The following is a 70,446-nucleotide window of genomic DNA, read 5'->3' on the forward strand; positions in this document are numbered from 1 at the left end:
TGTATATAGTGTAACTGTTTACTTTTGCTTCTTTTTTTTCCCAAAGATTTGGGATTTAAAGGATTTTATCCTGCACTGGTCTGTTGATGTGCAATAAATATCAAAAGTTATACACCTTTCTGATCTACTCATTTCAACTGACTGTGAAAACTGCTTTTTCAAAAAATCCTTATTCATTGGCATATAACTTTTTTTTTACTGTAATGCAAATAGTTACTTTCCCTGGTAACGAGTTACTTTTATTATAGAGTAATTCAGTTACTAACTCAGTTACTTTTTTGAACAAGTAGTGAGTAACTATAACTAATTACTTTTTTAAAGTAACGTTCCCAACACTGCTGATTACTGATTACTCCTTTAATGAAAAAGTATGTTAGTTACGTTACATATTACTTTATTTTAAAAGTAACTACGTTAGATTACAAGTTACTTTAGTAGTTACATTCAGCAGCAAAATAAGTTTTTCCAATACTCACTTTATTGGAAGTGCCTTTTTAAACAGTAACAATGTATTTCCTGACATTTAAATAATGTATCTCCTCATATCACGTTTGTGTTGCTGCACGGTATTATTTGTAAATGTATTTGTAAACGTAATACAAGTGAACTATTCAGTCAGACAGCTATTTGTTGTGAAACAAAATACCATTACAATTTCAAGCATTTTTAAGTACGTTAGCCAAAATTCCAGCACTGTTTAATCCTGGAACACAAAGCAACATTAAAATTTGTCAGGTAAATGTTCATTCCCCAGTTTTTGAGGGGTATTTCTTTACACTACCACATATCGTTACGGAGAACACTGCACAGAATGACGTGAACGCGCTCGCGCTCTCACAGGTTCGCCCGCAGCGTGCGGAGTCGAGCGCTACAGTCAGACACAAAAGTATAATTAAGCCAAGAAGAAAGAAAATATATATATTTTTACTTAGGAAAATAAAAATAGTCAAAATTTGTCCTCCACATTTACCCATCTGTGCATTTAGAACACACACACATACACACTAGTGATTACTAGGGGGCTGTGGTGCACACATGCCCAGAGCGGTGGGCAGCCTTAGCCTGGCACCCAGGGAGCAGTTGGGGTTAGGTGCCTTGCTCAAACCCACGACCCTCCGGTCCCAAGACCAGTTCCCTACCACAGGACCATGACTGCCCCATTAAAGATTAGAGTAACGCGTTACTAAGTAACGCGTTACTGACATCACTGAGCCTATGTGTTGGTTGGGCTACTCTATCCGAGTGACGTTAGTAAGTAAAGCCACGTCGTTAATACCGTATCGTATCGTATCGTATCATAATTCTGATTGACCTGTATCGGTCCGCAATGTGAATGAGGCACTTGTGTACTTTGATGTTTTGCGTATTTATAGTGCATAACTCCACCTAGTTTTCCGATAAAGATTCTAATCTGATTGCAGAAAACTGGGGTTGTGTGTCCACACAGTCCAGAAAAATCCCAATTGTTTCACATCAAGAGGAACATATTAGAGCCACTTCAGGTTGGTAATGTTTTAAGGAAAGAGACATGGCTGAATTTGGACATTGGAAAGGCAAACCCAGTCGACTAATGCTGCTTAAGCCGTAGTCAAAGATAACAAACAGAACTAAAGAGAGACGCTAAGTTACACCAACATCTGTGACAACCGAAGTCTGCAAACGTTGTTGCACATCTTCTGTATGTGTTGTCGAGACAGAACAGTGCTGTCACGTATTCTCATAACTGCACATAGGCAAACAACCATTTATTGCCTAAATCTCATGTAGCTCATGTATGCAGACACACAGGCTGAAATACGACAATCGTCTGCGGTCACAGATTCTGGTGTAACACCTGCAAGCCACAAAAGAGAGCGACAGGGATAAGGCCAGGATAAACATTTTGCTTTCGGATGTGGAGCCAGCATTGCGACCGCAGTATTTATTCAGGGTTGATATCAAGCTTTTTATTTGTTTAGTGAACAAGACGTTGATCGGTTTGATATCTAGTCTATCGAAAAAAGCCAGCCAAGTTATTGAGGAATGTATAGACTACTGTATTTTCTCTGTAATTCAATACAGCATACCCTTGTAATTGTGAAGTTAAGCAAGCTAATACCCCATTACTTTGCCAACGGTGTCTTTTTTGCTTCAGTTTGTCCTTTGTTTGATGAATCGGACTATTAATTCTCAAACCAAACCACTGTGCAAACAAGTCGTATACAATAGAATATGTGTGACGGGCAGGTGTGAGCAACTAAAAAGGAAGCGATCACGCCAAGTCTCAGGGAAATAGGATGGTTTAATAGAAAGTGTGCAAACAAAATACACGTGACGTAGATCCAGATTAAGGAAATAATAACCAGCAGTCAACTGGTACAAAGACAAGACATATATAGACGAACAAACGACCCTCAGGTGAGACGGATCACGGGTCCCGCCCACCTGAGGGACGAACATCACGTGACCAAAAACAGGACCGCTGCCGCTGTAACTGGGGGCGACCGGTAGGGGGCCCCCCCACAACGTGACAATATGTAATATTTAATCTCATCACAAAAAGTACCTACATTTCTTTCTAATTGTCAACATGCCTTGAGTCTGACATTAAAATGATATAGAACAGATAGTGAATCTGTCAAATCAGACCAAAGTATAGGAGACTACACAGTAAATTATAGAAAGTAGTACAGTTGTATTAAAAAAACGCCACTTGAATTGCTATGCCCAACACTTATTTAGGCTACATGTAGGTTACAATGAATAACAGAACAGCCAGGAATTAGAGACACGAATGATAACGCAGCATGGGTGCAGGTGGAGGCGTGCAGGTGGAAGCGTGCAGGTGGAGGCGTGCAGGTGTGGAGGTGTGCAGGTGGAGGCGTGCAGGTGTGGAGGTGTGCAGGTGGAGGCGTGCAGGTGGAAGCGTGCAGGTGGAGGCGTGCTGGTGTGGAGGTGTGCCGGTGGAGGCGTGCAGGTGTGGAGGTGTGCAGGTGGAGGCGTGCAGGTGGAGGCGTGTGAAGAGCTGGTGGAGGACTGCTGATCAAATAGCTGTGCTGACGAACAGGTAACGGGAGCCAGGTGTTGGTACTCGGGTGAGGCCGAGGAGACAATGTCAAAACAATAGATATACAGCCCAAAAGGCTCCTTAAAATAGCAGGATATAGCCAACGTTTTGGCGTAGTTTTCTAGAGAACAGTATATGTTAGTTAAACTGATCACAACACTAACGATATCCTTTTTTATTCCTTGCACTGTGCAGTTCTCTAACACCCTGACTGTACAAACAGGACTTTGTAACAGTTGGCACACACACACACACACACACACACACACACACACACACACACACACACACACACACACACACACACACACACACATACACACACCAGGAATAACATCCGCGATCTCTGTCCAGAAGAGTGTGATCCTGGGACCAGCTAAGATACTACACAGGACCCTCAAGCTCCCAGTTATCTGGTAGAGGACTGATATTTTAAATATAAATATAAATTATATTTATGCCCCATTGTCTTTAGGGCCAATGACCATAAACCAACATGGAAAGTCAAGAAAAGAAAAAGCATTAAGACCAAAGGCTCAGATAATGATTATTTTGTTCATTTCCCTTTCTGGCAAATACATTGGGTGATCTCAGGAAGCGTGCCAGTCTGTGGAAATACAAATGGAGCCACTGAAAGCAGAAGACACCTGAGATCATTGACTAAAAAGACATTTTAATCCGATCAACACTTGCATAAAGAAATAAAAGGTGGATTCATGTGTGTCTTGTTCCATGGTTAAACTCAGAGTTACAGTTGAATTTCTACAGCCAGATCACTGGCTCCTGTGATACTGTATACGAAAAGAGGAAATAGCCCGGGTCTCTGTAAATGTCTGTGTGTGTCATTTCAGTGCCGTCATTTCTTTGAAGAGCGTGTGAGGTGGGCTGTTGAGACCGTTGGCCTTGAGGGTGGCTTTTGGCTTCTTTTTTAAGGTCCTCTCATGGCGTGTGGAGCTTCTCACTGTGTGAATATTTTCATCTGTGACAGGACAGAGAAGTGCGTGAGAGCAGGTGACCACATCAGGGAGTTCTCATGTGCGAAAGGCCAACGTTGTTTCAGATGTTGATGTCTACCTTGGTTGTCTGCTCGGCTTGGTTGTCTGAAGATGGCCACTAGGCCAAACACACAGAACACGGTGAAGGCTGCAAAGATGAAGACCAGCTCGAACCCTGAGAATGGGCATTCCATAACACTACACAAACACAAACCATGTTTTAAACCAGTGTTTTCAGTGGATAAAGAAAAGGTTGGGTTCCTGTCCTAGTATTTGGAGGAACCTGAAGAGGAGAGACGGGGGGTGGGGGGGGGGGGTGGGGGGGGGGAATCTAGTTCCAGGAACTGAAGCAACAACTGCTTTCCAAACTGTGCAGCTGCAAGGTGTATATATTAAATAAAATAAATTAAGTATAAAATTGTTCTGAACTATGTGACACTGATCAACAAGACGCTTACTCTGTTTAAATTATATTGTGTTACAACGCTATTGGACACCTCATTTAAGCTCTGGAAAAAAGCAACATATGAAAATAACATACAAGGGGTTAACAAAAATAATGTTAAAATCAATCAAATTACAGGAATTCTCACATGCTTACACAGGCTTACAGTAAACTATAGGACTTCAAAGAACTGCTTCTTTTCTATAAATGAATAAATGGCTTATGGCATTAATAAATATCTGACATGCGAAACAAACACAACCACAGAAGAACCCACAGAGGAATAAGATCTACTCGGCTGTGTTTCCTAGTCTTAAACATGAGGAAACACCTTCCAAGCTTGAAGCTTTTCCCAAAACATCTCAGAGGTGAACATGTAATATTTTAACTAGACTAAAAATATCTGTTGATGTTATGCCTTATTAAATTATGATAAGTTCAAAGACTGTTGTACACATTTCTGTTTTTCTTTTTCCCTCATATATTGTCAGTCACTATGGCAATAAATGTTTATATATTATCATTTAATCTAGTTATTATTTCATTATTTTGTTAATGGGAAGCACTTTAAGTACATTTGCGTAAGAAACATGTTAAACGGTTAACCATGCATTCTCATCCCATGATATATATTCGTGAGGCCATGGTTATAACCTTACTAGACAAAAGGAAAACATGTTAAACACTTAATTAAGAATGTAATAAGGGTGTCATGATTGTATTACAAGATTTCAAATGTTCATGTTATTCTTTAAAAAAGTTTGTAGCTAAATAGCTAACAAACGAATCACACTTAGAATAATACTAGTGTGATTTAACATAACTGGATACAAAGCAAGCAGGAGACTGGTGTAACTGAAGTGTATCAGACACAAATATTTAAAGTGCATCTGGGTACTACGACATTGCTTCATACATTCATCAACTGACAGCTGTAAATGTAAAACAAAGTTTTTTGAGCTTAAGGTCCAATGAGGAGAGAGAGAGAGATACTTATTTCTTGCTTTACCTTCAGAGTTAAAAGTGTTCAGTCATCTTCAAGTATCAAATACAAATGTCTTCTAGGCAGTGTTCATGGTCTAACAGCAGTCTATTAACCACGTCAGCACTGTACGCTTACCTCAAGACAGCTCACCCAACTCACAGACATGCCCTTTATGCAAACACAAATGCATGTTTTATCACTCCATGCTGGATATGTCAGGCTATAGAGTGTCATAAAGAGTGGATTCAGTCTGTTACACATGAGCTTAAGCTTCTTTCATCCAGGTGAGCCATACTGACCTAAGATCAGTCTGCAGATGTCCATTCATCTGCAAAGTCCTGACATGCGACGTTTTGTCACACTAATCCCAGTGTAGCCTTTAGTGGATTAGTCCAGAAAGGGTGCGGAAGTGCCTCTTAGTCCAAATCCCTGAGTCTTACACTCTGACTACAAGTGGCTCTTGAAGTTCTTCACCTTCATTCCAGGAGAGAAATGACAAGAAGGAGAGAGGGAGTGAGTGTGTAAGATATACAGAGAGAGAGAGAGAGAGAGTAAGAGAGCATTATGTCACATTGCTGTATGACTAGCTGGATGTGTTTACATAGGTCCCAGGTGGGTTTGCATTTCAAAGCCACTGGGAGTTTACTTTTCTGTATTCTACCCTACTTTATACTTTAGGATACTAATTTATGAAAAATGGTATTCATAGTATACAGTAATTTCCACATTCTAGTTTAATTAGCAAGATTAGTACATGCCCCATAGTTGTTACATATTGTGAAAAGACTTTAGCAAGAAAACACTATCTTTATAAATGTTTACATTAAAATGTTAGCACCGAAGTCATGAAACAGCAATACACAACATGGTTTAACAAGAGTAAAGGTGATTTACCACTAACTGATCTCAAAGTCCATTAAACCTGATAAGAAAGCTGTTCTCAGATTAAATTGTCCCTCATTAAAAAAAAAACATTTATAACACATATTTATATCTGCTTCCACTGAATATGGCTTTTGGCCTCAATACCAGAAAAAATCAGAGTGTGTGTATGTGAGGGGCGAGTGTGTGTGGTTGTGATTAAGAGGAGAGGGGTGAGTGTGTGTGGCTGTAGTGAAGAGGGGTGAGTTTGTGCAGTTGTGATGAAGAGGAGAGGGGTGAGTGTGTGTGGCTGTGATGAAGAGGAGAGGGGTGAGTGTGTGCCTTTGTGATGAAGAGGAGAGGGGTGAGTGTGTGTGGCTGTGATGAAGAGGAGAGGAGTGAGTGTGTGCCATTGTGATGAAGAGGAGAGGGGTGAGTGTATGCGGCTGTGATGAAGAGGAGAGGGGATGAGTGTGTGCGGTTTTGATGAAGAGGAGAGGGGTGAGTGTGTGTGGCTGTGATGAAGAGGAGAGGGGTGAGTATATGCGGCTGTAGTGAAGAGGAGAGGGGTGAATGTGAAGTAGTGATGAAGAGGAGGGAGTGAGTGTGAAGTAGTGATGAAGAGGAGAGGGGTGAGTGTGTGCGGCTGTAGTGAAGAGGAGAGGGGTGAATGTGTGCGGTTTTGATGAAGAGGAGAGGGGTGAGAATATGCGGCTGTGATGAAGAGGAGAGGGGTGAGTATATGCGGTTTTGATGAAGAGGAGAGGGGTGAGTATATGCGGTTTTGATGAAGAGGAGAGGAGGTGAGTGTGTGCGATTGTGATGAAGAGGAGGGGGTGAGTGTGAAGTAGTGATGATGAAGAGGAGAGGGGTGAGTGTGAAGTAGTGATAAAGAGGAGAGGGGTGAGTGTGTAGTGATGAAGAGGAGAGGAGTGAGTGTGAAGTAGTGATGAAGAGGAGGGAGTGAGTGTGAAGTAGTGATGAAGAGGAGGGAGTGAGTGTGAAGTAGTGATGAAGAGGAGGGAGTGAGTGTGAAGTAGTGATGAAGAGGAGAGAGGTGAGTGTGTGCAGCTGTGGTGAAGAGGAAAGGGGTGAATGTGTGCGGTTTTGATGAAGAGGAGGGGGTGAGTGTGAAGTAGTGATGAAGAGGAGAGAGGTGAGTGTGAAGTATTGATGAAGAGGAGGGGGTGAGTGTGAACTAGTGATGAAGAGGAGGGGGTGAGTGTGAAGTAGTGATGAAGAGGAGGGAGTGAGTGTGAAGTAGTGATGAAGAGGAGGGAGTGAGTGTGAAGTAGTGATGAAGAGGAGAGAGGTGAGTGTGTGCAGCTGTGGTGAAGAGGAGAGGGGTGAATGTGTGCGGTTTTGATGAAGAGGAGGGGGTGAGTGTGAAGTAGTGATGAAGAGGAGAGAGGTGAGTGTGAAGTAGTGATGAAGAGGAGAGAGGTGAGTGTGAAGTAGTGATATAGAGGAGAGAGGTGAGTGTGAAGTAGTGATGAAGAGGAGGGAGTGAGTGTGAAGTAGTGATGAAGAGGAGAGAGGTGAGTGTGAAGTAGTGATGAAGAGGAGAGGAGTGAGTGTGTGCGGTTGTGATGAAGAGGAGGGGGGTGAGTGCATGCCTACCTGCTTCACCTGCGCACCTCTCATACATTATACCATGCAAGGTGAACAGGCTGAAGACCAGCAGAGACAGAAGAATGATGTAGTACTCCAGCTCAGTGAAGGGAGTAGCCATCTGCTGTAGTAGAGAAACACTCACGTGTAATAATGAGGGTTGTGTTACAATGTGTGACGGCGATGAATCGGTCCACGGGTACAGTCCAAAGCCTTCAGGGCGAGTGCCAGCTCCAAACTATAAGCACGAACGCCGAGTCACGCCACATATATGCCACAAACAGGCAGCGAAGCGCTACTCACCTTCCGGGCCTGAGTGGACTTGGCGGGAGATGGTGGCACTGGAGGATACTCATCCAGAGAACGGAGTGGTCGCCCGCGTACTTGTTGGTGTCTGAACGCTGTAATGTAATATGATGAGGAACTAAACAGAGGCTCATATTGCTACTGGTTGTGTTAGGCTAATGACTGCTATGGCTTAGATACCTGCACACACACACACACACACACACACACACACACCTGCCCATGCACACACACACACACACACACACACACACACACACACACACACACACACACACACACACACACACACACACACCTGGTTGTGTCAGGCTAATGACTGCTATGGCTTAGATACCTGCACACACACACACGCACTTGCACATGCACACACGTGCACACGGACACACACACACACACACACACACACACACACACAAATGCACATGCACACATGTGCACACACACACACACACACACACACACACACATGCATACATTAAACAAACTGGTTTAACCGGACTGAATAATTATACAAACCCCAGGTTGACTGTGAGTATGTGTTATTATCACAGCATGGGTCCATATTTTGTGCTAGTATCCATGACTACGTGTGTTTGTGTGTGCCTCTGTGTAGCTGTATGTACATCCTCGGGCCCAGTTTGACAAATGTTGGCCTTGGTAACCTGTCCACACATACAGGACTGACTGTATTAGGTTACTTCATAGGGCTATGTTTTACCCTGTCCTTAGTCAGTCAAACATAGACAGAGATATGCCAAGCATACAATTTATTGTCATCAGCAGGGAGACGCAGACGGAAGAACAGAACCTGTTCGCTATGACATTTCCCAGAATCCACGGCTTAAGTGAGGGTTATTATAGATACACCCACATTTTCCCATATGAGAACCAATCAAGAAAAAATAGACTAGAGATTGGAAAACCGACCACAGTAAAAAAAAAAAACGGGAAGAGACAGGGAAGACCACAGGGGAACTGGGATTTCGTAGCTAAACAGTGACGTAACAAACAAGACAGGTGGCACTGAGGGGGCGGGGCGAGGGTGGATAACGCAATACCAGGCACGAGCAAAGGAACTATAAAAACCGCGAAAAAGGAATAAAACAGAAAACACTTGTTCTCAGCGATGCCTGAATGACCGGATAGGATGACGGATGTGGCATCTGCTATGTCGTGTTGTCCGTCTAACATGCGAAAGACGTGACGTTATTTTATAAAATAGGCCAGTACTTTCCCCACCTGTTGTAAGTAGGTTAACCTGATGCTATTGTTGCCTTCATTTGTCCTTCTGCAAGGTCTCAAAGCTAAAACTGGATGTTCACAAATGGCTACTGAAAGAAATGGCGAAAGAATTTGCCAGCATGAAATGACAAATCTGACTTTACTAGGTGCTGCAGGAAAGAACCTTTCACACGTTAACAGATTGACTGGTGCAGCTCCCACAGGCGGTTCTTTTGGTGCATGACATCATTGATTGAGCTTTGAGTTTGCGCCGTTGGAGGAGAAACCAGACGGATTCAGCCGCAGAGAGCGAGGCGTGCTCACTTATTTCTAAGCACTATTTCTAAGGCGCGCTCACAGAACATTTAAAAGTCCTTTTTTTATTTTGCGAGATGGGATTTCAGGAAGAGCACGCTAGCCTGCACGTCCTCATATTTGTACCACGCGTCTTCACGTAGGAGTCTGAAACTACATTGCTATGCAACATATCTGGAACTGTGCGAAACTCAGAAGACGCGAACAAATGAATCGGTGTCATTATTAAGATCGTATTGTCAGGTCAGTCCTGGAATCGCTATTTAGTTGACGCATTTGTTGTTTGTATCTGTCGCTGTGACTTGAACCTCGTGATTTGCACGCTCCATCATCACAGATGCTTTAATTGGCGGCCGTTGTTTATGTCTAGTTATCTAATATATTCTAGTGCGGCAAGCATGTCGTAACGCCAGTTTGGGAGGCCGTATGTAACGGGTGTAACAAAGTTTTACGCCACCTATCCCAGTATGGGTTGACCGTCGAATTGGGATACTTAGTTGACTGACTTTGCTGGGGAGAGTTGACGCTAACGAGCACGTGCATAGATACTCACTCACTCATGCTTAGCTAGACGTAAATGATCCACAAGGTGGCGATACTGGAATTGTCATCAATTCGGGGGGGGGGGGGGGGGTGACTGTGCCAGTGCCAGTGAGGCTGTGCAAAAATCAATTTAACCAGTTTTATGTAAACTTTGCTTTTCAAATTCCTAATTGTAACTAAACCAGTTTGAGGTAATCTTAAGACATCTTTTGGTAAATTGGCAACTTAAATGGTTCTAATGTCCAATTACCCCCAGCTATTAGACCACTAGACAGACCACTTTAACAAACAAAACCAGCCAGCACTGTTGATACTGTTAGAAAAACAGACCATGTGGAACATTTTGGAAGAGCAGCAAGTTGTGTATTCACACAGAGGAGTTTATATAGGCTATATAAAAAAATTTCAGTGGCAAAACAACTTTTCAGTTTGCTCATCTAAACTTAGACAAGACCTTTATTTTGACACTGTTTATTGTACCTTAGGTCAGCACTAAAGCGGAATTCTAGTTTTAGAAGAATGAACAATAAACTAGTTTATATTTACACAAATGTAGTTATAATTAAGATTATTATTTAGTGGAGGAAAGGACCTTTTTATAGGTTTCAACGAGTTAATTTATTGTGCCTAACATTCAGAAAGGAGGAATACTCAAAAGTAATTATAACATGATGTGGAATCTGTTCGAAATATTTTGAGCAGTGTTAACCAGTTTGAAATACTGCATCAGTACCAGTTCACATCAAGATTCCCTTAACTAACAGTATTCATGGCACTACTTAACACATTAAGATCAACTGCATTAATAAACTATTATTAATGACAATAACGTCATTGAGATCAGTTTTATAAATATCCAGTGTTCATTAAGCCGAAATGCTTGTGGGCAACTAAATACTTTTAACACAAATGTTTGCTTTGTTATGGCACATGATCAGTACTGAAGTTCATGTAATTTTAGATTTAATTCTGTCAACACTACCTCAACAGGATATGTGTATGAAAGTGTGGCACATAACCTTGAGACTGCTGGATGTTTCATCTTCTGACAGAGTGAAACTGCTCAAATATCAAGATTATCAAATCTAGATAAAAAGGTTCTAAAATTTTTAAAGAGAGTAGTACACCTCACTTCTTTAAACTTTTTTAGTAACCTTCGTTAGAAACACGTCGTAGGGATGTGGTCTTTGAGATTCTTTGATCTCTTGCTGTGCATCAACGAGCACATGCTCCATGTAGGGGGCCCACTCTCAACCCAGCTGCGCCAAAGCTGGGTGTAAAACCTCCACAATATCCACATATGCCACTGCGTCACTGCTGTGCCGAAAATGCTCCATCACCCATAAGATATCCTGCCTGCATCCTGGTCCTTTAGAGAATGTGCTGACTACTGTATGTGCCCAGAGACGGACTGCAGCCTGTAGCTCTCTACAATAACATAATGCTCCCAATGTCAGGGGAAGCTAATGAAGTGGAATGTAAAGTAGCCTTCTGGACTACAAACATACCTTAAATTGTAAACATGTTTTAGTTGCCTTGCTGAATCAACATTGACAAGTACAACACATAAAAGTATAAAGTGATATGAGACACTGTATTTGAAAAAGGCATAAAGACATATGTATGTGCTCACTTTCAATTACTTTTTAGCCAGACAATGTGATCTCCTGAGGAATGTTTCACTGAAGGCCAAGAAACTGACTCATGTTCATTGATACTTCCTAGGTGATAACTGGACAACCAGAAATCTATTCAAGCGTCCTATTGTTGCAAGAGTCAGTGTTAACAGTATTAACTGTCTGGCCGTGCGTCAGAACTAATCTCTCTGACACCGAAACAAGATTCCAAGCCAAGTCATGCAATCATCGGGCAGGAGACGAGCAATTACCTGTCAGAATGGTGGCAGTGCAGGGAGGCAGTGTCAGGCATGGAGCAGGTTCAGTCACGACTGGCTGGGACAGGAAGTGGGCTTGTTGGTTTTAACATCTCTGCCCTACATGCTGCAATACCACTGGCAGTACCAACGTCAATGCATTTAACCTCAGATCCCCCGCACACTGTTTTTGGGGAGAATTTTGATCAATGTAAAGTGTTTTTCTTGTTTCACTTCCTTCCTCATTCTGCTGTAGGTTATGGAGAATTTTACATCACAATGGAATGGTGAGCAGGAAACGGTCCAATGGTATTAACCTGCAACACCAACAATGAAATAATTATCGCAGTCAAAGAAACTCTGCTTAGCCCACAGGAACCGTAGCTTCTCCATAGACAAGGTGCCCAATCAAGGCCATCGCTTAAGCACCAAACACAATGAACAATGTCCAGTCGTTTGTGAAATAAGAGAACGCAGTTGGCTGGTGGGGAGAATCCGACCCAGTTTCGTAAAACAGATAGAGCGTCTGAGAACGATGTCCAGCTGGCCTGTCCGCCTGTTGTTCATGATGGGTGCCATGCATTCAAAAAAAAAAGCTCTCTTCCAGCCAACAGCTTGAACAAATGGTGCTGTGGCTGAAAAGAGCTCTCCGTTGGACGGCCTGCGTTCTTACTTTGTGTCAGACTCTTCCTCTGTGTCACAGTAACATTGTTTCTTCCTCAGTTCCACAGAGGAATTTTTACGGGATTACAGAGGCAGTTGTAGGTTCGGAACGAGCTGGGAGGTCACACCGCTACTCAGTTTTTTAAGTGTCAACAGTCGGCCCCATTGCAGTGTCTGGCATGTCTGGGTCTGATGGCGGTGCATGTCAGGCCTGGTCTTGTACACCCAGAGTGCAGGCGGAAGACCCCACTCTCATCCTGTTCTACTGAAGAAAGCAGTCACCCCCTAGTGGGGATGCTTTGAAAGTCAAATGAAACACACACTGCAAGGGGTCACGTGTCTGGATGAACAAATATTTGTAAAATCTTTAATTGCAGGAGAGACTTTCTGACTGAATGGGTGACAGACTCCATAAATCAGCAATACTGTTCTCCAGAGGGTCATGGTCAGGACATGTATGTAGCAGGGTGTCCCTATACTCCATTTCTACTGTTATAGCAAAGCACTTCTATCAGAATCTTTGAATAAGAGCGTCTGCTAGTAGCACCAATGATGATGTATTTGCTAAGGTAATCTGAATAAAGATTAATGTCTCCATCTGGTGTGCTGGAGCCTAACTGCACCATTGTCCTCTAGTCTGGATTATAATAGGTTAAAGGAGCAATAATGGAACAGCTATTATACTGATACCTGGGTCATTCCAGGATTTTGGTACATTTCAGGGGTGGTAACTTCTGAAAATTTGATCTTCAATTTGATCATTTTAAATCATATATTTATAATCTACAGGTTATAAACGATCAAAAAGTTTGATTCGTCAATCTCAGATATGGAACAAGTTTTTTCTTTATTAGATTGGTGTGCAGTAAATTGGTATGCAGTAACAGGGTTGCGACTAACGGTTGCAAATTTAGGCTAAGTTGTGGTCTACCCCAGGAACAGATGCTCACTGTAAAATTTAGCTATGTATACAAGATCAAGGACAAATATGGTTATATAAGTATATAAAGTAAATTTTGACTCTACTCAATATTAGTCTTACAATATGAGGAACAGGGTTGCATTCACTGAGTGACACACACAACTTGGACAAACATATTTGGAAAAAAACCTTGAAAATTGTTAGAGCACTTACCATTTTTCTTGCCATGTGGGCAGGAAATGTCCTTGTGATGCAAATTCCTTTGTGCCAGTACACAAATATTTTTAACCCTTTCTCTGCCAGATAAAATTCCTTATGGTAACAGGGTTGCGCGCATGTTGTGGGACACAACTTAATAGTGTAAAAACTGTGACATGCAATACAATGTAGACCAAATAAGTTGTTTTCATAAGTAAAGGAGATGCATTTCAACAATATACAAGAGGAAGTAATTTATTTAGAGCTTATTTTAATTGTTAAATTTGGCAAAGGAGTTGGTCACCCAATGTGTGGGACAAGAGAAAATGGCCATTTTTTGAGGTGGTTCAAAGGTATTCGGTCTTTTGAATAATATCTAAGGCACTTATTTTTCCACCAAATTTTACAGTTTGCCTTATAACAAGTACAATGTTTAAAAAAATAGTCATTTAGATATTTTGGATATGTACATTTGAAATTTAAGTGGTGGGACAGGAAATGTACCAAAATCCTGGAATGACCCACCTAGTGTCCAGGAGGCTTTAGAGATTCTTTATTAAATCTATTGTAAACATGGCTGCCTCCATGTAGGGTTCATTTGATTATGTTAAATTTTGATTATGTTACAATTTGTTATTAGATTTTCATTTTCTTTTTCAAAAGTTTAGTTTCTTTAACTTTGTTGAAATGTACGTGAAGATTCATGTTTGGCATTATAAAGAATGATAAAAGAAATGTCTAAACAACTTTCTATACCCTGTAAACCTCTAAACTGTATAAACCTGACTGGACTACAATCCAAGATATATTACATGTGAATGTAAAAGCTCACTACAATCTAAGATATATTACACGTGAATGTAAAAGCTCACTACAATCCAAGATATATCACACGTGAATGTAAAAGCTCACTACAATCCAAGATGTATCACACGTGAATGTAAAAGCTCACTACAATCCAAGATATATCACACGGGAATGTAAAAGGTCACTACAATCCAAGATGTATCACACGTGAATGTAAAAGCTCACTACAATCCAAGATATATCACACGTGAATGTAAAAGCTCACTACAATCCAAGATGTATCACACGTGAATGTAAAAGCTTACTACAATCCAAGCTGTATCACATGTGAATGTAAAAGCTCACTACAATCCAAGATATATCACACATGAATATAAAAGCTCACTACAATCCAAGATGTATCACACGTGAATGTAAAAGTTCACTACAATCCAAGATGTATCACACGTGAATGTAAAAGTTCACTACATAGTCTACATTACATACATATATAGTCCATAAAATACAGAAATAGTTAAAAGAGATAAAAAAAAACATTTAATGTACTGTAGTGAACAAAAAAGAGTAAAAAAAAAATAAAATGACAGATTAGCAAAATAAAAAAAAGATTTGATAAGATAAGAATAAATAAAAAAATAAGAATCAAACAGTGAAAAGTGCAGTGCCACAGGATCTAACCTGAGCCAAAAGCCTGTTCAAATAAGGCCGTTTTTATTTTCGATTTAAAAACATCTAGCGGTGGGGCCCTTCTAAAATTCCCTGACAGCTGGTTGTTTTTAGAAACAGCATAGTAGCTAAATGCAGCCTCTTCATGCTTAGTTTTTATCTTATGTAGGACTAACTGATTATTTCCTAATTAGCTCCTTGAAGGGGTTCATTTTATCATTCGACCTTCTCTTACAAACTTGACTGCAGTTGATGAGTAAGTGCTTGTGTGACATCTGTCTGTGCCCCAGAGGAGGACTGTCTCTTTACACCTGCTGTCCTTTAAGAAACTGCCAATTATCACATTTACTGAGAGACACGAGAACGCTACAGCCACAAATGCCCAAGCTGAATGTGACAGAGCACAGTGAAGCACTTTGTCAGCACATCGCTTGGCATCGCCGTCAAGTGTCGCAATGTCAAAACAAAAACGGCTAATTGACTCGCTTTCATAGATCGGTACCAGCTCAGATTTTGCTGTCTTATGAGTGTCTCCGTGAGTGCGTGGCCAGGTGTCCGTGAGCCTAGCAGTAGATGGTGTGTGGAGCTCCTGAGGACACTAAGCCGATTACTGGTCCACTAGAGCCTATGGTGCCCCTGTAGTGGGGGGAGGAGATTTGGGGCTAAAATAACCCATAAGTCCTCCAAGACATGTTCACTGACTGGGCTGACAGCAGCCCTGGCCGCCATGATAATACTGTTTGTCTTTCCTGTCTCTTCAAGAGTTCACAACTGGGACCAGGGATGCTGGCTTTCTCACCAACTTTCCAGATGTTTCCCACCTTTGACGTTCGCGGCTGAGACCTCCACCAGACTCTGTGCGGAGGAACAGATGTGCGCATGTTCTCTGAAGCTTCGCCGTACTGTTTGAACGAGGTCAGTGGCGATGGTGTAACCTCACCGCCATAGTGCCCCGGGATCCCCAGCAACCTTAGAATGCCCGTGCATCAGATCTCCGTGGTACCTGCTATGAAGGAGAATGCAAACGACGGCCGGGCTTCCGGCAGAGCTAGAGACAAAAGCAAACAGAATGAGGTAAGCACATATACACAGTTCTTCAGAGCTTCTGCATACATATACTCATTTAGCATATCCCAGAGGGCTGAACCACAAGGAACTGAAATTTGAGAACCAAGAGGAACACAAGAAACACATTATACACACCACCTGTCTATGTAAGCCTATATCCACATGTTGAAATAAATCAGTGTCACAATAGAAGTACGTTGACCTTCATCAAATGTGCCAACAAAGTTTTTCTGAAACTCTAAACAGGACAATAATCACTCTGAAAGTGTCCTAAAAAAACAGATCTTAAACTTAAACAAATCTTAAACTTAAGCAGATCTTAAACTGCTTTACCCTCTTGAGCTTCAGGTGCACTTTTCATGCACAGCTGTTGAAGGACCTTTGCCCAAAACGTCCATGAGTCTAGAGACTTAGTGGAAGTAGGAGCACAGCACATCTGTATCATTCCTCCTACAAATAACAAACAGAAGAGGGTCATCTGTGTGTACATGTGTTTGTGTGTGTGTTTCTGTGTACATGTGTATATGTGTGTTTGTGTGTGTACATGTGTTTATGTGTGTGTGTTTCTGTGTGTACATGTGTTTATGTGTGTTTGTGTGTGTACATGTGTTTGTGTGTGTGTTTCTGTGTGTGTTTCTGTGTGTACATGTGTTTATGTGTGTGTTGTGGTTGGTGGGTGAATGGTGCTGATGGTAATGAAGTGTAATTTAGAAGTTCTTTTATGCAGTTAGTGTAAACAGTGTAATTAGCGTTCATGTGATACCCAGGCAATGGTTTACTAGCTTGTGTCTAGTAACTATTGCAGTTTACTCTTGACTGTAATTAGCGTAATTTGGATAATACAAGATAAATACAAGGCAGGCAATGAAGATAACACTTATAATATTACTGGAACTCTGTCATCATTTATCTTTCTATAGGTCTTACTGATGAAAAAGAAAGGTGTAAACAAAGCACATAGAGTTTCAAAATATGCTTCAGCATAAATTACATCTCGACTTCTGGACTTGACTAGTGTGGAAGGACCTGGACTGACATATCTTGCCCAGTCAAGGTTGTGTCAGTATTCTGCCAGTTCGTGTTTGTGCCATTCTTATTATGTGTGCTATTCAGTGCAACATTTTGTTTCTCTTTTTCACTTCTTAGCTAGCATAGCATAGCATCTCCTCATGTACTTGTGTTTTAGCTTGCGAGTCCTTTGTAGGATGTTAGTAGCTCAGTGGCAAACCAAAGCTGTTCTGGACAGCGTCTGAAGCAATTAAATATTTTCGTTAGTCGTTTCTTTACTTTAGTCATTTCAGGATTTGATATTTTGGTGAGCCAAGACTAGCCAAAGGTCCTGTTATTGAATAGCCTCCAGCTGAACATCTCGTCATCTCCATCTTCACGCAGTTCCTCCAGATCGATATATAGAACATGACCTTTATCCAGCTCAGCCGTCTGTGGTCAGGGCTGGATCATTAGAGGAGCTGTGAAGCCGAACAGGCATAACTGTGTTTCTGTTGCCGTGGTCACACGAGTTAATATGACTATCATCTCTGCAGCGAGTTTCTCCAGATCAGTGTTGCTATACGAGGCATTGTTCCCTGCTGCAAAAGATGTGTATGGCTGGCAATCAGCAATGGCTGACAAAGGTCAAAGCCATACTGGAGGATGGGAAAAACAAATAGGAGGGTATAGTGTTTTGTTGTCTTGCAGTGGTATCATTAAGGTCTGGATGCTCACATGCCATTAGGAAATGGGGTCTGAGAATGAAGGCGCCTTTTAAACAAGGTGTAACAAGGTAAAACAAGATTTAACAAGGTAAAGCAATACGTTTTCTACTATACTAATACTATTTCTCCTTCTCAGGGTCATTAATGCCTTCAAAGTTGATCTTGAATTTCAGCTTCTAATTCATGTGAATTTGGCCTGTTGCTCAATGTACTAATTGGTTCTGGGGCATGACATTTGAATGTGTCCTGCAAAAATACAATAAGAGAGTGAAATAATAAGATACACATTTTAATCAGTATTAATTTATATCCTTTTGGATTATTTGATGATGAATTCTGATGGTATTATCATGTATGTTAATGGGCATATAGACCAGACAAAAGAGGGAATTGTATTTGTTCAGTGCTTTATTTCATTGTTTATATGGAATAGTTCATAAATCTTAATTTTTAGGGGATTTCTGCTTGTCATAGTTGTCAGGGATTCATTTTTAATAAACTATTTATGTTTAGCGATAACTGGTTCGGAACACAAAAAAAAGACATTAAGAACTGATTGAAAAATAAATACCCTCTGACTGCTCAGTTGTGTTGGGCTGTCTGCCTTTGTGAGCTTCTGTGGCTGCTGTAACATGAAAGCCTTAATATCAACATTTTCATTGAATTTCCCATTGAGGTTGAATGATGAATTGATTCAAAAGTGTGAACAAAACCAATGATTTCCTCAATCTTTGACCAAAAACGGAGGAACTGGAAAAAGGAGCCGCATTACTCTCTAACAGCTTGGCATTGTGGGATTTCCACCAGTGTGATTAGCTCTCCTAAAATCAAGGCTCTCAAATCACATGCTCACTTACAGCTGGACCATGTACATAATGTTCACTAATAGTCTCGTCTGCATATTCCCATCCATAAAAGCAATCAACACGACTCTGTGCTCGGTTAATAATGAGAGCACATGCGGTATTTATGGACAATCTAATGCGTTTCCTTATCTCCATGTTGCTGTCTGTTGCCTCAGACCCAGAAAGAGACTTACAGATATGCAGGAGAATCCTATTTCACAGTATAATGTAGATGATTGTGGTTAACCAGGATAATGAATTAGTGATTGAAACATCCATCAAATATTCATGAAATGAACATGAATATTTGTTTTTCAGGACAACTGCTATGTCTGGCTAATAGGATTCTGGGACTATAACAGACCAACACTAAAATTTCTTTAGTTTGCAATATGAAATTCAGATATAATTTTATGGCTTTTTCTCAACATCCTCTTTTCTGCTTTGGTGAAGTCAGTAACTTGTGTTCCTTATTCCAAGGTCAAGACAGAAATATAAAAAGGTTCATATTAACTCAGGAAATCATAGACTAAATCACACCTTGTGGTTGAATCCCACCATGTTAGCCTAAACAATGCTAGGATAAACACACAGGGGAGGGCTTTTGCTCTGGGTTTAATGTTTTCGTGTAGGTTCACAGCTACCAGTTCTGTAATTTCATTGGTTAGGTTCACTACTCCTAGTTCTGGAATCTCTTTGTTTAGGTTCATTACTACCAGTTCTGGAATCTCATTGGTGCTGGGCACAAGCATCCAGACAGTGGAGAAAAATCCACATGATGGGCAGCTCCAAAATCCCACCCCTTTCTTTGAACTTCAGTAGCTTCTTCATCCTTTAGAGATGTCATACCTGTGAGATTACATTTTACATTAGATGACTGCATTTTGCAGTGGGTGACGCATCATTTGCCCATGAAATGGGATGCATAGTCGGTCATTTCTTACCAGTCTGAAACTACATATTTCATTATAAGAGCTGTCAGATCACAGTAAGTGACCTGGCAGTTCAATTTTCATTGGAGTTCAGGCTGTCTGTGTTTGCTGTTTGAATTTATTTATTTTTGCTGTCAGCTACACTCATGTGACATGGTTTCTTGGAAGCCATTGTGGGTTCATTATGCTGACATGTGATTTGATACCCACCAAATATAACCAAATGGATTAATCTCCAAACCCAGTGAAGGCCTTCACTACTCAATTTTGTTATTGTGGTCATAAATGGAACACAATATATGGTGGTGTGGTCATGAACTGATGGAGCTGTAAGGTGTTTGAGAGTTCACACTCCTCCAATTACGAAAGACTCATCTCTGCAGTAGACCACAAGAAGTCAGGTCACGGCAAACCCGAGGAATGTCACTTCCATCTGCAGTTTAAAGAGAGCAAGACGCTGCATCTTCTGGACATGACCCATAACAAACTGATTAGGGTATATGTCTAACGATGAATGTAAGAGTAGGGTCACAATATTATTTCAACCTTGCTAACAGGCATTCTTTAGTGGCTGATGTAAGTGGGGGCATTCAAATCCTCTACATGGTAAATGTATACACTATAGGTTAAAACACGCATCGATTAGAACACCCGAAATTTTTGTATTGGAAACTTTTCAGTTTTATGTCTCACTGCACTCTGAAATGAAAGTACAAATAAGCAATTGGAGTAAAAAAAAAATCATGGAATCAATTTATAGGCCAAAATTCTAAACATCTGACTCCTCACAGTACATCAAAGCAGCCACCTTTGGCAGATATAACAGCTCGTGGCATTCTTTATACGAATCAAATGTTCTTCAGAAAGTCCTTCCAGGTCATGCATTGCTTGGATGGTGTGTTTTGGGTCATTATCCTGTTGTAGGATGAAACTCTGACCAAATAGGCACATACCAGAGGACACTGCAGAATGCTGTGACAGCCATTTTGGCTCAGGGTGCCTCTCACTCTGTACAAGTCACCAACCATAGATCCAGTAAAACGGCCCCAGTCCATCACACTTCCTCCTCCATGTTTGACAGGTGATGTCATACACTGTGGAACCGTCCCTTCGTTTACTCGACGGTGTACAAAGATCCTGTGTTTCTGGTAAACATTCCTCTTTTTTTTTTACCTCAGCACCTTTGTATCATTTTTAGCTATTCATTAGAGCGGAATAATTTGAACAGCAAAAAATGACTGAAAACATTTGGAGCATTCTAAAACTTTTTGACCGGTGGCGTATGTATATTTTGTTTTTGGTTAGGGATATATGATATATATTTAATGAGTTCCACACCCTGAATCCCAATTTACCTATTTTTAATTCTACTAATGGCAATAAACTAAAAGTAAAGAATGTTTCCTCACAGTATCATTCTGGGAAGTCACCAGTGAAGGTATAATAAAGGAAGTGTTGATGTGCCTGAGGACTTACTACAACTGTGTTCAGAGCATTACATTTGCGTCACTCAGATGGAAACTGCTGAATGAAAATGAATTATATGCAAGATCTATCCATCCTTCTCTCTGGACACATGCAAAGTTGTTTAGCAAGGCTGAAACACTTATTGCGACACTAACTATGTTTGTGTGTGTAAGTCTGTATGTGGATCTGATTTGTTTTGATTCTTTTGTGTCCATATAATAAGTAAAATGTCAGAATTTTGTTTACATGGGGACTTTTCTGGAATGTCTGGGGAGTCTGAATGTCTCTGAATGTCTCTAAATGTCACAAAATGAATATGTTGTGCGTGGGTTGCACAGGGGGATATGTAAGCTTGTTTGAACAGTATACCAAGGATTGTTTTCCCTTGTTTAGAGGAATTGAGACTTTTAGAATTGAGATTTTATGATGCTGTTCAGATAAAATACAATATATTCTTCCTCAGATTGAGAAAGCACCTGGTCGATCAGGGAGTCGATCAAGCAACATTTCAAAGGTAACACACACACACACACACACACACACACACACACACACACACACACACACACACACACAGAGAGTCACATGCTTAAACAATCCTATTAACTGTGTTAATACTATTCATGCATTTGAAGGTTAATTCAGTTTGATGAGCTTAATTTTAAGACATTGCACAATTAATCATGTTTTGGCTGACTACTCTCCCAATATTTTGTTTTTCAAAACAAACCTCAGTTTAGCTGAGTAATGTTTAATGTATAAGAAATCTGTTAGCATCTCTTAGTTTGATCTGGCCACTGTCTCATGTGGACAACAATAGAGGAATGATGTAATGGGTAAATATCTCACCCTGCAATTACCTACGTTGTCTGTTTTCTGTTATTGGGAGAAGGATGTTAGAATCTCCCTCCCAAACATTGAGCCTATTTTTTAAGGTTTTGAACATTAGATTCGACTAATTCTCTACATCACATGGGATCTACACAGAGTAACCTCTTAAAAGCTGGCTAGTTTCTACTTCACATTTGCCAGCTAACTTTGGCTGGTTTACCCAATGCAGATCACATCATGTATCCTTTAAGTCCAGACTATGGAGTTTTACAGCATAGTGCATGATCTTCACACACAGTTCACAGATAACAACATAATAAAGAGCATAGAGTGCATGACCGGTGTCATTGTTGTTTTTTTTTCTGTGAATCAGGTCAATAGTAACTAATATCAATAGTATTCTATGTCTGAACATCTGTGTTGTCTTCAGGCGAGCAGCTCCACTCAGGTGCTCACACTAAACGGTGCCTCTCGGACATCAGTCACTCTCTCTAATCAGGACATCTGCAGGTGGGTGGGGCTACAGCCGTTGCCCACAGTTGCCCATGGCACCTCTCTATCAGTGTCCTCTTCATCTACAGGCATCTGAGAGAGAGAGAGAGAGAGAGAGAGAGAGAGAGAGAGAGAGAGAGAGAGAAATAAACCAATTATCAGACCAGTTTCATTACAAAGCCCATACAGTTTAACTGTCATATTCACATTTTATTTATATATTTATTACATGCTATGATTTTTTGGATCGTTCATTCTCTCCACTGTCATTTCATGCTGTGTTTTTGTGTTTGTGTTTTCTGTTGCCCATTTTGTGTATGTACGTGGGTTTGTGTGGTCTGTGTTTCTGTGTTCAGTCCTGGTGTTCTGGTAATGTTTGGGAAGGATATCTCAGATCAGACCACGCCCAGCATGCCTGTAAGCCACGCCTCCAACCCCACCCCCGCCGCTAAGCGGCAGGTGAAGCGGCGTCATCGGCGGCCGCGGGTCAGCGGCAGCAGAGGTGGGGTAGTTAGGGGGGTAGTTAGGGGTGAGGGTAGGTGCACGGAGCAGTTGAAGGGCCCACGCACCCACGCCCTCACGTCCTCCAACTCGTCGTCCGAAGACGAGCAGAGGTGGAGGCATGACCGCTCCTGGAGTCGGGAGAAAGCCCGCCGAAGACACACACGCACGCAGGGTGGAGCCGAGACCCCGCCCATCGGCTCGGACAGGGACCAGACAGAGGAATGGGTCCCGCAAGTGGGAGGGGTCGACCTCAAGTGGGAGGAGCAAGAAAGCATGGTGTCCGCTCAGAGAGGAAAGAGTGGGTGTGGCAGTGGGTGGGGCAGTGAGGAGGAGCCAATGACAAGGTCACATGAGGAGCAAGCGTTGGGGGACGACAACATGGCTGTTCTGACAGCTCAAAGGTACACAAGTACGTCCAATCAAAACGGCACCAATCAACAAGCATGCTGTGATGATGACCAGGAGTTGTGCAGGTGAGACAGAGAGAGAGAGAGAGAGAGAGAGAGAGAGAGAGAGAGAGAGAGAGAGAGAGAGAGAGAGAGAGAGAGAGAGAGAGAGAAAGAGAGAGAAAGAAAGAGAGAGAGAGTGTTGGATGGGTGGATAGAGTAAAAAAACAGGGAGAGAATACTTTTGTCCCGGTCTGTTAAAGTGTCTGTGTGTGTGTGCGTGTGTGTGTGTGTGTGCGTGTGTGTGTGTGTGTGTGTGTAGGATCTGCCACTGTGAGGGCGATGAGGAGTGTGCTCTCATCACTCCGTGCAGGTGCACAGGGAGTCTACGCTTTGTGCACCAGAGCTGCTTGAACCAGTGGATCAAGAGCTCGGACACGCGCTGCTGTGAGCTCTGCAAGTACGAGTTCATCATGGAGGCACACCTCAAGCCCCTGCGCAAGGTATCACACACACACACACACACACACACACACACACACACACACACACACACACACACACACACACAAGAAGACATCCTATATACACTCCTGATCAAAATCTTAGGACCAGCTAAAAAATTGGAAGAATTTGCATTGTGCACCACTGGATCATAATAAGGTTGTACGTAGAGCTTCATTCAATGCTAAAAGAAGAAATGGGACCAAGAGACAAAAGATTTTGAGCAGCCAATTTCTTGTAGACTGCATTTACACTCAAACATGTGTTTTTCAGCTGATCAAAAGTTTAAGACCACAGCCTTTAAAAGCCAAAATCTGCCAAAGATTTTAAATCCATGTCATTTTTTGTCAAGTATTCCTACTGTCAGGACCTCCTGATGGCAAAAGCTGCCTAAGCAAGGCCTCTCACAACGTGTCATTGCTGCTAAGGTTGGACGCAGTAAAACTGTAATTTTGCATTTTTTAAAAGATCCTGAGGGATATGGAACGAAAAAGTCAAGTGGTAGACCCAACAAATTTCACCAGCACAGAGCCGCAGGATCCGACTGTGCATAAAGACACGGGATGATCCTCGACACAGATCAAGGCCATTACTGGTACTGACTGCAGCCCAATAACCATCAGACGGCATCTGCGAGAGATGGGCTTCAGAAACAAAAAACGTCTTCAAAGGCCACATCTCATTCAACGCCACAAAACTGCCCGTTTGGACTTTGCAAGGGAGCACCAAACATGGGACACTGAAAGGTGGAAGAAAGTTTTATTCTCTGATGAGAAAAAATGTAACCTTGATGGTCCTGATGGCTTCCAATGATACTGGAATGACAAGGAGATCCCACCTGAGATGTTTTCTACATGGCACAGTGGAGGGGGTACCACCATAATTTGGGGAGCTTTTTCCTTCAATGGAACAATGAAGCTTCAGGTTGTACAGGGGCGTCAAACAGCAGCTGGCTATGTGGAGATGTTGACGCAGGCATCCCTCATGACTGAGGGCCCTCGTCTGTGTGGTAATGACTGGGTTTTTCAGCAGGATAATGCTGCCATTCACAATGCCCTCCTGACAAAGATTTTTTTCCAGGAGAATAACGACACTCTTTTGGATCATCCAGAGTGTTCCCCTGATCTAAATCCGATTGAGAACATTTGGGGATGGATGGCAAGGGAAGTTTACACAAATGGACAGCAGTTCCAGACAGTGGATGCCCTTCGTGAAGCCATCTTCAACACCTGGAACAACGTTCCCAGTAGCCTCCTGGAAACACTGGAATAAAGCATGCCTAAACGGTTGTTTGAAGTGATCAACAAGAATTGAGGAGCTACTCATTACTGAGTCTTTTTTGACACTTTGATTTTTGAGTTTTGAGGGGCCCTTTGGGTTTTTTTGAGGTATGGTCTTAAAGTTTTGATCAGCTGCTGAACAGCCTATTTCAGTTATATTGTTGTTTTCAATAAATTGGCTCCTCAAAATCTTTTGTCTCTTGGTCCCATTTCTTCTTTTAGCATTGAATGAAGCTCTACGTACAACCTTCTTAAGATCCAGTGGTGCAAAATGAAAATTCTTCCAATTTTTTAGCTGGTCTTAAGATTTTGATCAGGAGTGTATGTAAGTGGATAGCCATGCATGCAAAATGCATGTGGACAACTATCCTAATAATTAAGTTCAGGCAATTTCTCCACACAGATGGCATCAACATGGTGTATAAAATCAAGCACACTTCTATGCATTCTCCATAGACAGCTAGTGTGAGTAGAATGGGGCGTCCTGAAGACTTTACTAACATAGGATTTACTTTACATAGGATGCCAGCGTCAGTGAAATTTATGCCCCGGCAAACAGTAAGTGCTGTTATTGTAAAACAGTGTCATGTAGGATCAATTACAGCTGAGCCATGAAGCCGTGGATCAGACACTCTCAGGGCTGCTGGGTGCTGAAGCGTGTAGTGTATATGAATCGCCTTTGATCACCATCACTCACATCACTCTCTACCAGTTCCTGGTTGTCTCTGGGAGCTTCATGGTAATGAGTTTCCATGAGTGAGCAGTGGAAACACGTTCTCTGGAATGATGAAGTGCGATTCACTATTTAGGAGTGTGAGGAACAAATCTTGGTGTGGCGCATGTCAGGAGGAGGAGCTGTGAAGTTGTCTGGTCCAGCGTTGATCCATGAAAACGCATGAGTTTTACTAACCTCACCAAGCACCTTTAGCACAAACCGGGACATCAGTGCCTGACTTAACAGATGACGTTTAGACTGAAGGGGCATTTAATTGCCTGGACACACTCCAAAATCTTGTGGAAAACCTTTGGAATAAACCCTTAGATCTCTCTCTCTCTCTCTCTCTCTTATAAAGATAAAATCTCTAACACACACACACACACACACACACAAATCTATCATATTACTTTATAGTGGGGACACATGCTAAATCCCTGTGCAACAGTATACCCAGACACGAATTTAAATGGAGCTTCACTATTGAAACATGCCAGAATATTGGGTAACCACCTAATTCACAAACACAAAACAATACAGACAATGTGGTGTGCACCACGAATAAGATGACAGATGCACATGCACACACAAATGTACTGATTCTGCTTTCTACGGTGCAGTTTCCATAGTAACCCTCATTTTATCTTACTTTTGTAAGAAAAAGTTTGAGATCCGTGCTTATCTAACTTATAGACAGATCCCAAAATGTGATCTGCTTTTTATCGAACTCAACAATACTCAACGCAGCCATATTAGTAGAAGGAGTCAGTGCTGTCTTTTGATGGCAAGCTCAACCAATCTCTTTATGAAGAACATATCTACCAAGTAGGAGGTTAGGAGCAGTTAGGTCCCGCACACCAACAGGAAACTGCATGTAGACTTTGAGTAAAATACAAAATAAAATAAATATGTAAATAAAGTAGTAGGTAGTAAATACTGTCAAAGGGTGCTTGAAATGCTAAAAGGAAAAGAATGTAGCCCAGGTGTGAAAACAGAAGATTGTTTGGCCAAAAGGTGCAGAACATGAGCTTGTGTAGCGGACATGTCTGGGGGTTAGACCACACTGAGCAGCTAAAAGGACATGGTTCAAAGTGTGTGTTCATACACCTCAGCAGTATATGATAACATAAGTATTGTACAGACATTTTGTTGCATGTTACACTGTTTTGAAACAATAACTTGAAATTGAGATCAAAATTAGGGAATACAGAGGCCTGATGTTGCCACCTTGTGGATACCAGTTAAATTACAAGATAAAAACATTTCCACATTGAGTTGATTCACATCAGATTTGCTAGTTCGCTCGTGTCGCTTTGACAGTTTAAGTATGTGAACTTCACACACTTTCTCCCTCTCTTTCTCTCTCTGTCAGTGGGAGAAACTGCAGATGTCTCCTAGTGAGCGAAGAAAGATCTTCGGCTCAGTGACCTTTCACCTGGTGGCTGTAGCATGTGTCATCTGGTCCGTTTACATCCTCATTAACCGCACTGCTGAGGAGATTCGGCAAGGCAAGAACAACGGTAAAAAGCCGCGTGTACAAAAAAACACTTCTGTATGTTTTTTTAAGTGTCAGTCTATCACCCAGAACATTGCGATGTCTTGTGCAGGTGTAATACACAGTAGTTTAACAACACAGGATGAAACACAGGTACGGTATCACTGTATAAAGTAACTGCTCATATGTACATGGTTAATAAGAACCTCTCCTTAAGATCTAAACATTATCCAGTGTTACCTTCAGGTTTAAATATAAACTTTAGCTATGTGAAATGTGTTGAAAAAGACAGTAAATGGAACTATGATGCAATGATGCTGTCATAGCTGTATACAATATCATGTTGCGATGCATCAGGAACACCGTTCTGGTGAAATGTCAATGCTATGACAACAGTTGAGCTCCCACTGTGTGGAATGTCATTTTGTAATAAACCAGTTCCACTGTATGAAATGTTATGCTGTAACACTATGAGATCAGTCAGTCACGTCGTGTGAAATGTCATGCTCAACACGCCAGACGTCATACTGTAACACTATGACATAAGCCAGTCTCATTGTGTGAAATGTCATACTGTAACACTGTGACATCAGCCAGTCCAGTTGTGTGAAATGCCATACTGTAACACTATGACATCAGCCAGTCCAATTGTGTGAAATGTCATAATTTAATCCGATGACATCAGTCAGTCCCATTGTGTGAAATGTCATACTGTAACACTATGACATCAGTCAGTCCCATTGTGTGAAATGTCAACACTACTTGCTGTGCATCCAGCCTTGCTGCATGACATGCTCACTCTGATCTCCGTGCTGTAGGGGTGCTGGAGTGGCCATTCTGGACCAAGCTAACTGTGGTAGCCCTCAGCTTCGCTGGAGGTCTCATCTTCATGTACATCCAGTGCAAAGTCTACATGCAGTTGTGGCGGCGTCTCAAGGCGTTCAACCGTGTCATCTTCGTGCAGAACTGCCCCGACTCTGTCTGTCACATGGGAGAGAAGGCCACGCCCCCTCACCCTCCCAGCGGTGATGGCATACATGAACCGTCAGTGTTCCCTGCCCCCCAGACCCAAACAGATGCTTCCTGCCCCGCTCCTCCAGAAAATGCGGAGGTAGAAACTGTTTGACGGACAGATGCGTGTGTGTGTTTAGGGGGGTCTTGACAGCTGCATCCCAATTGTGATTGTTCACTACTTAGTGTGCACTTCTTTTTTAGGTGTACTTCTGCAGTCGTAGAGCGGCAGTCTCAAACCCAAGGGCAGGGTTCAACATAGTAGTATCGTTTGCAGAGGGAATATGAATTTAGTAAAATTGCAAAGCACTAAAATTCCCTTTTGCCTTCACACCTTAAAGCCAAACACAATACTCAATTGCACATAAATCAGCCATGACTTTCTTCTCCTGGAAAATAATGGAGAGATTTTACAAAACAGTGTTTCATTAAAGGATTATCGTGTTACTTTTTTAACCAACTGTATTTTTCATTGTAGTGGCATTTGAGTTACCACAAACATTTTGCTGATTAAGGCTGAATTAAATATCTTGCTAAAGCAAGCAGTCTCTCCAGTAGTCTAGAACAGGACAAAGGTCTACACAAAAACACATCAACAAAAACCTAAAAAACCAAAACAAACAAACAAAAAAACTTGTCTCCTTGTGACTTAATGTCTCAAGATGTCTAATGTATTTTTTTGTTTAACATTTTCTAGAAGTACTAATTCTAATTCCAGAAGTACTGAAAGACCATCTGTTTCACTCCTCACACTAATTGCAATTCTGAACCATGATCTGTCTCCTTTACATGGTACATTAGAGGATTTAGCATAAAGGACTGGACTATAACAACCCTCTGTCCCAGTAGTGGCTGGAACGGATCCTATACCCCAGAAACACGTTGTGAATGCAAACTTAACCACTGAAACACTGAGAAATTATTAAGACACAGAAGATTGTTAAAAAGAAAAATCTTTGTGGTGCTCCATACGCATTCGTTTTTTAGATTTATTATATGCTACCCACAAATTCTCAGTGACAGTTCAATTATAAGAGACTTTTAAAGGAATCTGCTTAATAATTTGATTTAGCATGTGTTTTTATTAAGGAAGTTAACAGAAACCTTCAACAGCTACACAGAGAGCTGGTGGTGGTCTGTGTTATTGGTACATTTTCAATTAAATGTAAATAGTCTGACCCCATGTTTTATTTGAATGTCACTTGACATTTTAACGGCGCTGTGTTGGTCAATCCTATGCATTTTTAGAATATGGAGTGTTTTCAGCACCTGTAGTAACCTTGATTTGACAAAAATTATTAAGCCCATAACAAAATACACGAGCTGTGAGCTTCTCATCCCTGGGAATAATGGGGAAGTCGTGGATGGATTCATTGGCTGAGAGGAAGTAAACAGGACCAGGCAGTGTAATAAATCTTTAAATGAATCAGATCAGCTTGGAGTTTTTCTTCTTCTTGCTTTGATTGGAGGTTTTATAGGTCTATAACTTGACACACCTGCCAGAGATAAACATTGTGACAGGGTGGAACAAACACTGAGCGTTACGGAAAGACCTGAAGACTTCATATTTTACTTGCTAGCCTGTGCACACACACCCTTCTTGATGTCCTTAGCATCTCACACTCGTCCCCTTCATGTAGAGACGTCGTCCATACTGAACAGGACAGCCACATGACCTCATTCTGCGAGGTTGTCTTCCAGTTCTCCACCAGAGTCCAGAGACGCATCGTCTTCCTCACCACTCGTGCACTCCTCATCCTCGCCGTGCGGCTCTTGAGCTGCCGTGTTTCTGCCCTTCAGCCTTTTTGACGAAACCTTCCGCATCTTGAGGTTGGGCAGTTTCTTGAGGTCGCCATTCCACTCCCTGTTAAACAACCGAACAGACGCTTGGTAATATGTGCCGGACGATTCTGGGATTCGTGAGCCTCATGGATTCATTAATTGTCCCACATGTGTACTTCAACGAACGAGGCTGTAGTGAATCATCTTCTGAAATTACTCGGGACTAGGAGCCCAGACATAAGGGCAGGCCAAGCATCTCCGCAAAGGACTGCTGATTGTGTTTTTAGGAGAACACCTATGTAATTAGCTGAAGACCTGAGTCTTCAAGCAGTGGAGCAGATACCTACAGCCAGACTGGCCAAAATCCTCTGCTGTTGGCCTACAAACAAAAGCCTAAGAAAATATGATTAAAAATCCAATTTTAAGCAAAATTTTATTGCTTTCAAAGTTCTAGTACATCATCTCCTGCTAATCTAGTATTTGATCCCCATTTCTTTATACACAAGGGAAAATCAAGGTTCCACAGAATTTCATAACACTTTCTTTATAGGAAGAATCTGATAATATTCTTACCTGAATGTTTTCAGATGTTTCGAGTTGATTATATCCGGGATCTCTGTTGGAAAAAAAGAAGTTAGAACAGCCAATCAGAAAGGTCTGATTACACTTGAAATAATTCCACTTAGTGACTGATCTTTTATCCATTTAGCATAGGCTCAAAGGCAATCATAGCTTCACAGTTTAATTGGCTGTTCATATTTATTGTCATACAGCTTCAGTTTAATTGTCAATGTCCATGACGATGTTTTTCGGTACTACTGCATCTTTATTCAGATATCCCTTCAAACCAACCACAGTTGCTATCAAGTTAAATAGGTTAGCTACATAACCAGAAGCCTATTGCTGACCATGGCCGCTAGCAAGCAAATAACTTTAGCCATATAATATCTTGTTAAAGCTTGAACAGATTCGACCCTCTTTGAAACCAGATAACCAGGAGTTACCTCTGGGTCACTCACAGGTTACATGTATCTACTTGCCGGATCGGTGATTAACCCAAAGGGAAGGTATGGCGAATCACAACCTACCAAAGCCAGCGCCTTCGTACTGGTCCCTCTCTCTCTCGATGGTCTGCCTCACGATGGCCTCCCTGGAGCCGTGGAGGCGGCCCTGACGGCCTTTGATGCTATTCGCCAGCTCGATCTGCTCCAGCTCACCGTCAAAGCGACGCAGGTACCTGAGGGGAGCCACAAGAAAGCGGCGTCATCCACATGATTTTATCTCGCCCTGCCTGGAGGAGGCAAAGGTCATGCAAACCTTCCATTGGATAGTACCAGTCTGTGGTCTTACCTCTCAATGATCTCACAAGCATCTTGCTTAGAATACTCTAATTTTTCAGAGTCCAACTGACTTTGGAACCACAACAGCTTTTCCCCTGTGGAAAATAGAGGAAACCGATGAAGCTGACTCAAACAGGGCTGCCTGACCCCTGCCCAGGAGACCTACTGCCCAGGAAAGAACAGATCTAATGCACATGATCCAGTCAATCAAGGTCTGCAGCAGCATCTACATGGATGTGTTTGAAGTAAATGTGCATTTGAAGTATAATTTGTAGATTAGGGATGGGATCCCCTGCTCTACATGACACCACACGCACTCTTAAAGACACATTTATTACACTTGTACACACAGAGATAATTAACTGTTTGAATAGAATAGATTCCAAATATAGAACCCACACCAAATCAAGAAAGGTAGTGTACTGTAATGCAGCCTACATTAGCTGAAATATCTCAAACATCAGATAAGTGACCGTACAAGCTCATCACCTTCATAGCAATGCTTACATAAACCGCAACATTGCAAGGGGAGAGGGGTGTGGAACTGGGTTTAATACAACGGTATTTGAAAACAAGTTGCAGAAAAAAGATGAGGCAAAATGTACTTATTTCACATGACTTGTATACAACCAGTCTGACACTGTTACTGCAGCACCCATTATGTCTCTGATCATCAAAAGCAAATTAAGAGGAAGTGTATTAGACGTATTACTTACTGATTAGATTTAAATGCTGGGCCTTTTCACTTTTTAACCTGCAAAGAGAAAAAGAGAGGTACTGGACATTCAACAAACATTACTAAAAATTTTCTCACCTACTAGGTGATTTCTTACATCTAGTAGTGAAGCCATGTCTCCACCTGATTGGACAGAGCAGTCAAACGTGATGTTTTCAGGTGAAAGTGTTCATGGCTGGGGTTGCAGTGCGTGAATGCATCTCAAAAAATTTGAATAACATCAAGAAGTTAATTTATTTCAGTAATTCAATACAAAAAGTGAAACGCATATATTATATAGATTCATGACAAACATATATATATATATATAAATATAAATTAATAAAATAAAATATAATAAAATTTTAATATATAGATTTGTTTTGTCATTAGTGTCAGAAAATTTGAATAATTAACACAAAACACCTGCAAAGGCATCCAAAGCATTTAAAATGGTTCCTTAATCTGGTTCAGTTGGCTACACAATCATGGGGAAGACTGCTGACTTGACAGACGTCCAGAAGGCACTGACACACTTCACAAGGAGGGTAAGATACAAAACGTCATTGCTAAAGAAGAAGGCTGTTCACAGAGTGCTGTATCCACGTTGAGTGGAAGGAAAAGTGTGGAATAAAGAGGCGCACAAGCAACCGTGATAACCGCAGCCTTGAGGGGATTGTCAAGAAAAGGCCATTCAAAACTTTGGGGGAGATTCACAAGTTGTGGACTGATGCTGGAGTCAGTGCTTCAAGAGTCACCACACACGGACGTATCCAGGACGTGGGCTACAACTGTCACATTCCTTGTGTCAAGCCACTCATGACCAAGAAACAACTCCAGAAATGTCTTACCTGGGCCAAGGAGAGAAATAACTGTTGCTCAGTGGTCCAAAGTGTTGTTTTCAGAAGAAAGTAAATTCTGAATTTCATTTGGAAGTCAAGGTCCCAGAGTCTGGAGGAAGAGTGGAGAGGCACACAATCCAAGCTGCTTGAGGTCTAGTGTGAAGTTTCCAGTCAGTGATGGTTTGAGGACCCATGTCATCTGCTGCTGTAGGTCCATTGTGTTGTATCAAGACCAAAGTCAGTGCAGCCGTCTACCAGGACATTTTAGAGCACTTCATGCTCCCCTCTGCCGACAAGCTTTCTGGAGATTTCATTTCATTTTCAATTTAATTTTCCAGCAGGACTTGGCACCTGTCCACACTCTCAATAGTAACCACAGTATCACTGTGCTTGATGGGCCAGCAAACTCACCTGACCTAAACCCCGTAGAGAATCTATGGGGTATTGTCAGGAGGAAGATGAGACACACAAGACCCAATAATGCAGACGAGCTGAAGGCAGCTATCAAAGCTACCTGAGCTTCCATAACACCTCAGCAGTGCCACAGGCTGATCGCCTCCACGCCGCGTTGATGCACTGTACATACTTTTCTGTATTAACATTTCTTAATTAAAGATAATTTGAGATAATGACTTGTGTATAATTTTCAGTATAGTTAATTGATTTATCGTCTCAGGCACGTTATCGAGTCGCACAACTGGCTCTAAATTACATTGTACAGTTTAGCTAGCTAACATACGAAGATCTGGGTAAGCTGTCCCCACTATATAGACTAGGTGCTTTCTTAACTTGACTGACAGCCAGTAGCGTTTATTTCACTAAGAAGGAGCGTAACTTACTTTTCTCTTCTTTCTTGTTTGATAGCTGCTCTGGCTAGGTACTTTGCTTTTCTGCTGTATGGATGTACAACCTTTTTCTCCACCGCTCCCTTCCCTTTCGCCGCTTTTGGCTAAAACAAGAGAAGAAACGCGTGAGCGTACGAGACACACAAGTCGTGTTTATTCTCACATCTAAGATAGACTATATATAAACTGCTTGCCATTTTTGTTGCTTGAAATCGATCCTGTGCACGTGTCGTGTTTATGGAGGACAGTTGTGAAGTTTACACACATCGGTTCGTCTGTGTTTTTGGTCCCCAGTTCATGCATCAACAAAGGGTTCCGGTATTGTACAACACTGGATCAGTCTATAGCCTACTACTATAGTCTATATCTAGAGGTAGTAAAAATGTCAATGCAGTAAAAAAAAACACGACGTGAAATTTCATTTTATTTATTACTCTTTAACATGAAATATTCAATATAAATAACCAGAAGAAGTTACCTCGGGATTCAGACTTAAAGACTTTTGCCCTCTGGATCTAGTTTATTGTGTTCATATTTTGTGTTCATGCTGTGATTTGTGTTTTGTACAGATTCTTGTATTGTTGTATGCCCAATGCCCATTGTATGTTTTCAAGTCCTCAGTTGACTTTCATACACATCTCTGAAGTGCCTTTCGTTACCTGAACATTACCAGAACTGCCAGGACATACTACCTGTCTTAGTGTATAAGGGAAGTATGTTGGAAGAGGGAAGTCACTACACTCAGAATTGTGCCATTGGGATTTCCTGTCTGAGTGATGTAACTCTCCTTCAGGTCAGGGTGTTTCCAACCCATGGCAACTCGGCGCTTGTAAGAGGGAGAGAACAGAAGCATATGGCCTGGTTCGGCTCTTAGAGAGACCTCTCAAATGCAGAAAAGTTTGGAACTGGGGACAATGAAGGACACAGATGTTTGTCAAAAAGCAGTACTGATGATTACTGTGTGCTGGACAGGTTAGGGAAGAGGAGTTGGTGGCCGTAAAAAGACAAACTACAAATTCAACTTAACTAAAAAAACTTTATAACATTTTATCTTTGACTTAAAATGCAATGTTACATATTGCATTTTAATTCAAAGATATAGTTATATATATATTTTTGTCATCATATTGGGGGACTTTAACAGAGCTAACAAACTGTCCAGGTTATCTTTTCCAAACATACAGGCAGAAACTGAAATGTGACCTGTAATCTGTAGTGTGAAGAGGTAGACTAACGAGGTTGAAGACTTCAAGACTGCATGCTTTTTTATATCAGCTCTCTACATTGAGAACACATGTATATAAATGCACACAAAGATGAGAATTATTTATCATTCATTTATGGCATTTGGCAGACACCCTTATCCAGAGCAACTTACATTTTTATCTCATTTTTATACAATTATACAATTGAGGGCCTTGCTCAGGGGCACCACAGTTATGGCCTCAGGTCTGGGAATTGAACCCATGACCCTCTGGTCACAAGACCAGTTCCCTAACCACCAGGCCATGACTGCCCACCCATTCACCATTCCCATCAGTTCTTTATTTATGTATCTCTCTAATTGCTGTTATGGTGACCGGCGTCGGCCAGAGGAGGATGGGCTCCCCCCCCAGAGTCTTGGTTCCTCTCAAGGTTTCTTCCTCATGCTCTTAGGGAGTTTATCCTTGCCACTGTCACCCTTGGCTTTCTCACTGGGGGATTGGACTCGGACATTTGTAAAGAGGCTTTGTGACAACAACTGTTGTAAAAAGCGCTATATAAATACATTGTGATTTGATTTTGGATTGAAGATCTGTCACTGTACAATCAGGCAAGAAATTCACTGAATGAAGAAATCAAAGTGGCCAAGAAATGTTTCTCAGACAAGCCATGAAGAATGATGTCCACTAATGAACCATCAACCATTTGGAAAAGTCTGCAGGACATCACCAGCTACAAAAGGCCAAAACCTTTAGACAATGGGAGATCATTCGCTGGCTGACGACCTTAACACCTTCTACTGCAGGTTCGAAAAGTCCAGCACCACGCACCTATTCAACCTCAATTCACACTTCATTCACACCTGACAACCCACTCAGCCTGTACTGAAGATCTGTGAGAAGGATGAGCACCTAGACACAAAAATCCATACACACACACTGCAATTTGCGTAAGAGGCCGAAAGGTGTGTGTGCAGCATGGTGAACATGGGCCTTCACCTAATCCTTCAAACTAATTAAAGATCATCTTACCTTGTTTTTAAATTTCAGCTCGGCATTTAATACAATCTCTCAGCATGACTACTTAGCAGACCCATCAAACTTAGCGTGCCCGCTTCAACCTGCCAATGGATCACCAACTTCCTGATTGGCAGGGAGAAGTTCACCTCAGGAACCCAGATGATTTGTATGGGTGCCACACAGGGGTGTGTTCTCACAACAGGATCACAACTGGCCCATCATGCCCCCAATCACGGCACCCATCACACTCCAGCCATCGCCTGTTACAGTGTCAGCAATTTAGTTCAATGAGGATCACGATAACCTGCCTAGTTTTTTTCCATATGCCCTAATTGTTTTACCTGCCTCAATTTATTCTTTATTTACTTACTCATTCCACCACTTGGTCTTCCAAGTGCAGCACTCTACAGCCATTAACTATGAATAGCTGGAGGATGGAACTGTAAACTATTAAATTAAAAAGTATGCAAAAGTGTAAGAAAGTGCATGGCACATGATGGCTGATGTGACTTCACATCTTGACCTGATATTAGACTAGTTGCATCATTCTGTGGTTTCCTTGTTTGTCATCATCTCAGTGATTAGACCACACAAGAGGAGGAGTGAACTTTTATAGTGGTGTGTGGATTTTTGCATGGTAATTCAGTGTTTGGGGGAAGCTCTATGGATAGGACATGTCTCAGAATTTGGTGCAGACGAGGGGAGAGCGAGTGGAAATGGTGGTGGATATCTATGAGAGTGTGGACACTGTCAAAGGTCATGACCCCAACAAGGAAACGGAGGAGCCCAAGACCATGAGGAACTCACAACCTCATCATGCAGGTGGCATTAGAAATTACCATATCATGGAAATAGCATTTTCTACTAGTACAATATTGTTTTTTGGCTGGTAATAAAAAGTTACAAGACATGTAATCTATATTCTGGAAAATAATTAGAACATCAAGTAAAACCAATATTTGAATGTAATGTGCAGTGTACAAAATGATGCATTAGCAAGTGAAACTATATTGCTGCACTGTGGTTTTTATTCACAAAATGATCGTAAAAATGAAATTATAATTGTATTAATATTAAAACCATCTGGAAATAATGCAGAGAATATTGCTTAAATTCAGTGTGTTTTCCATTGCTAAAATGACACACTTGCGGTGTGTAGGACCATTCCTCTAACATGTTAAAACAGAAATTTAGCAATATCCTGTATTTCTACATGTAAAAATAGAAAGTTCTACTGATTTTGTCCGCAACAAAGCTATACTTTCAATCAAAATAGTTGTGGGGACTGCATTCTTGACCAACCATTGTGTCACCAACCAGCCAACTAACTGGAAAGTTGTTTTCTGAATTAAGCATGATTTCCTTACAGGAATCCCACTGTACTGTACTGAGGTTAATTTCAACTGAGGTTAAAGCTTCATCACAAGAAATAAAATTAAGTTGTGCCCATTCAGTCAGTGTAAGGATATGTGAAGAGACAGGACACGAATGCAGGTGATAAGCAGTGTTTATTGTGGGCAAATCCACAATCAGCCATTAAATGGTCCAAGGTGGAAAAACCATTGTAACCAGACATGGGTACAGCACCAGAATACACAAAATACAGTCAACTGACAGTCTGTCATTAAGGAGACACAACCCAAAACATTCACAGTAATTTGTCACCGTCTTTTTAGATGAAAATGTAAAACGGTTATTCTAGAATCATTAAGGCAGAAAGTCTTTGATGATGTTTTCCTTTTTCTCTGGTTTATTTGTACGATCATTCATGTGCTGTGGAAGAACACAATTTTACGTTCCAATGATAACACGCCCCCCGCAGCACTAGCCCACGTGGTACAGTCCCCCAAGTGCTATTGTCAAAGTTGACTGTTTGTCTTGTCACTACATACACCTGTTTACTTTCCCCCACATGTGGCCACGCCCCCCTTGGCAGCACGTTACATGGCCACTCACCTCATCATGGTTTAACTAAAATAAGAGTAATAATAACGTTTTATAAATTTTTTTCAGTTTGCTTAATGTTTAGATTAATTAGTTACAGGTCAAATGTTCTGGCAATGTTTGTGGAATATTTTAACAACCCTCTACATGTTGTCAATGTTCTGGAAGTGTTCCCTGTGTCCACTTAACATCATTGTGACACTGACGTGCGGGAGGAAGGAGGAGACACGACGAGCGTCTGGCGATGAACATACAACGTTTAATTCACAGAAATACACAAAGCTCAGCACATACGGTGCAAGCACGCTGACGCTGGTGCTTACACGGGCATGAACTTTAGACAAAGACGAGCACAAGACACTGCGCGAACGCACATTAAATAGGTGAATTACACAGACCCACATGACCTCGAGACAAGGCACAGGTGATACCACAAACACGCTCACAGACGACCCACGCCCACGGAAGTACAAACATGGACATAACGACACGCAGACAATGTAGCGGCACGCCCACAGGGAGGGGTCCGGAGCTGTCACCGTGACAGAACCCTCCGCCAGGGGCTCGCTACTCCCGGAGCGTCCCGTGCAGCTGGAAAGCCCCGAACCAACACCAACGGGCAGGTCCGGAGCCGCCGGGATCACGAGCCTCCGAGAGCCGTCACCCCCGACGGCGGGAACCGCCGCGAACAGCTCTAGCACACCCTCCCTGGGAAGACAGGGAAGAATACATTAAACAACGGCACAAGCACACACACGCACACAGGAACATGGAACACAAGAGGAACAAATGGGAAATGGAAATTAGGGAGACACAGGGGAATAGACAAACATAAGGGTACAGGCAGCCATGGCATCGCTCCCTCCGGTCATCGTGTTCCGACCGCACGCGCGCGTTGCGCTGCTCGGGACTCCCGCTGGCCTTGCTCCTGGTGGCCTCCCTCGGGGAGCTCCGGTCCTCCCTTTGGGCGCGACTGGAGTCCTGGCTTTGTGCCGTGCGCCGACTGGTGTCCGCGGCGGCTCCATGGGCGCATGACGCACCCACCTTGGGCCGCTGGCTACGCCAGGGACTTTCTGCGTTCCTGGGGATGCCCTCACCTCGCCCCCCGACGTCTCCATCTCCTCCTCGCTCTCGGAGACGCTCCAACCCAGCGACATGGATTCCTCCGGGGTCGGGCAGCGGGAACAGTCCATGCCACTTGCTGCTGAGGGGGACCGGGGAACCTCCTTCCTAAGGTGCACGGTGCTCCCAGAACGTCCCGAGGCGCTGTCCACCCCCTCGCTCTCGCCCTCGCTCATGAAGGGCGATAAACAAACGGACGGAGGGCAGCTGGCGTCCTCCCCCTCCCCGTAATATACGGTAGGAGCCGAGTATACGGACAGGGGAGGACTGACATCTTCCTCCGCGTCGTGTCGCCCTGTGGAGCACGTGTGGCTGGAGGGAAGAGAGCTGGTGTCCTCGTTTTCTCCCTCCGCCTCACCGTAGTCTACGGTGGATTCGGAACACTCCGACGGGGGGTAGGTCTCGTCCTCCTCCTCGCTTGGAGAGTGCGCTTCCCCGAACTCATCCTCGGGAGGGGTGAGGGAAAATGCGCCTGCACCCACCAGAAACGACTCACCAGTCTCCTCCTCCTCGGGGAAGACCGAGAGCAGTGCGCTGTCTTCCTCTTTTTCGCAGATGCCCGTTGAAGGGGTGGCAGTTCCACGGACATGGGGGGTTTCTCTCCTTCCACACACGTACCGCGGTCTGGCGGAAGTGTTCTGCCATCTCTGCGTCCTCCGCATCCTGCGCCACGCAGAGCATGTACGCGCAGAACGGGTCCTGCTCCATGGTCTGCTCGGTGACAGGGACATCGTGCCGCCGCACTGGGAAAGTACCGTGGTGATGTCGGCTTTTCTTCTTCCCCTTTGCTCGCTTGGCATATCCGGGCATCTGTAACGGCTCGTCTTTCTGTGACGCTGACGTGCGGGAGGAAGGAGGAGACACGACGAGCGTCTGGGGATGAACATACAACATTTAATTCACAGAAATACACAAAGCTCAGCACATACGGTGCAAGCACGCTGACGCTGGTGCTTACACGGGCATAAACTTTAGACAAAGACGAGCACAAGACACTGCGCGAACGCACATTAAATAGGTGAATTACACAGACCCACGTGACCTCGGGACAAGGCACAGGTGATACCACGAACACGCTCACAGACGACCCATGCCCACGGAAGTACAAACATGGACATAACGACACGCAGACAACGTAGCGGCGCGCCCACAGGGAGGGGTCCGGAGCTGTCACCGTGACAATCATTCTACAAAACCTTAAATTAATGTTCCAGGAATGTTTAATCACAACCGAGAGTGCAGAAGATTCAACATGAACGAAATCTCTCTATGTATCTTTATATGCTGTGTGTGTTGTGTGCAAAACCTCAAAAGTAGGTCTGATCAGGAAGTTCTAGAAAATATTTTCATAACGTTTGACTTATAAGGATTGAATTCATATTACATCCAGAATAGGTATAGGGAAAGTTCTGGGAATGTTTGCTAGGAAAGCTGACTGCAATACTTTTGCAAAGCACCACTCCAGAGGTTCTGGGGCTCCAATGTTAAAGTCGATGGCAAGTCTGGATGTGGGTGATCATTACCAAACTTGTAATGTGGCTTTAAATGTTGATTTTGCAATGAATGTTGCGTGTACGCATCAAAGGAGATCAGATAAATGTGGTTTTTCCTCCTCACTAGTAAGTGAAGGGAGCAGATGTTCCAGACTGACTGCAGCGTGTCTGGGGCTGCTGTGTGTTCTCCTGCTGACTGTCATCATAGTGCTGTCGGTGAAGTTCGCCAGGCTGACAGGTCAGTTCCAGCAGAGCTGCAACACTGCTGCAGGAACACAAGGTTAATGAAGGAGGCTTCTCAGACTTCAGTGCGTAGTCTGTGTGAACTGCAACTTGATGCCAATGCCCTGTGTGTGTTATATGCACTCATTACATCTTGCTTTGTCTGGCAATGGATGAATGAAGCCAGCCATGTCGAATGGAAGTGCCCCAACTCCAGTATTTACTACATCTCTACTGAAGAGAAGAGCTGGAGTGAGAGCAGACAGGACTGCAGAGACAGAGGAGCAGACCTGGTGATCATAAACAGCAAACAGGAACAGGTGAGAGAGAGAACTTATGTTGTTTTGTGTATTAGAAAGATTTTACTGAGAATGTCATAATTGCCAACTCTTAACAGACCTTTCTTGAGATGTTCAAAGGGGATAAGATGACGTGGATCGGCCTGACTGACAGAGACACAGAGAAAGTCTGGAAATGGGTGGATGACACAGTACTGACCACTGAGTAAGATTTCACAGAAGAGAACGTGCAGTTTCTTACTTGTTCTCAGCCTGTAACTCAGGTGTCACTTAGATAGGATGTTCTGATTCTCTGTGTGCTTTCAGGTACTGGTTTGCAGGAGAACCCAATAACTACAGAGGAAATGAAGATTGTGCTGCTATTGGCTATAAACCTGGGAATTCTGTCAGTGTAGGAAAATGGGTTGATTTCCACTGTGATGCAAAATTATTTTGGATATGCGAGAAGAATATTATTTTAAATTGAATGTTAAGAAAATTCCCTTCCAATCCTAAAATGACTGTACAAATTAGCATGAATGCTGAATTTAAGTTTAATTTACTAAAAGCTTTGCAACAAGGTTGATAATGTGTTTAGTCTTTTCAAGTTATTGTAGCATCAACATGGAAGAAAAGAAGATATTTCTGCTTCAGGAGAACTACATTATTTCAGTGGCAAAGCCTTTAACAAAACTCACACAGCAAAATGACTACAACAGGGGAAACTGGAGACACTCATCACAGGCAGATCACGACAGTAAAACGTCTCTGAAACAAACAGAAGACTTGACTCAACTAAGTACATACACACAAATCAACCAATTACAACAGTTTATACTAAATAAAGTCTGTGAAGAGGCACATGGCATTCTGGGAGTATTTGCTGTGCTCTTCTCTGCTCTTCCGATAACTGTATCTGGTAACTATGAAGGTTTTTCAGTGTCATCAGAACCTGAACCTGAAACCATTATTATCTTTTGAAAATAAGTCTGTGAAATTCATTCAGGTATGCAAAAATTTAAAATTTTAAAGTTAAAAGTTAAAATTTATGTTCAAAAATCAGGTTCGGGTCGAAAATCAGGTTCGGGTCGAAATTCAGGTTCAGGTTGAAATTCGGGTCGGGAAAGCATCCGGGATACTTAGGATGAGCAAACAAACTCAGAGCTAATCAAACTGCATCTGGCCAATCACAAAACATCTCAGAGGACATTGGGAGGTGCATCTTTCTGCTAAATTTTCTGTAAGGGTGCGGTCCCTGTTTGGCCTGTAAGTAACATGTAAGCAGCACGAAAGTGACCACTGTGCCACCCAGAAATGGCACCTTGTGGCAGCTGCCACATAATCGTGGCACTTAGTGTAAGGTGACCAGACGTCCCCTTTTTCCCGGACATGTCCTACTTTTGAGACCTAAAATAATGTCCAGGGGGAATTTCAAAATCATCTGGGATTTTGTTCGACTGCCTCAAACATAATACATGTACAGTGCATTGTGATTAGAATGGTCACTCCGTTCCATTCCAGGTTTCTCTGTATCGCAAATTAGTCACGCCCTTCTTCTCAAATCTATCTACGTACTTTGCATTGTGTGTGTGTGAAGAAGAAAACGTGGGCCTGCCAGTCTACCCCCAAGTGTTTACAAGCGAAAGCACGTGTGTCCGCCGGTTCTACGGCTATGCCGAAACAAAAGTGTACGTTTACAGAGGAGTTAAAGAAAAAAAACTTTTCTTTAAAAAAATATATATTTTTTACTTAGTCTATCACTATTACACTCAAAAAATGTCAGTGTATGTTTTTGTTGGTGTACTATGTTGTTCTGTGCAGTTCAATAAATGCTATTTTTACACAGACACCATGTCATTTGAAATCCATCCACGTGTTTTTGTTTGATCGTCTATGGTTGTTTCCATGTGTGTCTTGGTCTTCGTGTGTTCATCTTTATTGTTTGTGTTATTCGTCGCACCTGTCTCTTGCCTCGTTATCGTTTGCATGCACTTGTGTCTTGTTGTTGTTGTCAGTGTATTTAAGTGTGTGTATTATTATCTGCATTCTTTGTTTCACTTCATGTCCATCTTGAGTTTAGGTGCAGCACTTTCTTATTACTGACATTCACCACAGGTGAACAAAGATGTTAGAAAATATGAAATCATGTGTACATATCAAAAAATTGTCTCATCTTGTGGGCAGTGGTAACTCAGTGGTTGACCAATGATTAGAGGTTGCCAGGTCAATCCTCACCACTGCCAATTTGATACTGTTGGTGCCCTGACCAAGGCCCTTAACCCTAAAAGGTGATGAAATGCCGTAAGTTTAATTTAAAGTAATTTAAAGAAAGTACGAACAAAGGAAAGCACAATGAAAATTTCTCAGTGTGCCTCATTATTAATCTACAGTTTAATCAGTCGATTCATTTGTTGAAAAAGTGTTTTCTCCCTCTTGCCTCATTGCTCTCAGTTCATGTTTTGTACTGTGTGCAAGACAAACAACTAGTCTGAACTCATCCAGGACAGACAATGGATCTTCAATGTCTCTGTTCTTTACCAGAATAAAAGCAGTGCAGAAAACCTCCCTCTTGCAAGAGATGGCCAATGCAGAGGTAAGCAAATAATCTGCATGCTCTGAACTCAGGCTCAGTACCAGTCAAAACCATGCAGGGTCTCTGTCAGAGTGGAGCAACGGTGGTGCAACAGGGGTGTCTGCAGTCACGGGTTTCGAGGCAGAAGAGGAAATAAGGAACAAATTAGGAAATGAGGGGATTTTCCAGTTTGTTGATATCTGCTCTGTGGCACAGTGAACATTCCAAAGAGGCGCACATGTTACAGTAATGGCACTGAGATCATAAGACTGCTTGGCTCAGCACTGTTTGGAACGAATGATGGTAGCAATTAAACTTCAGGATATCATGCAGCATTTTAACTCAGGTCTGGTTGTGGATTACTGATCTCTGCTCAAGTGTGTGCAGGAATGGTTTGTGTCTGATCTCAAGTATCCAAATGCACAAATGGCACAAACTATTGACCTTCAAGGTTCTCATGTGTTCGGGTTTTTACCCTAAATCTTAGAAAAGCAGGAAGCAAAATTAATAAATGAGGATGCAAGTATTCAGGACAAAAGCAAACTTTAGAAGGTTTTGTTCTCTTTACCAGTCACTGTCTAGGAGTGCTGTGTAGAGTATGATTATTTGTGTGAAGAATTTAATTGGCTATATTTGAGCTGATTCACACTTCTGATCAGGATATAAGAAGACAGCAGAATGGAGATGAGAGACAAAATATATCAGAATTCACAAGCTTTTGCAGACAAGAAATCATATTCAGAAGGCGCGGACAACACGTATGACGACATTTACGTTAACGAAGACGACGGGGAACCTATTGAGGCCAGAAGCACCAAGGAACCTGACAAAACAGGTGTGACAAACATCAAACATCTGTCTCCGTCTCCCTCTTGTGTTTTATCCTCCTTTACATGTTTATATTTTCCCACAAAACTGTGATACATGTCTGTCTGTTTTGTATTACAATATATTTTAAAAGGCAAGCTATGAAAAATGTAAAATAAATTTAAAAAGTTTTCCTCACGTTAACCAGAATTTAATTAACATGTATTTAATCAGGAAATATCCCATTGCTATTAAAAACCTCTTTTTCAAGAAAATATGTCCCTACAGCATCAGAATGTTCAGACTTCTCTACTGTGGGACATAGAGTTAGCTGCTACAGTACTAATGTGTTCATGTTAATGTATTGATGCTCAGAGCACATTTACATGAACGTTATTACAACTCTGTGGTGTGACAAACAGATGTGAAACATCTGTCTCCGTCTCCCTCTCTGTATTTTTATCCTCCTTTACATGTTTACATTTTTCCACAAAACTGTGTTCATTACATTATATTTAAAAGTTAGCTATAAAAAAAATAATAAGGTTTTCCCTACATTCACCAGATAATGTAACACTAGGGGCGTTAGGGAAGAAGGAGCAGTGGGTGGTACAGGCACGTCTTTACTGCCATGAGCAAAGCTAATGAGTCCTTTAATCACTCAGAAATGAAATGCTCAAAAATAAAGGCGGTGCTTGGACAGGCGCAGTGAGTTGGTGAGTTTCCTCCCACGCGCTGACTTTTTCAGCACCAGTTCTCTACAGTGGTGCTCTACAGTTCTCTTATTACACAAGAGACACCAAATAGCACAACCTCTTCTCTATTCTGCATTACTGAATAACATCACCCTCACAATGCGCAGCCCCACATTATACAGAATGATTGCATTATAAATAAATCATATGAAAACATGAATATATAACCAATAATGTTACCAACCGGATTCCAAAAAATAAAAAAGTTGGGACACTAAACAAATTGTGAATAAAAACTGAATGCAGTGATGTGGAGATGCCAACATCTAATATTTTATTCAGAATAGAGCACAAATCACAGATCAAAAGTTAAACTGAGAGAATGTATCATTTTAAGGGAAAAATATGTTTCAAAATTTCATGGCGTCAACAAATCCCAAAAAACTTGGGACAAGGCCATTTTTACCACGGTATGGCATGCCCCCCTTCTTCTTACACCACTCACCAGACGTCTGGGGCCTTCTTTGTCTCACCTTCCTCTTTATGATACGTCAAATGTTCTCTATAGGTGAAAGATCTAGACTGCAGGCCATTTCAGTACCAGGATCCTTCTCCTACGTAGCCACGATGTTGTGCTTGGTGCAGAATGTGGTCTGGCATTATCTTGTTGAAAAATGCAGGGTCTTCCCTGAAAGGCCATGACTCCCCTAATGTCTGAGCTTGTGTTTTATGGCCTATACCCTTACGCACAGCGATTGTTCCAGATTCTCTGAATCTTTTGATGATGTTATACACGGTTGATGATGATAACTTAAAAGTCTTTACTATTTTACACTGGGTATCACCATTCTGGTATTGCTGCACAACAATGGTGGAATTGATGATCATCTTACCATCTTGGCTTCAGAGAGACACTGACACTCTGAGAAGTTCTTTTTATACTCAATCATGTTGTCAACTGACCTAATTAGTGTTAATTGGTCTTCCAGCTCTTCGTCATATGCTCAATTTCCTTTTTCCAGCCACTTATTGCTAATTGTCCCAAATTTTTTGGGATTTGTTGACACTGTCAAATTTTTTATCAACATATTTTTCCTTTAAAATGTTAAATTTACTCAGATTAAACTTTTGATCTGTCATCTATATTCTATTATGAATAAAATATTGACATTTGCCATCTCCACATGATTGCATTCAGTTTTTATTCACAATTTGTTTAGTGTCCCAACTTTTTTGGAATCCGGTTTGTATTAATTATAAAGGAGAAATAAATATTTTTTTCCCAATTCTTCTTTTAAATATTATTAAATAGCCATTATATTGACACTAGATCTAGATGTTTCAGAGTTTCTGTATTAAATCTGTTACACCCAGGGTCCCTCCTATGCAGGTGATACACTCTATGGAGCATAAACTGGTTCTCTCATGTGACATGTATTTTATAGATAAAATAAAGACAAAATAAAAATAAGTATTACAGATTGAAGTTGCTGTACAAATTCTGTGGAAAAGTTCTTATTATGGAATCAATATCACTCTTCTTGTGACGGGCAGGGAGTGTGAAATAAAATGGAAGCAATCACGCCAAGTCTCAGGGTAAATGGATGATTTAATAGAAAAGTGCGCAAACCAAAACCCGTGAACTGATCCAAATTAAGGATATAATAACCAGTGGTCAACTGATACAAAGACAAGACAGATATAGGCAAACAAACGACCCTCAGGTGAGACGGATCATGGGCTCCGCCCACCCGAGGGACGAACATAACGCAACAATTGACAGGACAGCTCCCGCTGTACACGGGGGCGACCAGTAGGGGGCCAGCCGTACCGTGACACTTCTTATAGATGTTTTACCAACTGATGCATTTTAAAATCATTTTACACTTGTACCGAATTCTGACATGCTTTTCTATCTTCAACAATAATACCACAGGGAGCAGATGTTCCAGACTGACTGCAGTGTGTCTGGGGCTGCTGTGTGTTCTCCTGCTGACTGTCATCATAGTGATGTGGGTCAAGTTCTCTGCAGAGAGAGTGCAGTTTCAGACCAGTAACTATAACCTGACGTTAGAGAGAGACCAGTTACTAACAGAGAGAGCTGGTATCCTAGATAAGCTTGGTGAGTAAATGGAAAAATAATGTAAGTGAATGTAAATCATTTCTTGATATACAAAGTGTGCAAACGTTTATGCTCTTGTTATTTTTGTCTCTGACTAGATGAGGCCAAAAAAACCAAATGGAGATACTTCAGCTCCAGTATCTACTACGTGTCTACTGGGATGAAGAACTGGAGTGAGAGCAGACAGGACTGCAGAGAGAGAGGTGCAGACCTGGTGATCATAAACAGCAGAGAGGAACAGGTGAGAGAAAGAGAGAGAGAAAGAGAGAGAGAGAGAAAAAGAAAGAGTGAGAGGTACAGAAAGAAAGATTGTGTGTGTGAGAGAGCATTGCTCTGATCAGCTGTATATTTTTGGTATCATGTGATCACAATGACAGGAGTTCATCATTCAGAAACTGGGGAACAGTCGAGCTTGGATTGGACTGACTGATGTAGAGACAGAAGGAGTCTGGAAATGGGTGGATGGCACAGCACTGACCACTGGGTAAGAGAATGAGATCAGAATCACAGCACTGACCACTGGGTAAGAGAATGAGATCAGAATCACAGCACTGACCACTGGGTAAGAGAATGAGATCAGAATCACAGCACTGACCACTGGGTAAGAGAATGAGATCAGAATCACAGCACTGACCACTGGGTAAGAGAATGAGAGCAGAATCACAGCACTGACCACTGGGTAAGAGAATGAGATCAGAATCACAGCACTGACCACTGGGTAAGAGAATGAGATCAGAATCACAGCACTGACCACTGGGTAAGAGAATGAGATCAGAATCACAGCACTGACCACTGGGTAAGAGAATGAGATCAGAATCACAGCACCGACCACTGGGTAAGAGAATGAGATCAGAATCACAGCACTGACCACTGGGTAAGAGAATGAGAGCTGAATCACAGCACTGACCACTGGGTAAGAGAATGAGATCAGAATCACAGCACTGACCACTGGGTAAGAGAATGAGATCAGAATCACAGCACTGACCACTGGGTAAGAGAATGAGATCAGAATCACAGCACCGACCACTGGGTAAGAGAATGAGATCAGAATCACAGCACTGACCACTGGGTAAGAGAATGAGAGCTGAATCACAGCACTGACCACTGGGTAAGAGAATGAGATCAGAATCACAGCACTGACCACTGGGTAAGAGAATGAGATCAGAATCACAGCACTGACCACTGGGTAAGAGAATGAGATCAGAATCACAACACTGACCACTGGGTAAGAGAATGAGAGCTGAATCACAGCACTGACCACTGAGTAAGAGAATGAGAGTAGAATCACAACACTGACCACTGGGTAAGAGAATGAGAGCTGAATCACAGCACTGACCACTGGGTAAGAGAATGAGATCAGAATCACAGCACTGACCACTGGGTAAGAGAATGAGATCAGAATCACAGCACTGACCACTGGGTAAGAGAATGAGATCAGAATCACAGCACTGACCACTGGGTAAGAGAATGAGATCAGAATCACAGCACTGACCACTGGGTAAGAGAATGAGATCAGAATCACAGCACTGACCACTGGGTAAGAGAATGAGATCAGAATCACAGCACTGACCACTGGGTAAGAGAATGAGAGTAGAATCACAACACTGACCACTGGGTAAGAGAATGATATCAGAATCACAAGGTGACATGCATATTGTAAAATGTTTTTCAAAGATACTTATTGTTATAGTGTAAATCTCACTTAAATATCTAGTAGCTTTAACCTATAAAGAGCAAAAATTAAGTGTAACAACAATGTTTAGAATCTGATTCTGATTCTCTGGGTTTCAGGTTCTGGTGTGAGGGAGAACCAAATAATGAAGTTGATGAGCACTGTGCTGAGATTTTGGATTTGCCAAACAAAAGTGGCTGGAATGACAGAGAGTGCTTTTGGACAGAACAATGGATCTGTGAGAAAAGTTTTTTTTGTGAATAAAAGCTAACTCAAAATGAGGCACTTGGACCATAATGTAACTGTTTCCAAGTCTGTTTTTTTTAAAGAGATCTAAATCTAAACTAAATCCAGTTTGAGCTCTCAGGCATGGAGACTGAGAAACTGGCTGTACTGTAGAAAGTGGTCACATGACCATGTTAACAATTTGGGAAGATTCAGTTGTTTGTTAATGTACATGTGAGTTATAGTCACAAGATCTGGCCCACTTAATTAAACCTCTCAAGAGTAAAACCCAGAAGACTCAATCTTCATAAAACTGTATCACCCTTACTGCAGATGCGTAAGGGTCATATAGATTGCAATACCCGTAGACCATGTGGAGATTGTTTAGATTTGTATTGGGAAATCCATAGTCCAGGTCCCCACTTTGAAGTCCAGACTGTGTCACACTGCTGAAGCTGATAATTACATTTATCTGTTCCAGTACTGAAAGGATATGTTTGCCTCTTCATTAAAGCCTCGCTTATTATTCTGTGTGGTACTGAAGGGATTTGGTCCTTGATGCCTCATTACTATTGCGTGCTTATGTTTACTGTGTGTATCATTTTCAGATGTAATATAATAAGAGGGCAGGTAGCAGCCAGGTCCTCCCAGCTGCTGCTGTGCTGTATTTGTGACTAATTTAAAAAATGACACACCAGCAGGTTGAATCATGAGTGTTAGCATCTTCCTGTCAATGTTATGATTTTGAAAAATTTTAGCATTTATTTTTGGTTTTGTATAACTTTGGAAAAGCCAATATTTATTATATATACTAACTGAATGAAATGATCAGCATTAATAGGCCTACATAAAACCTCCTCAGATGTAGTGGTAATATTAACACCTGAGAGAGGATGAACATATTTCCCTTTTTTACCCAATGTTTTTAATTTGACAAAGCCATCAGATACACTGTGGTTAGTTGTGCACCTTCCATGGATTACTGTGGCTGCGTTCCCCAACACTCCACACAAAGCTCTAAACACGATCCGTCTCACCTGAAGGTCGTTTGTTTGTCTATATATGACTTGTCTTTGTACCAGTTGACCGCTGGTCATTATATCCTTCATTTGGATCATGTCACGTGTTTTTGGTTTGTGCACTTTTCTATTAAATCATCCATTTACCCTGAGACTTGGCGTGATTGCTTCCATTTTATTTCACTCACCCTGCCCGTCACACATGCACTTCTCTGATAATGTAGTAAGGTGAAATGTTATGTTAATGTATTAATGTATTCTACTGCACTGTGACCTATATAATTGCAGACCCTGTTAGAAGCTAGGCCTGCATTACAAGTTCATAGATTTCCATTGAAAGGTAAATAGGCCTAAGGGTCGATAGAGGAAAGTGACACCATTGAATTCTGGAGACGTCACAAAGTGGCATCTACACGCCAAGTGCCTTATTTGTTGGAAATAGAGAGCAGTACACAGTATGTCTTGAATACATCTACAAGATTCCATTACTATATCATTAATGGGTTAAACTACGCAGACTGCACCAGGGGTATGTTTTGACTTTCCTTATGGCTTTATTTTGATAATAAAATTTTAAAAAGCGAACTATGTATACATTCAGTATAACAATCTAATGTTTTCTGCTTGAGTGTAGAGTTCAGAACCGACTCATGTAAAGTCAGCTAGTTATAAGCACAATGTAAAGGCGAACTACAGTTGGGCTGTGTAAAAATTATGCAGTATATACTGTATCTTGCAGCATGGACTGTTGAACACATTATATGAAACTGTCCACACTAAACATTCACCTACTCTCGTTGTGTGTTTATTTCCTGTCCTGCTGTTCCTCTTCCTCCTCCTTTTCCTCCATGTCTGTTTGCAGCTCCTCTCTTCCAATTCTGCTGCTCTACACCACTGGACTGCAGGGACATCATCTCTGTGTAACGTTCCAGTGCTGCCCCCTAGTGGCCGTTAGGCAACACAACAACACTAATGATCAGAACTCTGATTAGGAATCTTATGTCCTTATACTGGAGTGTAGCAGCTCTGCTCAGATTAGTTAATCTCTTCTTCTAATATACCTGATTTAATTACATAGCACAATTGAGTAATGAGCTGCATCAGAGCTATTAAATGTGTACATTCATCTAAACTATTCAAAATTATTATTCTGAAAAGTGATTTTGCTCACTGCTATTCCTTCTGGGTAATCACTCAGCGGATGTGTTTCCCATGAAGAAATGCCTGTACTTTCTGGAGATCAGACGAGTAAGAAGATTCCCATCATCAGAAATGGCACAAGCATTATTCTAGTGATGGCTGCAGGCAATGAAGAATCTGAATCACACCGCCATGCACAACGAATCAACATAAGAGACAAGATGAATATCTCTTGTCTCTTAAGTAATTTGATATAGACACAGCTGTAGGTTATCTGGTAATAATCATCTGCAGCAGGAAAGAGGAAGGAGGTTGAGTGATTGTCAGTTGTCTGGTTCTCCTGGTAATAATCAATTCCACACCTTGTGGCCCTTGAGGACCCTGGATGATCTTATGGGGGTAGAGAGCGAGAGGATGGGCTGTACCAAGAGCCCTTTAAATATGGAGACAGACAAAACATCATTCTACAGTCTTACATTTAATAATAGAGACCATTTAATTTGGTATTCAGCTGTGATCTTATAAATGTTTTAATGCTGAAACTGATACTGTTTGGTTGTGAAGAGTTTTGTAGACTATATATCTCACCTGAACAGATCACTCCAGCATGGTAGCTGGTTGGCACAATATTCCTAATTGAGCATTTCTATATTTCTGAATCAAATACACCACATTGAACCTGAAGACCTCATTCAGTTTTATCTTTATCTGTTTTTCTCTTTGTAGCTGCAACAGCGAATCCACAATAAGTTGGAGATAAGTTGGTCTAATAAGGCGCAGCACAAGTTCATTGTTATTACAACGTTTATTGACTGAGTAAACAACACATAGTCCACTTCCCTACAGACTACCTCTGCATCCTGCCAGTCAAAGTCAGTCTCACACACTGTGGTCCAGGACTGGTGGGACTTCACCCCCACTCCCCCAGAGAAGAATCCACCTCCATCTGCCAGTCTCACAGAGTCTGAGAGCACACAGGCCAAAAAAGTGAATGGAAAAACACGAGTGAGATGACAGAGTGATTTAATAACCTTCAACCATAACATTTCCACCACATTATTAATGTGCCACATTTTGTCAATTGTGATTTTTTACACTGCAATTGAAATTTGTCCTCCACTTTTTACCCATCTGTGCAGTTAACACACAAACACACACTAGTGATTACTAGGGGGCTGTGGTGCACACGTGCCCAGAGTGGTGGGCAGCCCTAGCCCAGCACCTGGGGAGCAGTTGGGGTTAGGTGCCTTGCTCAAGGGCACCTCAGTCATGGCCTCAGGTCTGGGAATCAAACCCACAACGCTCCGGTCAGAAGACCAGTTACCATTAGTACCATTAGGCCATGACTGCCCACAGCCATGATGGCCCCATAATGGGTCTTTGAATCCCAATCAAACAAGCTTCTTTGTGGCTTTTCCCCCTATGTCTATGAGTTTGCTTCTCCTTTGTGCATTGGCTGTCATGGTCAGTGTTGGGAACGTTACTTTAAAAAAGTAATTAGTTATAGTTATTCAATACTTGTTCAAAAAAGTAACTGAGATAGTAACTGAATTACTCTATAATAAAAGTAACTCGTTACCAGGGAAAGTAAATATTTGCATTACAGTAAAAAAAAGTTGTATGCCAATGAATAAAGATGTTTTTGAAAAAGCAGTTTTCACAGTCAGTTGAAATGAGTAGATCAGAAAGGTGTTTAACCTTTGATATTTATTGCACATCAACAGACCAGTGCAGGATAAAATCCTTTAAAATCCCAAATCTTTGTAAAAAAAAATCCAATTAAATTACATTCTCTCAACCTGAGACAACTGGTTTGTTCACAACAGAAGTAAACTTAACAATAAAACCTCTATTCTTAATTAAATAAATCAAATACCCAGTCTGGTAGACATTCAGGAACTTCAAGTATTTTCTTAAATAATGTTTATATCGCCACCTTGAAAATGCAAATTTTTCTTCGGCTTGCTCCTGACTCGCCATTTCTGCCTCTTCTCCATTTGTGTCGTGTGTCACTGGTGTGCTTCGGCACGCGTGTAAAAACACTAGCTCTGATTGGCTACCATAACGCTACCTTAGCCAATCGATTACTGACTTACTAAGTTAAACAGGTGTTACACTGAGAACTGTGACCTATCGAGATCTGTTACCCCTCACTAGCCTGGGCAGGGGTCTGCTCAGATTACTGTTAGTATATCAATATATAGTACCGCACCGGTTTTAATGACCAGTAACGTCAACGGCGTTGTAACGACAGGAAAAGTAATTAATTATATTATCCCGTTACAGACAAAATGACGCCGTTACCTAACGCCGTTATTTTTAACGGCGTTATTCGCAACACTGGTCATGGTACATATTCTAAAATACTTTGTCTGGTTTGAATGAGTGACTGCCATTTTCTTTTTTTTGATTTGTGTTTATAGTAGAGAGTTAGGGTAGTCCTCAGTGTTTTTGTTTGTGTGTAGGTTTAGGTAGCTGATATTTGCTTGTTCTAAGTGGGTTTTTCGTTTATTTTGGCATTAGTCCAGATTAGGCCTTGAAAATATCACCCATCTTCATTGCACATATTACTTATTCTTCATACTACATGTGCAAGTACATCAGTCTAAATCTGGATCTTTATGTCAAAACGCAGTGGTGAGAGAACAGGAAGGAAAGACAACCATATATACACATGAGTGTTGTGATGATAACCCACAAAGCCTACAAAACTGTCATGTGACTATCAAACAAGAAACCCGAGCACTAGGCCAGGGTTGAGCACTGTAGTCCTGGACTGCCACAGCTTGCAACCTGGCTATGTTCAGCACACATGATTCACCTTAAGAAAAATTTATTAACTGTTAAGGCTAGGGTTGCCACCCGTCCCATAAAATACGGAATCGTCCCGTATTTGGCAGTTAAATGTTGCGTCCCGTATTGAACCGATACGGGACGCGATTTGTTCCGTATTTTCAAAAGTGCCCAATGCTCATCTCTGTCACACACACACACACCAACATTAAATGTAACAATTATGCATAAAATAAAACACAGGAAATACTAAGGCCAGCAAAATGGTCGTGGATCCTCTTAGGACCCCCGGCCTGCTACGGACCAGTGTGACTACCCGATCCGTACACCCTGCCCGATCCGTACCGAGCATGCGCGAGAAAATGTGCGCATGCGCGTTGCGATTGGCCCAGGCACGTATCGGGCAGATATTTTGCGCATGCGTTAACACTTTACGACACTACTAGATGCGAAGTAGTGAACGGAGTCTGTGATCGTACGAGAAGCATTGTAATTAAAAAATGAAGGATTTCAGATTTTATGGCGAGTTAAAGGAGTATATCTCCCACGGTTTATTCAAATCGACTTGTGATAAAAATATGCGACGTGAAATTCGTCGTGTATCTGAAAACTTTATAGTTGAAGGTAAGTTAAATTCAAACCATGTTCCTAAGTTAACAGTCTGTCCTGTCGTGGAATATAAAGTTTTTTTTTTTTTTTTTTTTTTTTCCTTTATTTACAATAATCGCTTACACACAAAATCAAGGCACAAATGGTAATACAAGGAATCAGTTAAATAAGTTGAGTAGCATATGAACAAAAAAAATAAATAAATAATACATAAATAAATAAATAACATAATAAAACACATAATAAAACTGTCACGGTGACAGCTCCGGACCCTTCCCTGTGGGCGTGCCGTTACGTCGTCTGCGTGTCGTTATGTCCATGTATGTACTTCCGTGGGTGTGGGTTGTTTGTGAGCGTGTTCGTTTGTTACACCTGTGCCTTGTCTCGAGGTCACGTGGGTCTGTGTAACTCACCTATTTATTGTGCGTTCGCGCGGTGTCTAGTGCTCGTCTTTGTCTAAAGCCAGGTGTCAGTGTGAGTGTGACTGTGCTGCTTGCGCTCCGCACCGAGCTTACTCGTGTCTTTGTTAATAAATGTTCATCGTTCACCGTAATCGTCTTGGTGTCTGCTTCCCACACCCAAGCGTTACAAAAACATGTATATTATATAGAGGTTTACATCAGACCAAAGTTTTTCATCAAAAAAATAAGTTTTTGAGCAGAATTACTTTTAACTAAAATTAGAGACTCCAAGAAACAATTAAGAAAATTTTTCAAATAACCTAAATTAGGATTCGTTTTGAAAAATCTACATTTATGAATAAAAAACTTTCCCATTAATATTAAATTATTTATTACAAATTCTGCACTGGAATTCTGCAGATAAATACCAAATTTAATTATTGTCAGATTCAAAGTCGGCAAATCGATTCCTTGACCTTGGAGCCAATCCCAAATACTACACCAAAAGTCTTGTATGACATGACACTGAAAGAAAAGATGATCTAAATCCTCCTCTTCACCATCACAGAATGAGCACCCTTGAGTATCAAATTTAAATCTAGACTTTAAAAAAGAATTAGTTGGATAGATGTCATTTAGAATTTTAAAATGGACTTCCTTTACTTTTGGAGGAAGAGGAAACGAAATGTATTTAGTTCTAATTTTATAAATTATATCTTGATCATAATCATTTAGAATATAATGCCTCTTAACCTGACCAGGATATAACACTTTCTGTAACAGTCTCCGAGTGAACTTGTTAGTCATCTTTTTATCTTTAAAGTCTATATCTTCTATATAGAGTTGGCTCAAAACAGGAGAGGTCTTGGAATTACATACATCTTCTTTAACCATAGATTTAAGAACAGCTGGGAACGCTTTTATCAATTTGTTGTAAATCTTCACATCAAAAACAAGATTAAACTTCGAACAAAAGTCTTTGAACAATAATATAGTTCCATTGTCATCCATAAAGTGTGAAATGGCCCAAATTCCTTTCGAAAACAGGTTCTCAAAAAAAACAGATTTTCTGTTCAACAAAATATATCTGTTGTTCCAGACAGGAGAATTATGTGGTGTAAAATTATGTTTGTACAGAAGTTTCCAATACATCAGGACCTGTTGATGGAAATCTGACAGTTTGATAGGTAATTTATTATAGACAAAGTCGCATCTCAAAAGAAAATCAACTCCACCTACATTCTGAAAAACAAAATTAGGAATGATAAACCAGAAGGATTGTGAATCATTACAAAATGCTCTAAGCCAATTAAGTTTAAGAACACCATTCATGGAGCCAAAATCAATTACATTAACACCACCTTCCTCATGGTTTTTAACCAGATCTTCTTTTCTAATATAATGATATTTATTTTTCCATACAAAATTAAAGTTGAGTTTGTCTATGTCTTTAATAATGCCAGGCAGAACCGCCAGAGAAGATGCAGGATAGATCAGCCTGGATAAACTATCCATTTTGGTTAGGAGGATTCTTCCAAAGATAGTGATATCCCTTGGAATCCATTTTCTTAAAATTAATCCACATTTTTCAACATTATTATGAATGTTATACTTCTCAGATACCGTTTTATCTTTACAAATCAAAATTCCTAAATATTTCACTTCTTTCTTTACATTTATATTATATAGTGTTTGCAGAGGACACTCATGAACACTTAGAATTTCACATTTGTCTATATTTAATTGTAAACCAGAGGCTTTTGAAAAGCAATCTATAGTTTGTAACACCAATGGAATTTGACTACTGTCCTTTAAAAAAAGAGTTGTGTCATCTGCCAATTGACTTATCAAAATATTTTTTCCAAATATGTTAATCCCTTCAATATTACTAGACTTAATTAAAATTGACAACATTTCAGCCGCCATAATAAACAATAAAGGGGAAGAAGGACAACCCTGTCTTATACCTCTTTTAACCTGAAATCTAGGACTCGTACCATAAGTCAAAGAGACCGAGCTGTTAATGTTATTGTACAGCGTTCCGACAATATTAAGAAACTTCGGTCCAAAACCAAAAGAAGTCAGAGTCTGCATTATAAAGGGGTGCTCAACACAATCGAAAGCCTTATAAAAGTCTAAAAATAACATAAGACCCCCTTCATTAACTAAGTCACTATAGTCAAGCAAATCCAATACAAGTCGAATATTATTATGTATTGAGCGACCTTTTAAAAAGCCAGATTGAGTTTCACTAATTATTGTAGAGATCCCCTTTTTTAATCTTGCAGCAACAACCCCAGAGAGAACTTTATAGTCTGTATTCAACAAAGTGATTGGTCTGAGATTGTTTATTAATCGTTTATCTTTACCAGATTTAGGAATTAACGAAATTAAACCTTCTTTCATACTAGGAGTCAATGTATTTCTCATTATGCAGGTATTTATAGTCCTAAATAAAAGATTTTTAATATCATTCCAAAAAAAACGATAAAAATTGGCAGTTAGACCATCAGTACCTGGTGCTTTGTCTAATTGCATTTTAAAGACCACTACCTCAAGTTCCTCTAATCTGACTTCAGACTCACATAGATTTTTAAATGACTCTTCAATTTGTGGAGTCTTATTTTTGATTTTCTGAAAGAGATAATTGGAGTCATCGATAGAGAAGTGGGAGGAATATAGATTAGAAAAAAAATTAAAAACTTCTGTTTCTATGGCCTTACCATCATTGCATTCCTGATCATTGATTAATAAAGTTGTTATAGAGTTCCTTTGTTGTCTGCCTTTTTCTAATCGACTAAAGTATGAAGAATTTTTTTCTCCCGCTTCCATCCATCTAGCTCTCGCCCTAATAAAGGCACCACGTGCTCTTTTAAGGTATAAAGCATCTAATTTAGATTGTAGTTCAATTAAATATGGACTGGTTGAATCAGAGGAGCTACAGAACTGATTAATTTCTCTGAATAAATCACATTCATATTGTTTTTCTTTATTTCTAAGTTCTTTACTAAAATATATAGTCTCTAAACGTATTTTGTATTTCAAAAAGTCCCACTTATTCGCATCCTCTACAATTGAGTGATCAGCTTCAACTTCCTTTATAATCTTTTTAATCCTGGCACAGTAGTCCTCATTGTCTAATAAACTGGCATTAAATTTCCAATAGCCTTTATGTCTACTCGTCTGTGCTGTAGGTCCTATTATTAAACTAACATAACAATGGTCAGATAGCGGTGCTTTAGAAATTGCAGATACTGCGGTGCCTGTTAAGAAATAATCACTTATCAACCAATAATCTAGTCTTGACTTACAAAGCCCATTAGGTTTTATCCATGAATATTCAGCACACCCTGGATTTAATGCTCTCCACACATCAGTTAATTTGTTATCATTCATGAAAGTACTTAACAGAGTGTTATGTTGTTGTCTGCCTAATCTTGGAGGCCATCTGTCCAGCCATTCATTCGGAGTTATATTCCAATCCCCACCTAGAATAACATGGTCAGTGAGATACCGAGTTGTAAATTCCAATATAATTTGAGATAACTCATCCAGTAAATTACGGTTCAAACTGTCACTACCAAAACCATACACATTAACTAGAATGAAGACTAAGTCATCAATTTGGGTCGCTACTGCTAACCAATGTCCATTTCTGTCTCCTTTGTATGTCAGAATATCTCCGGGAAAATTATTAAAGCAAATAGCAACACCACCTGATCGGTTTGTACCATTGCTGAATAAAATCCTGTCACCCCATTGATTAGCCCAAAAGGTTTCATCTGTACTGGAAGAATGAGTCTCTTGAAAAAATAAACAGTTTGAATTCTGTCCTTTTGAAAACAAAAATAATGCCTTTCTTTTAACCATATCTTTTAAACCTCTAACATTGAGTGAACCAAGTGAAATTTTCTGTTTTAACATTAGAAACAACACACAAAAAATACAAGAATAAACTGTAAATAGAAAGATAAGAAAAAAGCTCAGTTAAACTGAGTACCAGAAGATGATACTCAGTAAGCTAGCTGTACAAGTTATGAACTCAAGAGACGCAGGAGCAAGACCTTTTGCAAATTCTACATCTCCTTATTTAGTATGCATACCTTCAAAACCAATTAGGTGACCGTCAATATACCCAAAGGGGCCACGAAAGTAGGCCACCTTTCCGGCTCTCCTTGCTTCATCAATCTGTGGCCACAGACGATTTCGCTCCTCCCAGTCTTCTTTGGGTAACATTTCAGCAAAGCGGATGCCCAGTTCTTTGCAGTAGGTGGACTTTTTGGCTTTCTTCCAGACCTCTTCCTTTGTTAGTCTTCGTGTAAATAACACGATGATGCATCTTTGCTTATTTTCCAACCTACGTCCCAGTCGGTGTACCACATCCACGTCATCTTCCATTCTGGCTGCGGACTCAGGAACGATGTGCTTCAGGGTCTGTATGACTAAAGCCCTGACGTCTTCACCTTTTTCCTCCTTCAAGCCTTTTATGCGAAGGCTCCATCTCATTCTGTACCTTTCCTGTTCTCTGAGCCTCTTTTTAAGATCATCGTTCTCCTTTCGTAATTTGTCACTTTGCTTTTCCAGCTCATAAACCTTAGCCTTACATTCTTTAACTTCGTTAGCATTAAATTCCACCGCTTTGGCTAGGTTAGCGAGCATAACACTGGTGTGCATAACCTGTTGTTCAATATTGTCCACTTTCTCTCCAAGCGTAACAATACCTTTCATTATATCTTTAAGAGATATTTCCTCCTCTTCTTGCTCTTCCCCAGAACGGAGCCGCTTATCACCTGGTGTCTTGCTAGGCGTTGAGGGCGTCGAGTCACCTCGTTCCCTTTTACTTTTAGTGGCGATGTCCATGGCGTAACCGTGGTCTCTGTCGGAAGCGGCTTCTTTCTTTTTCGAGTCAACTCTAGGCTTGAGTGATTTGTTGATGTTCTGGGAAGCCATTTCAGCAATTTTGGTGGAGAATTAACTTACAAGAAATATAAAAAATAAGGACCTGCAATGCGAGCTCTTAAAAAACAGCCGCTCAACCCGCCATTTTTCTGGTGGTCTCTGTGGAATATAAAGTTCTTATATATATATTTATAAATAACAATGGTGGAACGTTTTCTTTTTATGTTTAGATAACCGAATGTTTTACATCGGACCAAACAAAAATTATATGCGTTTGGTTATGTTGACTGAAGAGAAAAAGAGGTCTGCTCTGATCGAGTGTCATAATAACCCTGGCACCGGTGTTACCATCATGGTGTACGACGCACTAGAGACAGGGTTATTGCCGGTTACTTTTGGCCTACCTTTTGTTTGGTCCGATGTAAAATATTCGGTTATCTAAACATAAAAAGAAAACGTTCCACCATAGTTATTAACTTTATATTCCACGACAGGAACGACTGTTAACCTAGGAACATGGTTTGAATTTAACTTACCTTTAACTATAAAGTTTTCAGATACACGACGAATTTCGCGTCGCATATTTTTGTCACAATTCGGTTTGAATAGCTCCTTTATACTCCTTTAACTCGCCATAAAATCTGAAATCCTTCATTATTTTATTACAACACTTCCTGCACCCCAAACCAATGTTCTCCCCAATGTAACCAATGTATAAATCTATATTATATTATAATGTATGTGTATGTATTAATCCGCAGTTACAATTATAATAAATATAATTTATTATTATTTCTATTATTATTTAATTGTTATTATTACTACTATTATTTTTAACTGTTTACAAAGGTGTCGTAAAATGTAACGGTAGTGTCGTAAAGTGTTAACGCATGCGCAAATATCTGCCCGATACGTGCCTGGGCCAATCGCAACGCGCATGTGCACATTTTCTCGCGCATGCTCGGTACGGATCGGGCAGGGTGTACGGATCGGGTAGTCACAACCAGTGTTACCTGCTGCTGGCGCTACTGTCACCGTTTCCTAGCAGGCGTCACGCCACACACCCGTCCCGCGCCTCTGAAAAAATGTCTTCTGCTACACCCGACGTCCCCAGAAACGAAAGCGCTTGCAGAGATACAAACGTGACTGGGAAGAGGCGCATCCATGGCTGAATAGCATTATTGGGGATGAATTTAAAGCAAATTGTAAGGTTTGTCGGCGAGTATTTTCAGTGTCGCACGGCGGGCTGACTGATATCAGGCAGCATGGATCAAGAGAGCAACACGGCAAAAATGTAAAAGCTGAGAAAAGCCAGGCATCAGTGAAACAGTTCTTCATACCACAGTCATCAGACACTGATGTGGTACAGAACATTATGTTATTATTATTATCATTATTTATTTTAAAGTAAAAAATTAAAAAGTATTTAATTTTATTCATGGCTAATTGCTTTCCTGATCACCCCTTTACAAAAAAACACAACATAAAATGCGAGTCTGGCAACTTGGGCCATGTTGGTCACGGCCTGTGGTGGGCGTCCCTTATTTTCATTTGTGAAAGGTGGCAACCCTAGTTAAGGCCCCTTCTGTTATTTAACAGTCTAACACAGAGGTCACCAACCTTTTTGAAACTGGGAGCTACTTCTTGGATACCAATTATTGCGGAGGGCTACCAGATTAGTATGCATCAATCGAACGAAAAGTTGCGTGTGCAAGTGTCAATTGCTAAGCGGGAAGACCGCTAGCAACCGCGGACAATCTATAATAGTAGCGAAAACATAAACGATGCAGCGCTTTGGTGCATGGCGCTATAGTGAGCTATTTTTAAAACAAGCCCGCGGGTGACCCCTGGTTTATTCAATATTGACGGCAGCCTAACTTTTTGATTGACAGCTAATTGAGCAATAGAACACGAGAGGGAGTGTGTTATCGTGAATATATGTATATGCCGTTACTTGGCAACGCGTCCGCGGAGTGATACAGAGAATGAGAATACCGTGCTGTTATCACATATCTGCAGGGTTAGAACACTTCTCAACCAGTCAGATTGTGAACTAACTGTTGTATAATTGGCGAATAATCATTTAGTGTTAGAAGGGGAGGGACAACTGTGAATTTTGATTGGACATAAATTTAAGTAGATTTCTCGATGGGACCAATTAGGTTTACAAATTTATATGTAATTCATTGGCCCTTTGGTGAGCTACTCGGAAAGGGGCGTGTTGGAGACCCCTGGTCTAACACTAAAATGTTTCACAAGTAGAAGTCACTCAGTACCACATTCACCATTAGCTGACGCTCTGACTGACAGAAGTCGTCGGCTAGTCAGTAGCGAACGCACTGAGTAGTAACCTGCTATTTTCTGTGTTGTGCGGGTAAGTTGGGTGGTAGGCTAAATGATATAAAATGTGAGAGCGAACAGTAATGATTCATAAGTGCCTTGTGCAGTGTAAATGGTGGACTCATGGTCTGAGGCAGTTGTGGTAATGGGCTGCAGAGTGGGTTTATGTCTGTAAGTTGAAATAAGCTAAAGCTAAAGGTATAATCGGACAAACTAATGCTAGGCTATGGAATGCACATGGTCGTATACCTGCACTAGTTCAGTTAGTTGCTGGGATTAGCGTCCGTGCTATCATTGTAGCTATGTTTAGCTTAAAGCTGCACTGTATATATTTTCTGTTTACCGAAGGAAATGTAAAATACTTGTTGTTCATTTAATTAAAATGGGGTTCATTTGGAGATGCAATTCATAAGAGTACTGGATTTAAAAGAGGTTAAAACTGACTGAGATGGTAAACCAGAAAAAGAGTTCATAATGATACTGGCTTATTCAGTAAAATACATTCTGGTGATTTAGTGAGCTCATGATAGTGATGTGTGTAGACATAAAACTATAGAAGTGCAGAGACATTAATGTTATTGATGATAATGCAAATTGTTCAAATAATACTGTTTTATTTTACAATACATGTCTTGTGTGAGACCATGCATGCAGCTGTGAGCAGGATCCAGACCCAACACCCACAGGATCCAGACCCAACACCCACAGGCTCTCCTTCTCATCTCAGGAGATTTCAATCACTCATCCCCCTCCTCAACTTAGAGCTCTTCCTTCACCCAGTACGTCACCTGCCACACCAGACCTGTTCTATGCCAGACCTGTTCTCGACCTGTTCTATGCCAGTACAGAGGGGGCATATGACTCTTCACCCCTCCCCCCCCCCGGGAAGATCAGATCACAACCTGGTTCATCTCCTGCCTGTGTACAAAACCCTTGTACACAGAGAGCCAGCCGTCACTCGCACAGTGAAGAAATGGACTACAGAGGCTGAAGAGGCTCTGAAGGAAAGTTTTAGCACAACACTGTTGGAGGAACTGTGTGATCCTCACGGAGACGACATTGAGGGCCTCACACACTGCATAATGGACTATGTCGACTTCTGTGTGGAAAACACTGTACCCACCAGGACTGTGCGGTGTTTCTCCAACAACAAACCCTGGATCAACTCCGATATAAAGGCTCCACTGAAGGAGAAGAAGAGGGTTTTTAGATCGGGTGACAAGGAGGAGATGAAGTCTGTGCAGAAGGAGCTGAGGAGGAAGATCAGAGAGGGTAAAACCATCTACAGAAGGAGGATCAGAGAGGGTAAAACCATCTACAGGAGGAAGATCAGAGAGGGTAAAACCATCTACAGAAGGAAGATGGAGGACCAACTGCAGCAGAACAACGTCAGGGGAGTCTGAAATAGTCTCACAACTATTTCAGGTCACAAGATGTCTGACTCACAGGCAGTGGGGGACCAGAAGTGGGTGAATGAACTCAATGTCTTCTTCAATAGGTTTGATCATTCTCCTGCTCCCCTCACTACACAAACACCGCTGCTGGATTCTTCCTGTCTGGCACTACCAGCACCCTGCCCTCCCCCCACTCCCACACCCACCCTGCCCCCCCCCACTCCCACACCCACCCTGCCCTCCCTCCACTCCAACACCCACCCTGCCCTCCCCACTCCCACACCCACCCTGCTCTCCCCACTCCCACACCCACCCTGCCCTCCCCCCACTCCCACACCCACCCTGCCCTCCCTCCACTCCAACACCCACCCTGCCCTCCCCACTCCCACACCCACCCTGCTCTCCCCACTCCCACACCCACCCTGCCCTCCCCCCACTCCCACACCCACCCTGCCCTCCCCCCACTCCCACACCCACCCTGCCCTCCCTCCACTCCAACACCCACCCTGCTCTCCCCACTCCCACACCCACCCTGCTCTCCCCACTCCCACACCCACCCTGCCCTCCCCACTCCCACACCCACCCTGCCTCCCCCCACTCCCACACCCACCCTGCCCTCCCCCCACTCCCACACCCACCCTGCTCTCCCCCCACTCCCACACCCACCCTGCTCTCTCCCAACTCTCAGCCACCTCCTGCTGACAGACTCCAGCACTCAGTACCCCCACTCCAGTCTGACGCTGACAACATCCCACGTGAGATGTGCACTGAGGAAAATAAAGGTCAGGAAAGCTGCAGGTCCAGATGGCATCAGCTCAAGGCTCCTGAAGACCTGTGCCGATGAGCTGTGCGGTGTGACCCGGTACATTTTTAATCTCAGCCTGAGGTTAGAAAGAGTCCCACAGCTGTGGAAAACATCCTCCGTGGTACCGGTGCAAAAGACCCCACACCCCAAAGACCTCAACAGCTACAGGCCAGTAACACTAACATCTCACCTGATGAAGACCCTGGAGAGACTACTCCTTGTCTACCTCCGCCCACTTGTGAGTTCATCAATGGACCCACTCCAGTTTGCTTATCAACCTAGCATCTACAACAATAGATTTGTTGTCATTTGTTGTAGATTTTGTTGTTGTCCCTTGGTTGTCAGTTGTTCAGATGTCTCCGCGGGAACATGCAAATCATCTTCTTCTGCTTCATTCATGCTGGACGTTCCTATTTGTCTCTTTAGCGCCATTGCCTCAATAGCGGTTGGGCATAGATTTGCATCCACCTACAATCTGAACATCGCTCTTGGGCTTATGACAGATGAGTGACAGGACAGTGGTACTTCAGGGGGCCTATCAGATTTCAGCTGGGGCCAAAGCCCCTGTGGCTCCACCCCTAGAACCGCCACTGTCAGATACCCTCAACATCCTCTGGGTTTTAGCCTTTTTTACAATATGATAATTAATTGTTCAAAAGAGCAAACCAAGGAAAAATAGAACAACCTGTTATGATAGAAATAATACAGAAGAACCTGCCCAGAACTCCTGCCCCCACTAGTATTCCCATAGCAACCATATCACATGTCTTTTGGGTTTTGTCTGTTCCCAACACACCTGTTAATTATACAAATATACAAAAGGAATCTTTTTTAACACATACTAATTCAAAATGACAGAGAGACATTTCTTAGATCTGACATTTTACATTGAGGACATCCAGGTCTCAATAACTACAGAGATATCAAATAAAGAAAACACAGAGGATTTCAGAAAGTGTTGCATGTTTAGTGTGAGGAAGCCCTCACCACAACTTCCTGTCCTGAGAGCAGGGTATATATTTAACATGACCACATACACAGAGTCACAGTGGTAGATACGAAGTTAGATTTTTTCCACTGTTCGATTTAATTGTTCCAGCACTTCACAGAAATACACTGATTTAAGAGTTGAGTAACAAAGTACATGTAAACTCTGGAAAAAATGGTAGATAACAGACCTAATTCAAGTGACAGTAAAGGTTCATATGAAGACATCTATGTGAATGATGATGTACTGGAATCTTATATGACCAGAAGAGAAAAGCGAACTATGACCTCAGGTAAACACTGGCACACACACATATACTAAGGTTTCTAATATCTGTGTGTGTGTGTGTGTGTCTCAGTGTCTACCTGTGGTTGTTAAAACAGTTCATACAGTGTGTGTGCAATGTGTTTATGTACGGAGTGCTGCCTGTTGCCTGGTTTCTGTGTCTGTGGTTACCTGTCCTGTGTTTGCTATTCTTTCTGGCTTTATTTCCATGTTCTTATGGTTTTCATTCTGATAGTTACACCCCTCATTTAGTTGTCTGCCTTTTGTTATTGATTTCACCTGTCCCTTCTAATTTCATACCCGGTATTTCCCTCAGTTTATTGATGACTATTGTACTATCTGGATGTACAATATGGGCATCCTATCTGGATGGGCAGTCATAGCCTGGTGGTAGGGAACTGGTCTTGTGACCGGAGGGTCGTGGGTTCGATTCCCAGACCTGAGGCCATGACTGAGGTGCCCTTGAGCAAGGTACCTAACCCCAACTGGGCTAGGGCTGCCCACCGCTCTGGGCACGTGTGCACCACAGCCCCCTAGGAATCACTAGTGTGTGTGTGTTCTAACTGCACAGATGGGTTAAAAGCAGAGGACAAATTTCGATTGCGGTGTAAAAATCACAATTGACAAAATACGGCACATTTACATTTACTGTTGTGGGGTGAGTTTCCCGAAACGTTCTTAGCGCTAAGTACTTCTTAACCTCATACGTTTCATACGAGGTTATGAAGTACTTAGCGCTACGAACGTTTCGGGAAACCCACCCCTGCTTAGTATGTTCTAGCCTCCAGTGTATTCTCTAGTTTGTTTGTTTTTGTCTTGCATTCCTTATGTCTTGTGGAGGTACTTATGTCAACTAATTGACCCTGGCAAGTCTAAAAGACTCAGATTCTTGATTTGCCCTTAATATATGTTGCATTTCTAAGCTCTTGCGTCTGCCTTGCTATCATTCCCCCGATACACAGAGCCCTTTGAATCACATTAATAAGGAGGTAATCTAGGCTTATGTGTACTTAGGTGCTTTAGTTAAAGGATTTAAGAACACAAAACACTGAGTACCAGAGCTCTGTTGTTTCCACACTTTGAGGACAATAATCTTATTTACAGAAGATGCTACTGCTGCTTGGTCACTTCCTTAACTGGCAGCAGATTAATTATAGTCAGTCAGGAAACATCATATGAGTAAATAATAGATGTCTGTAATAGATTAGACATGTCTTAGAAGTGGTGATAATTTATTCTTCTCTTCTGTTTATAATCATGCATCACATTATTAATTTCATCCAATCACCACCAAATAATTACAAAACCATCATTAACTATCAAACATCAAATACGGGGTAAATACCTCATAACTCATTCTGTAAAGATGTTTAAATAAAATATTCTCTAAAGAAGTTTGTACATGAAACCCCCCACTCTGAAAATCCTCTGTCACAATCATATCTATCATGGGAATCAGTATCTAACACAATCTCTGTATGTTAGACTAGGCTATTTATTAATAGACGTGCACATTTGCATACCAACTTCAGCACAAGGAACTGTTGACCATTATGTACAGAAACTTTCCAGCAGTTCTGCACTTCTATTATTTATTCATTTAAATTTCAGCATGCTATTTGAAACACACACACATATACTAAGGTTTCTAATGTCTGTGTGTGCGTCTCAGTGTCTACCTGTGGTTGTTAAAACAGTGTGTTCTATTATTTATTCATTTAAATGCCAGCACAGTATTTGAAATTACAAAGTACACTGTGTTTCCAGCTTATCTTTAGACAGACAGCAACCATTTTTTTTCCAGATAGAGCAGCTTATATAAATAAAACCCTTGTATGTGGCTGTCAGATCACTTAAAAAATCTGAGAGAAAGCATGTGCAAGTTTTTGTAAATTCAAGGCATACTTTTGCTAAAATAAAGTACTATATGCACTGTAAATCTTAACCTTGTAAATCCTGTAAAGTACTTTGTGACAACATGTGTTGTGAAAAGCGCTATACAAATATATTTGATTTATATTATATTTGCTTAAGCAACAGATAATGACAATTTTTAAGGTCACGGACACCACAGAATTGCTTTCACTGTCACTTCCTCAGTGGTATGAATTACACTCACAGAATAATTTAGAGCTGAAGAGTGCTGTGTGATCACACCACACATCTCACACACACCCAGAGTGCTATAGGTTACCAAACCAGTGCAAAAGATTTCACCACGAGAGGACATCTGCCTCTGTACGGCCTGTAGCTCCTGCCCTGCTCACAAACAATTACACAATTATAGCCAATAAGTAGAGGTTCTTCACACACAAAGACACTAGAGTTTAGTGTTTGAGTCTGCAATAGATTAGACATGTCTTGGAGTGTGTCTGATGATGTTAATGGTATTCTGGAGTTGGAGAGAGGAGAGCGGGTGGAGATGGTGGTGGATGTCTATGAGAGTGCAGACACTATTAAAGGTCAGTGAGATCATTGTTCTTTTTGGTATATTAGCCTGACACTGACTCCTTCTTTACTAATGTTGTTTCTGGGACTTATGCATGATACAAGTATGTGAAAGCAGGGTGTTATTCTGATAGTCATACTGAACTGTGAGAACTAAAATAGACATCTGTCAGACCGGTGCACTGTTTAAAAATGCTTTCATTATGTACTTTAGGGACAGATACAGGCCTTTATTGTACCACACTAGCAGTGTAGTTTACAGAGTCATCTGAACAGGGTGAGATGTTTGACTCCCGCTATTCCTCCTTTAGTCACGACATGGAAGGCTCTGTTTCCTCTCACAGATGTTTAATGCTGGGCTGCATTAACACCGACACTTTGACATTGACACGGTGTCATTACACCAACATTATTGCACCATAGAACTCAAAGGAAACGACTGAATTTCCCACTCGTGGGATCATTAAAATTTGTCATTATCATTATCATTACATGGAGGACAAACTATCAGAATGTTTTTGTTAACACAAAAATATCTGAAACTTATAACTTGAAAATAAATATGCATACCACTTTGCCTACTCATGAACTAAGAGAGGGGAGCTTATATCCAGCACTCCTTCTTAGATGGTCAAGGATTACAAACAGTTCCGATGAGCCTTTAACAAATGACAACTGAGTACTCCATTCTTACAGTGAAGAAGAAAAAACACAAAGTGCCATGGGAATACAGGTGCCCAATAAACAGTAATAAACAATACAGTGCCCTCTAGCTGGAATAAGCATTGTTAAATTGAGATTGGTTAACTGCAGATACACCTGCCCTGCTAGACCGGAGTCTAAATGCACTACATGATCCTGCATGTGACTATGACAAATGATCGGCCACTTCAGTCAACAAATTGTTACGTATGGTCTCGCGCCCCTCCCTTAGCTGTCACTCCGGATTCCCTCGTGTCTGTGTTCCTTGCCCGTTAGCCCCGCCCTGCTTGTCTGTCTGCCTGGTTTCTGTCTGTCTGCCACGCCCATGTCATTATCGTTGTCAGCTGTGTCTTGTTATGTTCCTTGTATATCAGTCCCTGTTTCTCCCATGTCTGGTTATCGGTAGTTTTGTTTTCCCTGTTCACAGTCCTGGACTCTGTTCGTGAGTTTGCGCGTTGCATTTCTGTTTCCCGTGTTCATCTGCCTGTTCAGTGTTTTCCCTGTCTTGTTTAGTTCGCTGTCCGAGTATGCCCGTTTACCTTATTTGTTCTGGCTGCCCTCCCGGTTTGACCCACGCCTGTCCCTTTGACCACGGTTTCGGTATTCCCTTTAATAAATCTTGCTCTCCTCAGCGTTTGTGTCCATCTCCTTGCTCCGCACTGCAAGCTGCGTTACACAAATGCAGATGTCACAGTGTACATATTAATGATAGAGTCCAAGGATCTAGGAACAATACAAAATACAGTTTCAGTGTCAGAGCTCTGTTGTTTTCACACTTTGATCGCAAACATTTTACACCATGTTAGATGTGTTGACACGATAGATAGTTAAAGTATGTAAATGAATGAATGAATGAATGAATGAAAGACTGTCATACATTGTAAATTCAGTTGATGTAGATATAGTTGAGGGGTGAACTCAACAATGCATCAGCTAACACCATCTGTGTGTGCATGTCACACTCGGGGCCTGAACACCAGCAGAGGTCAGTTTATCATCACATAATTTGTGGTCCGATAT

General features: G+C 41.5%; 6 protein-coding genes across 10 annotated transcripts in view; 4 read left to right on the forward strand and 2 right to left on the reverse strand.

Moving 5' to 3' along the window:
* Nucleotides 1-2,261: 2,261 nt before the first annotated feature.
* LOC143525130 (uncharacterized) lies at nt 2,262-13,062 on the reverse strand. 3 transcript variants are annotated; one of them, XR_013133580.1, is made up of 6 exons: nt 12,220-13,062; nt 8,247-8,344; nt 7,953-8,067; nt 5,496-5,945; nt 4,121-4,239; nt 2,262-4,025 (listed from the first exon to the last, which is right to left on the reverse strand). XR_013133580.1 is itself a non-coding variant. In XM_077018716.1 (5 exons), the coding sequence occupies exons 3-5, from the start codon at nt 5,797-5,799 to the stop codon at nt 3,889-3,891; spliced, it is 285 nt and encodes a 94-aa protein (XP_076874831.1). In that variant the 5' UTR covers nt 5,800-5,945; nt 7,953-8,344; nt 12,220-13,055; the 3' UTR covers nt 2,262-3,888. The 3 variants fall into 3 exon arrangements, 2 of the variants coding, with proteins under 2 accessions (XP_076874831.1, XP_076874828.1); XM_077018716.1 differs by having other exon boundaries at nt 5,771-5,945; nt 7,953-8,344; nt 12,220-13,055; XM_077018713.1 differs by lacking the exons at nt 5,496-5,945; nt 7,953-8,067.
* Nucleotides 9,894-29,226, forward strand: marchf1 (membrane-associated ring finger (C3HC4) 1). Of its 2 annotated transcripts, XM_077018680.1 has the most exons (8): nt 9,894-10,031; nt 16,223-16,534; nt 21,951-22,001; nt 22,749-22,828; nt 23,167-23,787; nt 24,023-24,203; nt 27,572-27,719; nt 28,513-29,226. In XM_077018680.1, the coding sequence occupies exons 2-8, from the start codon at nt 16,436-16,438 to the stop codon at nt 28,818-28,820; spliced, it is 1,488 nt and encodes a 495-aa protein (XP_076874795.1). In that variant the 5' UTR covers nt 9,894-10,031; nt 16,223-16,435; the 3' UTR covers nt 28,821-29,226. The 2 variants fall into 2 exon arrangements, with proteins under 2 accessions (XP_076874795.1, XP_076874804.1); XM_077018689.1 differs by lacking the exon at nt 23,167-23,787.
* A 541-nt stretch (nt 29,227-29,767) lies between these two features.
* tma16 (translation machinery associated 16 homolog) lies at nt 29,768-34,546 on the reverse strand. Its single transcript, XM_077018702.1, has 7 exons — nt 34,424-34,546; nt 34,224-34,333; nt 32,544-32,581; nt 31,838-31,922; nt 31,576-31,724; nt 31,061-31,103; nt 29,768-30,569 (listed from the first exon to the last, which is right to left on the reverse strand). The coding sequence occupies exons 1-7, from the start codon at nt 34,424-34,426 to the stop codon at nt 30,383-30,385; spliced, it is 615 nt and encodes a 204-aa protein (XP_076874817.1). The 5' UTR covers nt 34,427-34,546; the 3' UTR covers nt 29,768-30,382.
* A 2,351-nt stretch (nt 34,547-36,897) lies between these two features.
* LOC143525166 (CD209 antigen-like protein D) lies at nt 36,898-43,355 on the forward strand. Of its 2 annotated transcripts, none has more exons than XM_077018758.1 (5): nt 36,898-37,273; nt 41,138-41,248; nt 41,416-41,552; nt 41,630-41,736; nt 41,838-43,355. In XM_077018758.1, exons 1-5 carry the CDS (start codon nt 37,126-37,128, stop codon nt 41,995-41,997), a joined length of 663 nt encoding a protein of 220 aa, XP_076874873.1. In that variant the 5' UTR covers nt 36,898-37,125; the 3' UTR covers nt 41,998-43,355. The 2 variants fall into 2 exon arrangements, 1 of the variants encoding a protein (XP_076874873.1); XR_013133583.1 differs by lacking the exon at nt 36,898-37,273 and adding an exon at nt 40,407-40,830.
* A 1,014-nt stretch (nt 43,356-44,369) lies between these two features.
* On the forward strand, nt 44,370-50,774 carry LOC143525159 (CD209 antigen-like protein C). The gene is made up of 5 exons (XM_077018746.1): nt 44,370-44,917; nt 47,521-47,706; nt 47,805-47,947; nt 48,084-48,190; nt 49,498-50,774. The coding sequence occupies exons 1-5, from the start codon at nt 44,761-44,763 to the stop codon at nt 49,640-49,642; spliced, it is 738 nt and encodes a 245-aa protein (XP_076874861.1). The 5' UTR covers nt 44,370-44,760; the 3' UTR covers nt 49,643-50,774.
* A 15,319-nt stretch (nt 50,775-66,093) lies between these two features.
* Nucleotides 66,094-70,446, forward strand: part of LOC143525151 (CD209 antigen-like protein A) — an 8,786-nt gene continuing 4,433 nt past the window's right edge. Inside the window, exon 1 of the mRNA XM_077018732.1 lies at nt 66,094-66,283. Coding sequence (XP_076874847.1) covers nt 66,166-66,283 — 118 coding nt within the window. The 5' untranslated portion in view covers nt 66,094-66,165. The remainder of the gene's footprint in view (nt 66,284-70,446) is intronic.

This window comes from Brachyhypopomus gauderio, chromosome 1 (assembly GCF_052324685.1).
Source record: "Brachyhypopomus gauderio isolate BG-103 chromosome 1, BGAUD_0.2, whole genome shotgun sequence".
NCBI lineage: Eukaryota > Metazoa > Chordata > Actinopteri > Gymnotiformes > Hypopomidae > Brachyhypopomus > Brachyhypopomus gauderio.

What these genes read in the sequence shown, in the direction of transcription:
- LOC143525130 (XM_077018713.1), bottom strand. Translation starts at nt 8,299, where the DNA reads ATGAGTATCCTCCAGTGCCACCATCTCCCGCCAAGTCCACTCAGGCCC. An exon ending in AGTCCACTCAGGCCCGGAAG is followed by an intron (nt 4,240 to 8,246) that starts GTGAGTAGCGCT and finishes GTGTTTGTGTAG; the next exon opens with TGTTATGGAATGCCCATTCT. An exon ending in AAGCCGAGCAGACAACCAAG is followed by an intron (nt 4,026 to 4,120) that starts GTAGACATCAAC and finishes GTCCTGTCACAG; the next exon opens with ATGAAAATATTCACACAGTG.
- marchf1 (XM_077018680.1), top strand. Translation starts at nt 16,436, where the DNA reads ATGCCCGTGCATCAGATCTCCGTGGTACCTGCTATGAAGGAGAATGCA. An exon ending in ACAAAAGCAAACAGAATGAG is followed by an intron (nt 16,535 to 21,950) that starts GTAAGCACATAT and finishes ATTCTTCCTCAG; the next exon opens with ATTGAGAAAGCACCTGGTCG. An exon ending in TCGGCAAGGCAAGAACAACG is followed by an intron (nt 27,720 to 28,512) that starts GTAAAAAGCCGC and finishes TCCGTGCTGTAG; the next exon opens with GGGTGCTGGAGTGGCCATTC.
- tma16 (XM_077018702.1), bottom strand. An exon ending in AAACAAGAAAGAAGAGAAAA is followed by an intron (nt 32,582 to 34,223) that starts GTAAGTTACGCT and finishes TTCTCTTTGCAG; the next exon opens with GTTAAAAAGTGAAAAGGCCC. An exon ending in GTACGAAGGCGCTGGCTTTG is followed by an intron (nt 31,104 to 31,575) that starts GTAGGTTGTGAT and finishes TTTTTCCAACAG; the next exon opens with AGATCCCGGATATAATCAAC.
- LOC143525166 (XM_077018758.1), top strand. Translation starts at nt 37,126, where the DNA reads ATGTCTCAGAATTTGGTGCAGACGAGGGGAGAGCGAGTGGAAATGGTG. An exon ending in CTCACAACCTCATCATGCAG is followed by an intron (nt 37,274 to 41,137) that starts GTGGCATTAGAA and finishes CCTCCTCACTAG; the next exon opens with TAAGTGAAGGGAGCAGATGT. An exon ending in GACACAGTACTGACCACTGA is followed by an intron (nt 41,737 to 41,837) that starts GTAAGATTTCAC and finishes GTGTGCTTTCAG; the next exon opens with GTACTGGTTTGCAGGAGAAC.
- LOC143525159 (XM_077018746.1), top strand. Translation starts at nt 44,761, where the DNA reads ATGGAGATGAGAGACAAAATATATCAGAATTCACAAGCTTTTGCAGAC. An exon ending in CAAGGAACCTGACAAAACAG is followed by an intron (nt 44,918 to 47,520) that starts GTGTGACAAACA and finishes ATAATACCACAG; the next exon opens with GGAGCAGATGTTCCAGACTG. An exon ending in GGCACAGCACTGACCACTGG is followed by an intron (nt 48,191 to 49,497) that starts GTAAGAGAATGA and finishes TCTGGGTTTCAG; the next exon opens with GTTCTGGTGTGAGGGAGAAC.